At 33.6% G+C, this 68,333-nt stretch overlaps 2 protein-coding genes across 6 annotated transcripts; one reads left to right on the top strand and one right to left on the bottom strand.

The window, feature by feature from the left end:
- The first annotated feature begins 9,442 nt into the window (after positions 1 to 9,442).
- Positions 9,443 to 50,879, top strand: LOC143239432 (uncharacterized). Of its 5 annotated transcripts, XM_076480473.1 has the most exons (11): positions 9,443 to 9,928; positions 15,696 to 15,901; positions 21,367 to 21,474; positions 27,938 to 28,026; positions 28,684 to 28,754; positions 32,994 to 33,071; positions 33,314 to 33,451; positions 36,752 to 36,790; positions 39,707 to 39,811; positions 47,231 to 47,266; positions 50,229 to 50,879. In XM_076480473.1, exons 1-11 carry the CDS (start codon positions 9,851 to 9,853, stop codon positions 50,232 to 50,234), a joined length of 954 nt encoding a protein of 317 aa, XP_076336588.1. In that variant the 5' UTR covers positions 9,443 to 9,850; the 3' UTR covers positions 50,235 to 50,879. The 5 variants fall into 5 exon arrangements, with proteins under 5 accessions (XP_076336588.1, XP_076336589.1, XP_076336587.1 ...); XM_076480474.1 differs by having other exon boundaries at positions 33,314 to 33,427; positions 47,231 to 50,879; XM_076480472.1 differs by having other exon boundaries at positions 47,231 to 50,879.
- Positions 50,880 to 58,760: 7,881 nt separating this feature from the next.
- Positions 58,761 to 68,045, bottom strand: LOC143237218 (E3 ubiquitin-protein ligase RING2-like). Its single transcript, XM_076476220.1, has 2 exons — positions 66,866 to 68,045; positions 58,761 to 61,698 (listed from the first exon to the last, which is right to left on the bottom strand). The coding sequence occupies exons 1-2, from the start codon at positions 67,707 to 67,709 to the stop codon at positions 61,472 to 61,474; spliced, it is 1,071 nt and encodes a 356-aa protein (XP_076332335.1). The 5' UTR covers positions 67,710 to 68,045; the 3' UTR covers positions 58,761 to 61,471.
- Positions 68,046 to 68,333: the final 288 nt, after the last annotated feature.

Below are 68,333 nucleotides of genomic sequence, written 5' to 3'. Positions count from 1 at the left end.
AGCAGTTTTATAATTAAATTGAGGATTAACGGAATATGGACTATTATCAAACAATTCCAGGTCCAGCAAAAAGTTAAGCAAACCAGTGCAAAAGGCTTATTGGCGGTAATGCTTAGCTTCATAGTGATCTCAAACAAATTAAAATGGGCTCGTACGTGAAATAAAAGGCTAACTACAAAATATGGCTGAATTACCCAAGTTCTGTTAAAATGAGAATGAAGAACAGATGGCTGAACGGTGTACGTGAAATAATGTCACGTCTTCCACTTTCCGACAGAGAATTAAAAACAGGTTTGAATAGTGAACAGCCATAGAAAGATATGTTATTCGCAAGACGTTACAATTATCTTGAAATATACATTTAATTCGCTCAAAATTGTGTGGCCTACGTAAACCAAAATGTGGAAAACAAATTGATTGTCTAGATAAACAAATCCTCATATTTATTGGTCACATTACCATGAAAACTAAAGCACTTTGGATTTAGAAAATTGAAATACATTTACAATAGTCAATTCTCATAATCGATCAAGGACAGTCCGAAATTGTACTTTCAATTAACCTTGTATTTTGTGAATATGGGAAAATTAAGATTTTTACATTTAAGCAGTTTGAAACAGAGGTTGGAAGTTGGTCTGTAATAGCACTAACTTTGAAAAAGTGTAACATTCAGAACATACTCTTGAGTAAAATTAAAACTTTGTGTGAATGATTATGAAGGTTTCAATCCTGTACAGACGTTTATAGAGTTATTGGATAGAATGTTACTGATAAAACTGAATAACTGACTATGCGATCCATAACAAGGAAAATCTCCTAAGATAGCGTACTTCAAAGAGACATGATATAGGTGCCCACATGTGAGAAATGCTTTCATGAAACATATTTAGACTGATTGTATATTCTATATTGGATCTTTACTTTTGAAAGACACATTAAGTGTTGAAAACATGCTATTTAATTCGAAAAGTTAAAGAAGGCGAGCATTAACCATCCTTTCCAATACCTCAGAAAGACAACCAGTCAATGTAGAGGGCCCATCACCACAAGGACTTAGGATATCCTTCTTAGATTCCTAACTTTGGGTAAGGGAAAGCCCGTTTTTGTTAGATTCAGTTATAAATAAGTAATAGTGCAGCATCTCATAATAAATATCACCCACATTGATATGTTAGGGAAACGTTCTTATCATTTACATTAATATTCTAAAAGGCAATAAAAAAATTTGGTGGCACTCGAATGTCAAGAACAACAACCTCTGAAAGTGTCAGTAGTTTACAAAACTTCAGCCACAATCTCATCGTCGGTTAGAAGTTCATTAGAGAGTGAACTAAATACTTGCCTTTTACTTTTCGTAACTTGTACCAACAATCTTGAAATTTGTTTATAATGAGGTCGTATGTGTGTTTTGAACTCACGCGCCCCTGTGACTCTCTCATTTAAAACATTTAAATGTGTGTTAAACACAAAAGATAATTCAGTAAGCTTGCTGACAGAAAGTAATGTGCCATGGTAGAAGGAATTATGGCAAAAGGTATAGATCTTAGGTGTAGTTGTTAAAATTGTAAGGGTATTGAAATCAGACACAGATTTGATAGCCTCGTGGATAGACTCTTAGACAAAAATCAGATCCAGTTCTGAAAAATAGTATAAGACAACCCATTAACCTTCTCTAGTTCCAACATAGAAGTCAGATGGTACTGACTTCTGCCACTCTTTCTTAAAATGACTGAAAAATTGTCATCTACTTTCATATGTAATGATAAAGCAAAACAAAACAGTCAGATGAATAATCGATAATTGTTTGTTTGGTTTTCTATCATGCACAAGCTACACAAAGGGATACCTGTGCTCTGCTTACTGGAGGGATGATCAATGATAGTAGAAGCTAGATACAAAGTGTGGAAGTACATCAAGACACCAGAGTTAAAGAAAGATAGTAGGAAGATGGAGGTTATGATCTAATGTTCGCAGATTTTACAAGTAGAATTATCAATTTCAACACATTTCAAGAAACAGCTACATCAACTGCAGTATCCAAAGATGGTAAATGAAGATAACAGCTAATATATGAGATCATCCAGATCTGCCTAATAAACTATGTTCCTCAGGTTCAAACCACAAAAACAAAGTATTAAGCTACACCAGTAAATATGCAGATGGCAACAGCCTCTTGTGGCATGTAAAGTGTTAGAGGCGTGAATGAAGCATAATTGCAGCACTTCTGTAAAAAATTTTGTCCTTCCACGCTATTTAAAACTGCTTAAAAGCTTAACTTAATATTCATTCACATACATGAGTTCAAAATATTAGAGACTATCGCACTGAAGAAACACCCTTCTAGTGAGGTTTGACAGCCAAAAAGGAACATTTTCGTTCATAAGTTGAATCATGAAATAAAATTTGGTGTTCTGCAGACAACTGCAAAGGCCAAGACTTTGTTGACACTTATTCAAACACACAACATCAGACATAAGAGCTCATTTGACCCTAGATTTTGTCCTTCCACAATATCAAAAACTGTTGAGTAAAAAACGTATTAGCAAATTTTAGAATTTGTTTTGTAAAGAGTTATAAATAGGCTTATAGAAATTAATAAAATGAATGCTGTCACATTCATTTAAAAGTTTTAATGAGTTTGGATAGTAAAGATTTTCGAAGTTTTCATTTTTATTCAACATTTTTTGTTGTTTTTCTCCTCGATTAACATATCAACTTTTATAGAAAAAACTTGAAAGTTGAAGTTAAAACAATTGCATTCCTTCGAATTGAATTCCAAATAATTATGTCAATAATGTATAGTAATATTACAGTCAAGTATTCATGGAGCAGGTTTAAAGCATCTAGTGAGTTCTGATAACATTGGCAGTAAACTAAATTTCAACAACTGGCAAGGCCTTAATGTGTGGAGGATAGTAATTCAGATATAGCTGTCTGTAACTCAAAACAAGTGCTATTAAGCCCAACAGAATCGTAATTCGACAAGCTTTAAGATAAGCAGTGTTATTGACAAATTTCTTCTTTTTTCATCTTTTAACTAAATACTAAGTGTATGATCATGAATAAGACAGATTTTTTAACTTAACATTTGCTGTGTAGTGTCTCAACACTACAGTAGCTACCCTTATCACTACAAAAATCACAGAGAAGAAATTTACTACAGGAAGTACTGAAAGACCAAAAAACTGGCAATTGAAACGTATTGGTAGATTAAGTATACAGTCATGTGAAAAAGTTAGGGCACCCTATGAAAGCCTGTGTATTTTTGTAACATTTTTGGATATATAGATATTTAATCTCAATTTCAACAATACTGAGAGATTATAGGAATATAACTAAACAATTAAACCTGAAGAAAAGACTTTTCAAGATCTTCTGTAAATGTAATTCTACTACAAAAATGCATATTATAACTGAGGAAAAAGTTAGGACACCCCCACATTTATTCTCACTTAAAATGGCTCAACTCGCACACAGGTGTATCACACCAGGTGCACATGATTAGAAGATCGTTACTCAGCATTTTGAATGAGGCTTGCCCTATTTAAACTTCAGACATTTAGTTTGGTGTGCTCCTGATTGTTGAAGTGAGAGTGAGCACCATGGTGAGAGCAAAAGAGCTGTCTGAGGCCTTGAAAAAGAAAATTGTAGCAGCTTATGAGTCTGGTAAGGGATTTAAAAAGATCCCAAAAGATTTTGAAATCAGCCATTCCACTGTCCGGAAAATAGTCAACAAGTGGAGGGCTTTCAAAACAACTGCCAACATGCCCAGGTCTGGTCGCCCAAGCAAGTTCACTCAGAAAGCAGACCGCAAGATGCTAAAAGAGGTCTCCAAACACCCTAACATGTCATCATGGGACCTACAGCAGGCTCTGGCTACTGTTGATGTGAATGTGCATGCCTCTACAATCAGAAAGAAATTGCCCAAGTTTAACTTGCATGGGAGGTGTGCAAGGAGGAAACCTTTGTTCTCTAAGAGAAACATCAAGGCCAGAATGAAGTTTGCCAGAGAGAATGTAGACAAAGATCAGGACTTCTGGAATAATGTTATTTGGACAAATGAATCCAAAATTGTAGCGTTCATAAACAACAATCTTGACTAATTGTAACATTTTCCGTTAAATGTGTTGATTTATTTATTGCAGTCTTTGAAATAATCAATAACTTCAAAACGCTACTTCCTTTTGAGAGATGGTGTTAAATAAGTGTGCTTTATAGGACCAATGTCATCGTTTGATTGCAAATGTTTTAACTCTGTTACTGTTATTAATGGCAGCACATGTCACTCAAATGAAAAAAATAACGAAAGGTAGATCACGAAACAGCCACAAACACATAGACACTACTATAAAAAGAAAAGCAAAATTATTTTAATTAAATTATTGTTCAATAATGAGATTATATTTATAGTTACTATACTTAGGCTACGATGACATTGTTCAACCTTTCTCATGCTCCTATAATTACATTATTCTATAAAGTTTTGTTTATAAACATAAACATTAAGCAACTACATTATTATGAACTGAATTATTACGCAGTTCTGAGACCTTTCCTTTGTTCACAATAAGATTGCATTATTGAAAACTAATTACCTAAATCAGTGTTTGATACAGATATCACTCTCAACGTGGTGTATTCGTTAGTATCTCTTATTGTATTAAAACATTTTTGTTGTTTTTTTTTACCTTTAGAAATGAATACAGTAATACGTTTTAAAGAAACAGGAAAGAGAGAAGGTAGTATTTGGAAAATTAAATATAAATATAAGCCAATGGATAATTCTCGCATAAATGATGTATTTCGATTGTAAATTTCAGATATAGACAGAAACCTGAAGAAATCTCTATAAACCATCAGAAACTACATCTTTTTAATGTACAGTATAAAGTAAGGTGTAAACAAAATTTGTGAAGCAAGGCTAAAGGGCGTCTGAATAAAAGTTTTTACAATCCGAGAATTACTTTGATGTTATGTTATTTTATAAATAACTTTAAATATTCCATGAAAAACTTTTATGAATTACCTCAATACATTTGTTAGTTTACATTCACCTTTACATTTCTAGTTATTTTTAACTTCATGCGTTTGTGTTCACCCTTTTAATTGTATCACAGCTGATATCGTGTGTACGGTTATCTGTTTTCTGGTGAGACATTGCCACCTGATTTTTTTATCTGTTAGGCCTACTTCAGACTATCCATGTTGTGGTTGGTAAATAACATGCAGATTATTTACTTATTGTTTTATTTTGTTTAACTGAATTTGAACAACCATGGTATATCAGTAATAAAAAAGCAGTTTTTAACATTTGGCTATTATTGTGTATTTCCAGTAAACTTATAAAAAAATAATAACAGTATTAAATACTCATTGAAAAGCTATACGAAGGTTATCTGTGCTAGCGTCCCTAAATTAGCAGTGTAAGACTAGAGGGAAGGCAGGTAGTCATCAGCACCCATCGCCAACTCTTGGGCTACTCTTTTACCAACGAATAGTGGGATTGAGTGTAACATTATAACGCCCTCATGGCTGAAAGGGCGAGCATGCTTGGTGCGACCGAGATTTAAACCCGCGACCCTTGGATTACGAGTTGAACGCCTTAACCCACCTGGCCATGCCGAGCCGGCTTTTATATAGATTAGATACCTTTGTTGCTAAACAACATGACATATAAAAGCCATTTCGGGAACGCTTGGCTGTTCTATTTATTACAAGTTGTTAATCTAAATTATTTTTACCAAAATTTATTTTACGAACACATCACAAATTTATTTCATAAATGATCTTAATTATGATTGGCTCACAAAGGAATTTACCGATGTTTAACTGCTTCAACTGCACGTTTCTGTTAGTCGAGCTTGATTTCACAAAATCAATTTATTTCAGTTATGTTATGGCATGCAAGGTTATGGCGTAATATGGGTAGGGGGTAGTAGTACTTGCTTCGTCATTTTTGACGGGCTATACGCTACTAATATTAATAATATGCCTTACCATTTATTCTGTGAAATTTAAGACGTTATTCTTCTTCATATCAATTTATAAAACTAGTGGTTTGGTCAGAACGGAGTAGGGTTTGATTAAGATAGTAGAAGATTATAGTGTGATGGAGTGTACTTGGGACACTATATAGTTGTATTAAGACAGTAGCCTTTTGTCATGTTTCTTTAAGACGGTAAAACGTTATTTTGGTCGCAAATATTAAGCCTAATGAATTTAATTTTTTTAACGGGCATACAACGTATCTAGGAAGATGCAGGGATACTTTCTATCGTAGGTATAGGCAGTGCTGTTTTATAACATATATAGTACGTAACTACGTGCACAGAGTCTTGTTTTTTAATATATACAGTATGTTGCTAGGTAAATGCAATGTTATTTTTTAACATATTCAGACGCAACCATATTCGCTCAGTGTGTTGTTTTTCAATCACTACTTTGTCCTTGAAAAATAGAAATTAGTATGACTTACACAATGCTAAATTTCCTGTTACGTCTATATTATTCCCTCAACTATAAGTAATAAAAAATAACAGATTATAATTTTTTTCGGCTATTAAAACAAGTAAAAATAGGAACGTGCTCAGATACTAAAAAAACAACAACAAAAAACTACTAAACCCCACAGAAATAACGGGAAATATCCCGTTTCACGCTAAGGTGTTCATGCTTGCGTGACGAAAAAGGCCACATCCTGACTTTGCCAAATAAATTATTGTCCATATAGAGTATGCATCATTTCAGGCATTAAACGTACTGTTAAACATCAACATTTATTGTGGAAGAACATAAATTAGACTTGCGGGTAATGCTTCCATACCGTGCACAAACAAGGCTCTTAGAAGTCCTGAAAATTAAATATATCTCGTGACGTCAGCTGGTGTAAGGGATGTCCTCTAGTGACTTATTTTTTACTAACATAACCGTCGAAATTAAATTGAAATCGTAAATTTAAATAGAATGTAGTTCTTACAATAATTAATTACCTATCATACTTTTGTAATACCAGTTAGATGAAACTAAGCCTAATTACGTTAAGATTTTAAATAGATGTGATGAAATAGCTAACTAGTAACTCCTGGAATGGATGATCTGGAAGTTTTTGGGTGAATATTAGTAATTACGGTAATAACTGTAAATAGACATGTTAGTGTTGGAAAAATATAAAAGCAATCAGTGTAATTGAACATTATATAAATTCCTTGCTTTTTTCTTGTGATAATTCAAAATAGTTAATTATGCGTATTCTGGTGGTTAACGTGAGTGAATTGTAAATCTAAGGAATACTGGTTCGCGTCCCCTTGCAAAAGATTATTTAGACGAGCATTGTCTGTGGGTGCTTTTGATTATGTCAATTCAAAATAAGTTTTGAATACAAAGTACTTTCAAGCACACATGAAGTGATTTGAAATAAGCTTTCCTTAATAACACTTTTCTTTCTAGTTTGATACTCGATGAAAGTTGACAACACTAACCGCCTCTAGCGTAATGACGCTGGTTTCTTTTTGCTGGCATTGTAGGCAGTAAACGTTTAACAAACATGCTATTCATGGCTCAAACTTTACATCTTGAAAAACGGCCCGGCATGGCCAGGTGAGTTAAGGCGTTCGACTCGTGAACTTAGGGTCGCAGGTTCGAATCCCCGTCGCACCAAACATGCTCGCCCTATCAGCCGTGGGGGCGTTATAATGGTACGGTCAATCCCACTATTCGTTCGTAAAAGAGTAGCCCAAAAATTGGCGATGGGTGATGATGACTAGCTGCCTTTCCTCTAGTCCTGCACTGCAAAAGTAGGGACGCTAGCGCAGATAGCCCTTGAGTAGCTTTGCGTGAAATTAAAAACAAACATCTTGAAAAAGCGTGCATAGCTACTCTGCCATCTACTGTTTAAAACGCGTCCAAATAATGTTATTATAATTTCGAAGTATACTTTTTAGGTGCGTGCCACCAGAATATTCTTATTTTCCAGTTCCTGAATATGGGGATTTTGTACAACATAATAAAATATAAAGATTATCAAAGAAATTAAATATTCTGATAGAATTATAAGAGCAAGGCTGAAGATAAAGTACAACTCTGTATTCGTGGAAACCTCAAATTCAAAGCAGAATAGTCAAGCTCATTCTAATTTTAAAAAAACTGAGTGTTTAATAGCATTTCTTTTAAACGTATATACTACTTTTGATAAGTTATCAATCGTTGAATTAAATTAACTTATGATTTATGTTCGTATTATATATGGACATGTCGATTGTTTTTTGTAGTTAAGTACAAAGTTACATAGTGCACTACCCATGCTGTGTCCACCACAAGTATCAGAGCCTGTATTGTAGCGTTATAAACCCACAGAATTATCGCTATGCCGTTGCATTACGAGAAATATAAGTGACTTGAATACAGTTGTGTCACAACATTTTCTAATTTTAATGTAATCTATTAAGTGTTTTAAAATAAGTTAGACGATATTAAGAGTTTATTTTGCAATTAAACATACAGACACAAAAAGCCATAATCTGCTATTTTATTTTTTATAAAAAAAATTACAGTTGTAAAGAGGTGAAATAAGCTTATCCCTGTAATAAGTCCTTTGTACATAACTTTATAATGCGAAGGAAAAGTGTTCAAAAGTTGCTCGTTTATAGAAGTAAAGTGCAAAACATATGAATGTAAAAGGCAGCTGTTCTAAGTCCGAAAAGCTTGCTGATTATACGTTTACTGTGTTATAGTGACAAAGTTGTAGTTAGTTGTGAAATATCGTACTTCCTTCAGTTCTTTATTATTGATAAGTTGTGTTCTTTGTTTGCTACTTTTTAAGCAAAACTGGCTACCTGTTATGTAATCTTTACTAATTTAAGTAAAGTGCAAAACATATGAATGTAAAAGGCAGCTGTTCTAAGTCCGAAAAGCTTGCTGATTATACGTTTACTGTGTTATAGTGACAAAGTTGTAGTTAGTTGTGAAATATCGCACTTCCTTCAGTTGTTTATTACTGATAAGTTGTGTTCTTTGTTTGCTACTTTTTAAGCAAAACTGGCGACCTGTTATGTAATCTAAGCGGAAATCGAATCTCGAATTTTAGCTTTTTAAGCCCTGAAGTTACAGCTGAACAAGTGGGAGAAGTCAAAAGTGTAGGTCACTGCCCTTCTCGGAAGCAAAAACAAACTGAAATTATACCCGAAGCTGTTGAAAAAAATAAATATCTTGCTGTTGTTTTTTAAATCGTACCAAAACAAAATCAAATCAGATTGGTTATTTTCTCGCATATGATATGATAACTTTTAACTTTCTCTTTAAAAATCTTAATTATATTTTTATGAGTATTACTTAATTGCTAGTTCATACAACTTGTCAAGCCTGAAAGGTCGCTAGGATACAGCCACATGATTAAATGAGACTTGTACCAGTAGTGCTACAGAACGTGACTCGCAAGTGACAGGCTTACAGTTAGCAAGTCTCGCGTTTGATACCATCGCTCTTTTCTTTAGTCAAGAGCAGAAAATTGCTAGAAACGCCACGTGTGGCGAAGGCATAGTGTTTAATTCATTTACATTGCTTACTAGTTTACGATGTTAAGACTAGTTTGTCAGACATAATTTTATGTTTTAGTTTGGTACAGTAATTTCTAACAGCCTAAATCATAAATGACGTAGTCATCGATATTTCAACTAAGTGACGATTAGGGAATACCATCTCATTGCAATAATTCAAACGATATAAAGAACTCAAAGGAGCCTCATTTTTATTCCCAAAGTGACAAACTTAAGAAAGTTATGATTGTTTATGTTTGTAAAGGAAAAGTCAGGATAACGTGTTACTTATGCCTTAATCTTTCTTCACCACAAACATAATGAACTTTAGGCCACAGCTGAGTGTAGACAAAGTCATAGAACTACTGTTATCGAGGAAGGAAAGTCCAAGACAGCAAGTAATATATTTTTTTATGTTTAGGTTTAGTGGTTTCCTTAAAACTGAAACATGCTTTTAAACATTTCTTAAATAATATATGTGCCTTTTCAAAAATTATAATTAGAAAGGTCGAGATATTATGTTTGTTAAACAAGCCTTTGTTCTTTAATTTTTGGTACTTAATATAAAAGTATATCACAAAAATCATATTGTGAGTATTTAATAAATTTTAAACTATTTATTAGGAGGGTATCCTTTTATTTCTTAGATATTTGACTGCATTTCTAATGCCAGCTAATCGTTTGTAGTATGATAAATAAAAAGTTTGTCTTTATGTAGAAAGTAAATTCCTACTAACAGTATTATAAAAACATAAGAATTTAATAGTAAGATCAAGATAAAAATCTATATTCAACAATTTTATTTACTCAACAAAAGCAAAGTTTTGTTTAACGATGTTCTAATGTGTTTTAAATTTTCAAATTAAAATTTTCAAGTTTATATTCAATCAGTTTGTGAATTTGCAGTACTGCTACAGTTAAAAAATATAAAATATTTATTAGAAAGAAAATGATAAATTTGACATTACGTTAAGCCTGTGTATAATTTTTCAAAACATTTTGTCATTAACCGATTCAAGACAGAGTTCTAACACCAAGAATGTATCGACAGCATATCCATTACTATACCTGAACTGTAAGGCCGCTGCTTCCTTGTGAGATCTCCAGCTTCGCTTAAGTTGAAACTTAAGCATAAGCTTGCTGTTTGTTTGATTTCATACCCAATTTGCCAAACTTCTGTTTCTTTAGGCTGATTGCGCTTTTGAGAAACAAAATATATCTCTCAAGAAATTCAGCAAAACAACTTTTCTTTTTTAAATAAGGACCGACTCGTAAATAAGATGCGAGGAAAATCATTTTTAACTACAAACGTATATGCCGAAAGTGTTTATTTTTTCGTCAGAAAATACTAAATAATAATAAACGATAAAAATGTTAGATAAAATCACAGTTATAGTTAAAGAAGTATTTACTTTTTGTATATCCCACATAGTAATGACAGTATTTAATATTTTCAGTCTGAACGAAACCTTATTCTATACATGGTAAACAAGGAGGCAAAAGACCCTGAAGGCTCAGGCGTAGCCATTCCTAATATATAACAAAATGGCTAGTGAAAGGAAGAACAGCCAGTCGGTAGGATCTGCCGCCATAGAGCCTAGGTCCAATTTCTAGAATTTAGTAACAGAACTGACTGTCATATTTTATAACGTGTCTATAGCTAATAATACTTTGCATGTTTACGGGCATTGTGAATCTAATATTGGACCCTTTCGATCCATAAACAGAAACACTAACAATTACAGGCCATGAAATACAAACGAAAAAAAAAATACACTCTACTCCTGAAGAATAATAATTCGCACGTAAGAAGTAATTAAATAGTTAATAATCTTGCTTTATATAGCTTATGTTTGGGTACGATAAATTGTTTACAAACTTATTATAAATTGTACTCGTTTCTTGCTCTGTTTAATATTCGACAAGAAATAATAAATATTAAAGAATAAACATAAAAAGAAACTTGTTTCATTAAGATGGTGCTTACTTGTAAGTGTAAGGAGACAGTAACATATGATAAAATGTTAAAGTTTTGCAAATGTTACATCGAATATTAGTTAGCTTAGTAAAAATGAGCTGTTACTTTATTTTAACGAAATGCCAAGTAATTTAACAAATACAATACTCGAAAGCCATCATTGAGTAATAACTGTCAAATAGGTTGCTTCTTTGCTAGCATATTTTGTTCAGTACTTTAATTAGTGCACTGTAAAACATTAGTTAGACGAAAATAACGAAACGACTGAACACAATGAAAATATGAGTTGGAAAGGTATTAAATGCAATGCGTGTGGCCCCGAATGTCCAACTGGTTAGGGCGTTTGACTCATAATCAGAGGGTCGCGGGATCAATCCTCGTCACGCCAAATACGCTTGCCCTTTCAGCCGTGGAGCCGTTATAATGTGACAGCTAATCCCACTATTCGTTGGTGAAAGAGTTGCTCAAGAGTTGGCGGTGGGTGGCGATGACTAGTTACCTTCCCTTTAGCCTTAAACCGCTAAATTAGAGACAGATATCGCAGATCTATCTTTGTTCTAGTCTTTTAAACTGGAGTTCAGTGTTTTCAATGCAGCCCAATACCTCGACTGTCTTGAATTATTTTTGTTTCAGACCAAAGCCACACCGGGCTATCTGCTGTGTTCACTGCTGGTAATCGAACTTCGAATTTTAGCGTTCTGAGTCCACAGACTTACCGCTGTCCCACTAAGGTACCAATGAAGAAGAACTGCTAGTTACGAAATGGATAAGGATGACTTTTCCGTGCCATTTATTGCTAATGCAGATAGTAAAACAAGATCATGTTCGATAACAACGTGTTAAAACCGCTTCAATATAAACGATGAAACATTTATTAATAAAGAGATCAAACGTTAACGTTGTAGAAAAGTGGAAACAGTCTAAGTTTAGCTATATTAAACCACCACCTACAAACATATATTTGAACTGGCCTATCTTTATTATTCAGTCAAATGTAAATGTTATAGAAAAATGATAACAGTATAAGTTTAACTACGATAGCAAACCAACGACTACAAACATACCTTTAAACTGGCCGTTTTTTGTTATTAAGTCAAATGTTATTATAGAGAAATGTTAAGGGTGAAATTTTAACTTTATCAACACAGCAATTAGAAATTTGCGTTTTAATTTTCCCCTTTCATTATTTAATTATTTAAAAAAAATATTTGTTATTTAAATAGGAAACTTAGGCGGTGGAACATAAAGTTCAAATGTTTGTTTAGTCCTCATATTTAACTAAAACATTTATAAAAATAAGCTGTATTGAAAATTACTTGCTAATCGCTATTAATATATTTATATATGTACATATAATTTTTTTTTTTTACTCTTGTTTGGACTTGTTTCTGTTTATAACAAATTATCACTAATCAGATGTTTGGATTTGCTGTTTCTAAAGCAGTCCTTTTGATTTTGTTTTATTTTACTTGATTGTTTAGTATTAATATTCTATATATATATTTTAACTTATTACCGTAATCAAATAAAAAATAATAATTTTTGCATTTATTTTAACTTTTAATTCTTGTTAAATCTTGATGGGAAACATAGCTAGGTGAATCTTTTATAAACTTGGTTTACTCTGTTACTAATAAATATTGTGGCAGGCGTGATCAGGTTGCTAGTGTAATGGACTGGATTGATTTGGTTTGTTTTGAATTTCGCGCAAAGCTACACAAGGGCTGTCTGCGCTAGCCGTCCCTAATTTACCAGTGTGAGACTAGAAGAAAGGCAGCTAGTTCTCACCACCCACGGCCAATTCTTGGGCTACTCTTTTACCAACGAATAGTGGGATTGACAATTACGAGTCGAGTGCCTTAACCACCTGGCCATGCCGGGCCTAATGGACTGGTGACCGAAGATTTTGTTTTTTTTAATTTCACGTAAAACTACATGAGGGCTATCTACACGATAGCCGTCCCTAATTTAGCAGTGTAAGACTAGAGGGAAAGCAGCTAGTCATGATCACACACCGCCAACTCTTGGGCTACTCTTTTACCAACGAATAATGGGATTGACCGACACATAATAACGCCCCCACGGCTGAAAGGGCGAGCATGTTTGGTGTGATGGGGATTCGAACCCGTGACCCTCAGATTACGAGTCGAACGCCTTAACCCACCTGGCCATGCCAGGCCCAGAGATCGAAGGATTCGTGGTTCAAGTCATGATGCAGCTGCACATTTTCTATACCATAGGTGCGTTATAAAAGAAACAGTAATCTCTGTTGTTTTGTTCTTGTGGTGCCGATTTGTTTGTTTGTTTTTGGAATTTCGCACAAAGCTACTCGAGGGCTATCTGCTGTAAGACTAGAGGGAAGGCAGGCCAACTCTTGGGCTACTCTTTACCAACGAATTATACGCCCCCACGGCTGGGAGGGCGAGCATATCCCTAGCAGGACGTTATCCCTCTGGTCAGTAATTCAAAATTAGAAATGAAAATACCTGAATCTGGGGGGGGTTTCTGACCTGACCTTTAGCCAACGTGCATATAAGGTGGCGATCAGGTTGAAAAAATTGAATTCCAGTTTATAAAATTTTGATCAGATGAATACAAATAACAAAAAGAAAAACAAACTATATTATATAAAAATGGTAAAACTACATAACATACTGACTTATGAAATTACTACATATTTTGTATTTAGGTGATTTTACAAAAGTCACATAAAAATACAGACTTTAGGATACATCCAAGTTATTTTATTACGCGATTATTAATAACGTGATCAAAAGTAAGCTAACTTCATAGATCAGAAAGAAATGTTCCACCATGGCTCATGGTGGAATCTCAAGACTTATAACACTTAAAATAAGGCTTCGATATTTCTGGTGGGCACAGCATTGATAGCTGATTGTGACATTGTGACAAACGAGCAGAACTAAAAACTAACTCTTGAATTAATGAAATTCGCTAACTTAACAAACTCACTAGTAATATATAATGTTAATGTCATAAATCCAGTAACATCTCTCAGTGTTCAGCCAAATCAGTAGATTTACGTTAGTCCTAACTCTATATGCTAAGCTAATAATACGCAATAATGTTCATTAGTGTAAAAATCCAGAACACTATTGAACAAAATTAATTTTCAGTTTATTACCAATTGTATCAATGAAACTAATTTTAAGGAACGTGGAGTTTCTCATTACATAAAAAATTATTTGTTTACTCCTACGCTCTATTACTAGCGTTTAATCACATTTTGCTAGAACCAATCAAGCAGAAAAGGTGTTACCCGTAGAGTTATAAAAAAAAACGCTATTTTTATTTGTGATAGTTTCAAAACACATATAGGATAAATTAAAGAAAACACGTGTGATTTCAGTCTTTTTTGTTGTTGTTTTCGTGTGTTATTGCACAATTATCTATCTAATTGTGCATTAGTTGAAAATAATTAATTGAAATAAAGGGTCTAAAGATTTTACACAGCACTGAACACTTCAGAATAATAGACTCAGGAACAGACGAATGGGCATTAAGAAAAAAAAAGAACTAATTGTTTGTTTGTTTTTAGAATTTCTCGCAAAGCTACTCGAGGGCTATCTGCGCCAGCCGTCCCTAATTTAGTAGTGTAAGACTAGAGGGAAGGCAGCTAGTTATCACCACTCACCGCCAACTCTTGGGCTACTCTTTTACCAACGAATAGTAGGATTGACCGTCAAATTATAACGCCTCCACGGCTGAGAGGGCGAGCATGCTTGATGTGACGGGGATTCGAACCCGCGACCCTCAGATTACGAATCGAGCACCCTAACCACCTAGCCATGCCAGTCCCATTTCTCGGCCCCCCAGTGGCTCAACGGTATGTCTGCGGAAATTACAATGCTAAAAACCAGGTTTCGATACCCGTGGTGGGCAGAGCACAGGTAGCCCATTGTGTGGCTTTGTGCTTAATTCAAAACAAGAACAACCCATTTCTCGTTCTAAATATAAGTATCATAAATGTTCGACTGTTTTTATATGTTACTTTTTTTACACGTGTATCATAACTGTATACTAAGTTGACGCTGCTGTTGTGTCTCTAGGTATGAACCATTGTAGTGTTAATAATTATATGAGTTGCAATTGTATCATTTCGTTATTCAAAACTGTAAACAATTTCAATGTATGATCAATTGGTTATAAAATTGGTACATTTTCAGGTCCAATTACCAGAAGCACAAATTCGCCAGCTTTGTCTTGTATCCAGAGAAATCTTCTTGAACCAACCCATGCTGGTAGAACTAGAGGCTCCAGTTAACATTGTTGGTGATATCCATGGTCAGTTTAGTGATCTTTTACGTCACTTCGACAGGAATGGTTACCCACCAGAAGCCAATTATCTTTTTTTAGGGGACTACGTAGACAGGTAGTAACATCACCTTTCTTAGCTTGCGTCTAGTGATTGTCCATTGAAGACTTTAAAGGAATAATTTTATATCCCCTTACTTGCCTTGTAAAAAACTACAACTTGTAATATTTTCACAAACCAAAAATACAACAAAAAATCGCACATTAATACACTCTTTAAAAAGTAATTTCTATTTGCGCACTTACATCACTGTGTTGGTGTTTTCTTCAATTCATCTGCACTGTTTTTGTAAAGAACTCGATAACAGTCGGTGTACAAACTCCTCAGGAATACCTGACTACGATATGTCTTGATGATGCAAAGTTTAAACGTCTATGGGCTACCGAGTGATATGTGTTTGGATCTGTTTCAATTAAAACACTTAAAAATGAATTTATTCCTTTAAGTCACATGTTGTAATCCTTTTTTCTCATTTAAGGTGTTTTTGATTATATATCATAACTTTTTCATCAGTAAACACCAACAAACCACATCAAATAAAAAAGAGACTCTCGATAACAACCAACATTAGCTTTAGGATCGCATCCATATTAGTAGAGACATGTTTTTACTTTACAGACCCAACCACATTCTTTAAAATAGTTTTGTTCCCCTCGTTGGACTCAGCAGATAGCTCAGTGTGGCTTTGCTATATGAAAAATAAACAAACACATCCTTAAAATATATGGTGGTGTTTTTTCTCTTTCACACAATGGCAACAGCTTAATTTAAAGCAACGACATGGAATTTAGATTAACAGTTTCTTGTCATCACTCCCATGCGATCGGTTCAGCAGTATCAAGGATCATCATTTATGCAAATTGCTTAAGGTAATATCACGTGACGCAAAACGCCCGTTAATTAGGATAATTTTATAGCATTTAATCAATTTGTGCTGAAAAGTTAGCAATAAATGATCAATAATAACCGGTTACCTGTATGATTGTTTTCAAAATTTGAGCTAGAAACTGCTAATATAGTTTACTTGGCCTGACCAATATTTATGTATCTGCACGTTCTTTTACCTTACAAAAAAAAGACTATAAACGGTCTACTTTTACTCTAAGGTGAAGCTGTTGTAAAAATGTTAGACCGATAGCTCCCGTGAATATTTGTGTAAGCGTGGAAAAAAAAATAATCGTTGAACTTGAAGAGGTTTTGTTATACAACTTTGTACATGTGGTTTATATTTACATGAATCGAGCCTCTTAGTTGTGAACTGTAAAACTTTACCAATGTACCAAATTAAAAAAAGAATCCATGAAAGTTTAGTATAAGGGGTGCATTTAGACCTTTTACTTTGAAATGTTACTATAGTAAAAACAGAAAAAAAATGTTTGGATCGTAATTCATTGTTATGTAAGTTTCAGAAATATGCCTATTCAGACATACAAATGAGTCTTAAAATTCCGTATAAATATATATGTTCCATAAGTGACTAATATGCCTAAGAATTAGCAAACGAGTACGGTAAAAATTTCTTATTGGCTCGTTAAAAAGTTTTCCATTTATCGCTGTAAGCTGTCGTGACCTTGTGGTTAGCGCTTTAGGCTTTGGAGCAAAGGGCCCAAGGACTCAGAAGTAATGGCTCTGAATACATTACGTACTGCGGGTGTACTATAAAAGTGACAGTTATTTTAATTATTCCGAAAAGCCTGAAAAAGTCTTTCAGCGGTTGAAAATTAAGGCCGAATATACTTGAAAGACAGTCTATTTAGCCCTGCCATCCAGTGGTATAGCAGCATGTCTCCGGACTTATACCACTAAAAACCGGGTTTCGATACTCGTGGTGGGTAGAGCACAGATAACCCATTGTGTAGCTTTATGTTTAATTTCAAATAAACAAACAATATTCCATTCAGCCCATGTGCAAATAAGGTGCTGTTCAGTTTGAAATTTAAAATTATAATGTATTGAAGTTGAAACGTGATAATATGGTAATTTGAATATTTATAGAACAGGGTGGTAGTATTTTGGTTAAATCTAAAGTTATAAATCAGTAAATTTATTTTAGAATCTAGAATGATATTTTACGAGATCAAATAATATATCCTACTACAATTATGATATGTATTTATCAGTTAATTTGGTTTTCAAAGAATCATTACCATCGACATGACACTGTTTTAACAGTACAAAATTTGTATTAAAGATTTTATGAAAACTGTGTTAACATGCCTTAATATTTAGAACTGTTGATATTGTGAAGTTTTTGTTATTGTTTTTTTAAAAGGAAAGAAAGCTTTTCAACAAAGTTTCGTTGCATATCCGCCAGTAAGGAACTTGGAGAAATTGTGTTTTTTTTTTATGACCAAATTTTCCTTCTTCCACTACATGAATAGTTCTATCCGCATCAAATATCACAACAGTATATTTCAAAGTACGGCGCCCTGGTCTGACGAACTACGTGTAGTTTAATATCTTTCTGCTCAGTGTTTTATTATTGTTTCTTCTTCAAATGACGCCTTCACTCATAGATGTATCTCGAGTTCCAATAGGCGAAGGTAATTTTTCGTTGCGAATTCTCTATCAGTGCATCAAAGTGAATGTGACAATTGTCTCGTGTCGCCAACTGTCACGGACATAAATTTTCTGGAACGTCAGATAGATGAGAAATTACGTCCTTTCCTCCCTGGAAAAGAATTACTTTGGGAAAATCAGTGGATTTCACTGTCGAACACTTGTCACATACTGCTGTAAACTTTTCGTTGTTTTTGTATCTTTTATTTTCATGCATAGCTACATGATGGCTATCTGTGCTAACCGTCCCTAATTTAGCAGTATAAAACTAGACGGAAAGCAGCTAGTCATTACCGCCCACCGTCGACTCTTGAATAGTGGGATTGACTGTGCGCTGAAAGGACGAGAATGTTTGGTGCGCCGGGGATTCGAACCCGCAGGTTACAAGTCGAGGGCCTTAGCCACCTGGCCACGCTGGGCCCAATTCCAGATAGCGTATGTATGTATAAAACAGTTATATACCCACACACATACATTCAAGGAGTGAGAAATTTCTCGTGCCAATAATTTAAACGCACACGTAACGAGAAATGTGCTCTTTCGAATAATAAATATTTACCTGACTCAAGCATCTGTTTCTATACAGTCAGTCTCGCTCATTGATATAAAACAGGGCAGTGACTTACTGTTATTATGTGAGATTAAGAAACATGCTGTACTAATAAAGAACTATGATGTAGTTAAACTGCAACTATGTGACTAGTATGTATTTACACGTTAGAACATGTGTAACTCTTGCATTGCGCGAGAACGCTGCGAAATTATTCCATTTCTTTGAAGGAATTCTGGCTGAGAAGTACGAATCTATGAGACATTTTATTGTACGATGTAGAACATAAAAGCTAAGTTTATGGTAACAAGCTGTGGTTTTAACATGATGCCAATTATATTTCATCAACTTCTTGGAAACAGTAGGCGGCCACTTGAAAGTCAAGCGTTGAGTACCATAGTAATAACGTCAGTGGACACGTTTAGTGTGTCGGATTGTGAATCCAAGGATCCTGGTTCGCAGTCCCATAAAAACTAGATCTGCACTTTCAGACTGTGGGTACGTCATAACAGTGACGGTTAAATCTCAAAAGTTGACTGTGGGTGCTACTCACTAGCTGCCTTCCCTTTTATTTGTCGATTCAAAACCAGGAACTGCTAGCACAGATAGTCCTAATATACCTTTGCGCAAATTTTTGAAATAAAATGAGAACATGTTTCGGATTTTTAAAGAGAAATTCCCTCTTTTTTTTATGTTCTTCTGTAAACGTTGTTTGTTTCGGATATTTGCGCAAAGCTACACAATCTGTTCTCTGCCCATCACGGGTATCGAAACTCGGTTTCTAGCGTTGTAAGTCCTCAGACGTATATAGCTGTGTCACTGAGAGGCGTAGTAATATCATTGCGGGACAAAACCTGCTTATCAAAGGTAGATAGATGAGAATGTCGTTGGATATTATTTTTCAGCAACGATTATTTAGCACCATTCAGCCTTTAGGTCAACCCATAGTCATGTGCTTCTTGAGTGCTAAGAAAATAAAAATGTTTATTAACTAACTTGTCTAGGGTGTAAGATGAACGAAGGATCAATACTAATAATAATTTAAAATATTAACCATAAAAAATGAGGCTGTAAATTATACCAGAAGTGATGTCCGCTTAAAAATGTGCAAATATTTGTGACCCCCTTGGTTAGTTCTTAATGCCCACAGTTTGAAAAACGTTGGGCTACTCTAATCGAATAGTGGGATATGAGCGTCACTTTTATAATCGATGCCCCCAGAGTGTGAAGCGTGATTTTGGAGCAACGGGACGCGAACTACAGACTCTTCGCATTCACGATCAAGCACGCTAAGCTTTGGGTCACGCCTGCTCTTATCCTATGTATAGAAAGAGACGATATTTCTCCCGTTAAAAACGTATGTGCATATACATTCTTATTAACACTTTAGCTTTTTATAATATATACCTTCCGCGAAACGTGATGGTAAGCTTGAGAGCTTATAATCTTAAAATCCTGGGTTTGCTCCTTGCGATGGGTACAGACATATAGTCCGTTGTGCAGTACACACACATTCAAGCTAGTAAAAGGTAGTTTTTAATCTTTATGCTAATAATTAATTAAGTTTTGTTTTTGGTTCTTATATATTAATACCGTTTTGTCAAGTCTCTAATCAAAGTATGACAGATCAGTCTTCATAAAGACCACAATCTAGCAAAGACCGGTTCTTTAAAACGTGTTTACGCCCGTAATACACTATTTAACAAAAAAAGCCGTTGAAACATATTTATTACCTACGTTCTATGTAAATAATGGTCGTATTTTAAGTTTTCCAGCAGAATAAAATATTTCAGTCAAGAAGAGATTTGTTAACCATCCAATCACAACATTTGTCTGAATTTACTGATGAGGTTTCCTAAAAGTACGTTTTTGAACACCTAAGAGTTAGAGAAAAACACGTATGATTTACAGATACATCAGACGTACTATGTAGAAATGACAAAAGATGTTTAATAGGTGGCTAAATTCAAAATCAAGAGTGATTAATTAAATTTGAAATTTACCAATTAAACAGATAACGTGAAAACCAATGATGTATATTTAAAAGTGAGGTCACTGTGCAGTTTCTAAATAGCATATCGTGTGAAGTGAAACTAGTTGGTTTTTAAGACAAACGTCTCTAATAAATTCAACTTGACAATAACTGAGATGGTCGCTATTTCAATATATATTGTAAACCCAGTATTATAATATTACATAGATTCCTTTGTCGAGATGTTTTTATTATCAGTTATTGGTGGCTTTTTTTAATATTGTTTTTGTAAGAACACTGTTACAGAAGGGTTAAAATGAAATAGCTTTGTAATTTGTGACTATCTTTTGATATAATTAATGACGATTAAAAAAAACACATGCAATTTACACTGTCATTATTATAAACGTTTCACTTTCATTGATATTTTGTGCTTTCTAGAGGGCGCCAGTCGTTAGAGACGATTTGTTTGATTCTCGCTTACAAGATCAAATACCCTAACAACTTTTTTTTACTTCGAGGAAATCACGAATGTGCTAGTATTAACAGGTTAGTTCATTAACTGGTTAATATAAGTACAGTATAGTTGTATGTTATCGTGTGGTATTTATTTTTCACGAAATGTTTCTTTTAACTAGTTTCTAAAGACGTATTTTTCCTAATATAAATATTTTTAATTGTGGTTTGTAATAACGTCTTTGACCGTTCTGCTCTGCTCCGTTCACTGCTGTAATTTTGAATTCATGAATATAAATGATTTGTTTGTTTGTTTTTTAATTTCGCGCAAAGCTACACGAGGGCTATCTGCGCTAGCCATCCCTAATTTTGCGTGCAACGCCTTAACCCACCTGGCCATGCCAGGCAAATATAGATGAAAACGCATGGCCTAGAATGTTCCTTAGCACTTATTTTAAGAATGATATGGAATTTTGGGAAAAATATCATCACGCAGGGATAAGTTTTAATAATTCCAAATGTGCCAGGGTTAGCCAGAAATGAAAATGCCATTATTAACAGTATATATATATATATTTAATTCACACGAGTTTTTATATCATTTTTACACACTAAACTTTTTGTTTATTTTGTTCCCATCGTTTAAGCCTAGTGAAAAATTGTGAATAAAATATCTTACTTGTATTGTTGAAATACCTTGTTTTGAAATGGTGTTTCAGTTTAAAGAGTTGTGATTGTGTATGCTTGTGGTCAAACGTCGATTTTAAAGGTCAGGAGAATGACTTCGTTTTATTTAGGGCCCGGCACGGCCAAGCGTGTTAAGGCGTTCGACTCGTAATCCGAGGGTTGCGGGTTTGAATTCAGGTCGCACCAAACATGCTCGCTCTTTCAGCCGTGGGGACGTTATAATGTGATGGTCAATCCCACTATTCGTTGGTAAAAGAGTAGCCTAAGAGTTGGCGGTGGATGGTGATGACTAGCTGCCTTCCCTCTAGTCTTACGCTCCTAAAGTAGGGACGGCTAGCGCAGATAGCCCTCGAGTAGCTTTGTGCGAAATTCAAAACAATTGTTTTGTTTACTTCTCTGTATTAATCACTTTCACAGCTAAACTGTTGTAAGACAAAAATTATATTCATTGTATAAAATCTTGTTCGTATGAAATATATTAATGTACTGATAAGCAAATATATAAAAATAATCACCAAGGTGGTTTTCTTTTTTCCACGTGTACGAAGGCATCTGTCTATTTCAGATTCATTCATTTAAAAGCTACACAACAAGATATTAAAAGTATAAACTTTCGTTAAAACATTGTAACCTTTTTTCGCTTTTGTAATAAATTTTAGTGACTTTTTATGTTTATATGTATTTTTATAGGTTTATATAACCACATTTGGCTGAAGTAAATGTAAAAGATAATAATTTAGGTACATTAATTCCATAGGCCTTACCAACTACGTTCATTTTTATGCATGACGTTCTAATCGACAAAATTTTGTTGAAATTCTCAGTACAAGCTGATTTACCAGTGCCATTAAAATAAAAGCATGTGACACCGAATTAGCTTACGCTAAACACAACACTGCAGTAGACAGAGGATGAAGTGCGCAGACTCCTCTCAGGTGGTTCGAGAAAACTTTTCGTTATTACAGAAATGGGGCCTGGCATGGCCTAGCGCGTTAAGGCGTGCGCTTCGTAATCTGAGGGTCGCGGGTTCGCGCCCGAGTCGCGCCAAACATGCTCGCCCTCCCAGCCGTGGGGGCGTTATAATGTGACGGTCAATCCCACTATTCGTTGGTAAAAGAATAGTCCAACAGTTGGCGGTGGGTGGTGATGACTAGCTGTCTTCCCTCTAGTCTTACACTGCTAAATTAGGAATGGCTAGCACAGATAGCCCTCGAGTAGCTTTGTGCGAAATTCCAAAACAAACAATTACAGAAATGAAGCAATAGCGTGATATATAAATCCGATTATTGTCAGCCGAAATAAAAAAGAATAAGGTGATATGTGAACAAAAGCGTTTAGATTTACTGGCTTAAAATAACAACCAAATCAATAAAGATGAACCCAAAATAAATTATGATAAAAATGAAATTTAGAATGTGAAAACAGTCAGAAGATTTAAAATTAAAGGCGAATAAAAGCAAGTAAAAAAAACAACTAAATTTGTTACTTCGAATAAAAAGATGTTTACTTGAATCTAGAAGTTTGAAACATTTATCACATCTATTATTTAGAAGCATTACCTAACTCAAGCACAATAACTCAAATCACTATCAGTAAAATGAGCTCTGAAATCTTTCTCTGACTTTACTAAGTTAACGTTTGAAGTGACTCGAAAATCTGAAAATTTTGAAAAGGTGTTTGTTCTGTGATTCTCAAAGGTTTTTCTTAAGATGATTTTTTAGTAGTGCTTACAATGTTAATGAGTGAAAGTTTATATGTAATACCAGAAATAATCTTTTGTTTTTTTTGTTCAGTAAAATAAAAACGACCGAACAGACCTTAAACACCATAGTGCTGACACACGAAAGAATAATTATTGACAGATATTATTGGTTTTGGCGTAATGTACTTGAATATCTAAAAGTTGCTGAAAACGAACTAATATTATTGCATGATTGTCTATCTGTTGGTTAAAGTTTTTTGACCAACTGCACTTTGTCAACTTTCCTGTAACCAAACACCATGTCATTCTGCCTTCGTAAAAAGATCCCTGCTTCCGAGTCCATTGTAACATGTATTTTAACAGTCTGCCATTTGGGTAGTTTTTCTGATACCGTTATTTGACAGCATGTTATAACGTTTGCGAGCTAATGTTGAGATCGAAACAGCTTTTGATACGAGCTGTCGTAACACAGTTAAAGTTGATATTGAAATTAAGTATTTAAAAATTAAAGTTGGGTTATAAAACACCTAATGCGATAAGAACAGGACTGAGATAGATAAAGTAACTCTATACATATATAATAACCAAAACTCTGTAACGTTACGTATCTCCCGAGCAGCTAATCGTAATATATATATATATCAAAACGCTTATTTTTAAGAGTAAATAACAAGAAAATTACTGAGTTTTTGCAATTAATAAAATTTCATATCGGTATCAACATCGATCCATCAGTTTTTATATGTGCTGAACAGTCAACCTGAGAAACACTTAAGAACAAAAATGTTTCTTTTTGTGGAGAATTTCACGAAAAAAAATGAGACTTCCTTTGTCAACTGATTTGAAGAAACATTTCGAAGATAATAGCATGAACGGGAAAAAAATGCAAAAAAAAGAACGTGGTTGAGTATATATTTGTTGTTGTCCGATTTATATATATATATATTCACGCTGATATTATATGCATGCGTTATTTCATTGTATCATGTGGAGTAAATGTATTTGAATTAAGCTGAATATTTCACCTTTGAAACGTATTATAAAAAGAATGCTAATTTTGGTAGCGATCTTTTCTTATGTTCAGTAAGATGACAAGGAACGGTGGCATTCAGCGAGGAAAATCCACAGTGCTACTGTTCTGAGTGTTCTATTGTGCTGAATGTACCCATTGCATTTAAACTCAAACATTTTTACCAACAATGCATTGTAGTCAGTCTTCTTTGCTTAAAAACAAATGCAATGCCATTTTTCTTATTGAAATAGCGCATGAAATGACAAAAGACGATTGTAAACAACCCACTAGACCATCATATTGCATATACGCTATGGTCCAAAGGATTCGGTTGGCTGCACTTTCTATATTTATTCATTACTAGTTTAGGAAAATACTGTTGATTTGTTTGAACGAACATCTGTTAGTATAGTGATAAATGACATGAAAACAGAAAGCTGATGGTATTTCACATCAAATATTGCTTTAGCTAATTAAATAGCCTAACTTGGATTTGGAGTTGCATTGATGACACATGTATTTAATCACACCAATCCAGTTTTTGCCATAACTTAGAAAAGTAATTTTTCAGGCTTACTAACTCTCTTTTTGAATGTTTTTTATTTCATTCTCTTGCTTTTCGTTCAAATTTACTCTGAATATTCCTATTATTTAAACATTAGAACAACTGATTATAACAAACCTCCCAGTGAAACTCTAAAAACGTAGTAAAGCTTGTGTTTTGAAAGTAGTACTATAGCATGTGAAAATGACCCATAAAACCTCTATAAAAACCATGTAAATCCCATATTTTGAAAATGATCCTATTGTGTGTGTGTGTGGTCATTACCCATAAACATTGTAGTTTTTCGACGAACTGAGCCACCCTTATGTGTATTTTTAGAATTTCATAAAAAAATATATTAGAGCAGAACCTCGGATAAATTTCTTCATTGTAAGAGTAAATAAAACCCATATAACTTATGTGTTTATGGATTATCTGTGCTGGGTTCACCAAGGGTGTTGAAGTCCAGTTTCTAGCCTTAGAAGTCCACTTAGAAGTCCAAGACAATCCATTGCGGCAATAAGAGGGTAGCCATATTTTAATGAATAAAAAAAACCAATATATTAATCATTCGATTCACCGTTTAATTTGTGCTGGTTCCGAGGTATTTTACCCCTGTCAATAACTCTGAATAAATGAAAGCTCAAAAAACAACAACAGCTTAGACTTCTTATAGCGGTGAATTTCATATTATACGTATATTTTGATATTTTACTCATTAGTATTATCAATGCTCATTCATCAATTCCTGGATATAATATAAGTTCTTTGTGGTGGGTATAAAACAAACAAACTATAAAAACTATACATATAGAAGCCTAATAAACTGGTAAGTATTCCGTTGAAAACCATAAGAAACCTACTTTGGTCTCAAAAATACTGTGATTTGATGAATGATTCAGGATGGCAAATTATCTGCCAAATATATTAGGCAGAAAACCTGTTTCCTTTTTTGGCCAATGGTCCTATGGAAACTTATATTTTCATCTTAAAACAGTTTCATTTTGGTGTGGAATATGGAAAGTAGAGTTGGATCGTAAAGTAAAAAAAAAAAGTAACTAGAACGTTTATTATATAGACGACCCCTCTTGTCGGAGTAAACTGATAAAAAGTAGGAATTGTGAAAGCTGGTAAAATATGCTCAGTTACATATTGCGTAACTAAATCAGCTTGCCATGGCAACATAGAAGCTCATCAGGGGAGGACTGAGAAAAGTGGGAAGTGGGAAGTTTAGTAAAATAATCTTTAGTGACGTTTTGCGTACTTGTAGCAGTTCACCATGACAACGTGGTAACGTATATGTTGGTTTTGATGTTCCAAATGAGACTGACTCTAAATATATAAATATAGCAGAAGAGGCGTAGTGCGAAAACAATGACTATAAAGGATGGATGGTAATAGAACTAAAAAAATTATTCAAAATCTAATATTTCGATGTAATACGGAAAGTAAAAATGAACAACAAATAGCATGAGACAAAGAAAAAGAGCGGATAAATATTAGAAATTCATAGTTAAATAAAAACATAAAGCTGCTTAATATTTTTTATTATTTTTTTCATTTCTATATATTACTTTTTAATTCTTTTAAAATAATTTTTTCAACGTCTCAATCAATTCCAGAAGGCGCCAACATTGACATTCTCAATTCTTGTCAGGCAGAGGCACCGAGTACAAAGTTTACATGGACCATAATTTGATTAGGGTCTACTCTGATTCTTAATTAATATATTTTGTCAAATTACTGTCTTTGCAATAAAAAAAATCAGTTACACTTACAACATTTCCAATCAAACCCGCCTAAAATTATCTGTTGTCATGGTGAGCTGTTAGACATAAACTATCGTTAATAAATATTACTATTTTTCACTCTTTGGATTTTTAAAATTCATTCCCAGTTATTTCTGTACTTCCAGAAGCACCAAGGTTATCAGGCCTATTTCTTATTTTGCAATTGATGGAGCAAGCTATTCTATTTACTCATTTTGTTCGAATTTTGAAGAAGTATATAGTAATTGCAGTGGTTATTAACGAAGTACCCCAATTTGAATTTGAATATTTTTTTCGCGTATTAAATCTGTTGAAGATCTCACTAACACTCAGATATTAACTTCATGGCTTGTAGTGCTAAAATTTGGGATTTCTTCACAGCTTACAAACTACAAATAGCCAATTGCGTATTTTCACATATGTTTTATATATCAATGTACTGTAGAGCAAATGAATAAACAGTATTGTTTAAAATCAAAAGTAAAGAGAATTATGTATTTTGAATGTATAAAACTAGGTTTAAAAATGTTATCGTTTACAGAGTGATTGTATGGATCAAACTTAAAGCAAAGTTTATTTAATTTATTATCATGACTGTAAACAAATTAGCTCAAATATCGGTAGTAATGTATTTTTAATGAGAAATCGAGCTTTACTACAACTATTTATAACAAAAAGTATGCAACTATAGAAAACGAGGCTTGAGTCTTGGATCTATGTTTAATAGAACATTTTCTTTTCTTTCTGTACCTGCTTTCATCTTAAGGCCCAAATAGGCTCATTTATGAAAATGGTACTACAAGCTGACGTATGTTTATTGTATGTTTTTTATTCTGTTTTAGAATATATGGCTTTTATGACGAGTGCAAGAGGAGGTTTAGCATTAAACTGTGGAAGACTTTCACAGACTGTTTCAATTGTTTACCTGTTGGTGCGTACTGAGATATTTCCTGGTGGTGAAGAACATTTAATTACAGTGTTAAAAATAGGGTTGCCTTATAGTAAACAGTACCATATTACATCAATGGAGTTTGACCTCTCTCTCTCTCTTTCAGCATTTTACAGTATGTAAAAATGTAGTTAAATTATACATCAGGGATTATTGTACATGATATTTTAAAAGTGATTCTCAGTTTAATTAATTAATTAGTTAAGGTCCTAATTTTAACTGAGAAAACCAGTAATTCAGTCTGTATTATATAAAGAGGAGGACCCACATCACTTCTTTTTGTTACTAAGTTTCAAAAGAGACAAAACTTGAAACAACTGATTAAAAAGAGCACTCGAATGTCAGCCACCGCAATTTATTTATTTTTTCATTTCACTTAGTATCAGTATGAATATGTTCCTAAGCCTATAAGTATACTTTTGTATTGCGGAGTATCTTTAATATATATTTTTAATAACACGCGGAAGCAACATTTGATTAAATTTTTGTTTCACATTCAAATGGTAATACGGTTAATTACCGCCTATAGATATCCGTGCTTTTAAAGTAATGGTGATGCTTCATTCTTATGAGTTTTAGGCTTTAGATACATATCTTGTTTGTTGTTGGTTTTTTTTAACCGAATAAAACTATTTTCAGCTGCTTTGGCTGAAGGAACGATATTCTGCATGCATGGTGGTCTTTCTCCTGATCTGGTGGATCTGGATCAGGTAAGTTGAAGAACAATGTTGTACCATAGTGTGATGGGCTGGTTACAATTATCCTACATTGGCTTTCTCTTCTTATGTCCGTCAATTGTATTTAGGTTATACCTATTTCTACCGGGAATTGACTCATACCAGTATAAAATAAAAACTGCTATTTGTTAGTGGTAATCAATAACATAAGTTTAGAAGTAGTTTTTATTTCTTGCTGGCAGTATATTACTTTTTCCCTTCTCTCAGTTTATTTCTTCCTTCTCACGTCCTACTTGCTACTCTTCTTCCCATCGTTTTGTTGAGCCTGGGTGGTTAGAGCACTTGACTTGTAATCCAAACATACTTGTCCTTTCAGCCGTGTGGAGCGTTATAATGTGACGGTCAATCCCACTATTGTTTGGTAAAAGAGTAGCCCAAGAGTTGGCGGTAGGTGGTGATGACTAACAGCCTTCCCTCTAGTCTTACACTGCTAAATTAGGGACGGCTAGCATAGATAGCCCTCGAGTAGCTTTGCGCGAAATTCAAAACAAACCAAATCGTCTTTTGTTTTGCATTTTTAACCCTCACAGCTAGATGTTAGCCGTACCAAATAAGAAGTTCAAGCCAGATTTGGTAGCGTATCATTGTGATGTCAATAAGGAAATTCAAACAAACAAACAAACATATTTTCGTTGAACTTCTGTCTTTTATATTCCTTTCTCGAACTCACACCAAACCGATCCCATTTTTCTAACCTTACGCCTCTTTTCCGTATGTAAAATTATACCGTTTCTAAACCATAAGGGATTTCATCGTCTCTATGTCACCTAAACTTAGAAAGTCAACCATTCTCGACAATGATGTTCACCCCTAAGTGGCAGAGCGGCATGTCTGCGGACTTACACTCCTAGAAACCTGAATTTCGATACCCGTTGTGGGCAGAAAGCAGATAGCCCATTGTGTAGTTTTGTGCTTAATTATAAATAAACGAGTTCGGAGTCATGGCTGAATTATAAATGTGACAGTTAAATCCAACTATTCCATTAAAGTAGCCCAAAAAAGACGATCGTTGTTCTCGCTAGCCTTATCAGTTAAATATTAGAGAGTGTTATGCATATAATTTTGTATAAGTTTACACAAATATCTCTAAAGGTACTATAACGCGAAATTCTAAAACCTAAGATAACACATAGTAATGAAATGGGATATTAGCGTTTTAATATGATTTGGCAAAATAAAAAAAGAAATAAGTGAATTTAATGACATATTAACGAATTGAAATGTTTTGATAAACGCGGATTTTTGTTGGTTTCCAATCCATACTATTCTAAGATTCTTGATTGTAGGTTGTTACATAAATCAGTATAATGATTTTGGAAGCTGTTCACCAGAACAAGATAAATCTGAACTTCTTTTTATGATAGTTTGCAAAAAAATTAAACAAATACACACACACACAAGCCATGTACAAAAATTGAGTATGTTATATGAAAACGATTTTGAAACCTCAAAATGCCGTTATAAGCTATGTCGCCAGGTTCAGTTATGCTTTTTCTGACAATTCTACATGTTGACACTAGTTAACCTTGCCGTGTAGCTTTAATTCCAAAAGGCTCTGTCGTAAGATCGTCATGTCTAAAGCACAAACTCATTCCTAGTTACTTTCATAATCCATTTAGTATACAAAGGTGACAGTTTCTCAGTGCCTGTTTTAATAATCTGACCAGACAGAAATCTTGACCAGTTTGTCTTCGTGTTGAACAGTGTGAATATTTATTTCATTCTTCAGCTGATTGTGTATTCGGTGAATAGACGGATATGTCATGGAAGTAACTTGTGTACACGTGACTTGTGTTGTTTTTCCAGACAGAGATCCGTCTACATTATATTGTCTATTGATGCGTGGGCACACGGAACAATTTTATCACTAAACTTTATGTTCGCGGATTCTCACCTGTTATAAGACATTGCACATTGTGTACCACAGCTAGGATACGACTTGTTGCAGGTCTCTTTATGAGTGGTGCTTGTTCTCCATGTTAATTCCTTCTTATCAATGCTATTAAATACAATGATATTATTGTTTCGTAAACTCTAAGTCTAATATCTTAACACATGTTTATTGTCTCTGTGCATGAATATTTTGAGTCGGAAAGGGCTAGTACATGTTTTATCCAAAAGTGTTCACTTTTTTGTGACATCACACCACCTATAAAAATAAAAAAAGCCTAACTAAATGTAGTTCTGATATGTTCTGTTCGATCGGGACTTTTTAGCGGATATTTTTAGCGGGCAAAAAATCATTTTGCCCCTGTGTATTTATATATCTTGTGAGTATAAATGCATTTACCCCATTTAATTGGCTCGGTGTGACCAGGTGGTTGATGCACTCGACTCGTAATCTGAGGTTTCGGGTTCGAATCCCCGTCACACTAAACATGGTCGCCCTTTAGCCGTGGGGACGGCTAATGTGACTGTAAATCACACTATTCGCTGGTAAAAGAGTAGCCCAAGAGTTGGCGGTTGACCTGCACGTTTAGCCTACGAAGCACAAATTGAAAATTGCAGTTCAATCCCTTATTCAACGATGCTTATACTGATTATCCTTGAATATTGTTTCGCTCTGATACAACACTGGAAAATACTGGGTCAGTCATCGCATTAATTTGGACAAAAAGCCTAAAATATTAGTGTATGCACACGCACGTGCATATAATATCACTGATGTATGCGTATATTATTTTCAGTCCCCCGCTGGTACACCGGTAAGTCTACGGATTTACAATGCTGAAATCAGGGGTTCGATTTCCCTCGGTGAACTCAGTAGATAGCCTGATGTTTAGTTTTCGTTCGGAGTAAAAAGACATAAATCACTCCCTCTGGCAACCATTACCAATAAATGTATATCAGACTTACTGAGAGGAGTAGTTTTGATTGAGCATCGCTAAAAGGGAAATCAAATAATTTATTGAACATACTATTCTCGAGAGATATCTGTCTCTTCAATTTCTGCAGAAATTTGTTTGTATTAAAGCAGTGGTTTCCAACTTGTCGTACGCGTACCCGCGATGACATTTCCAAGAGTATGTAGGAACTTATGAAAAACATTGCTATTTGCTTGTTTGTTTTTGAATTTCGCGCAAAGCTACACGAGTGCTAGCCGTCCCTAATTTAGCAGTGTAAGACCAAAGGGAAAGCAGCTAGTCATCACCATCCACCACCAACTTTTGAACTACTCTTTTACCAACGAATAATGGGATTGATCGTAACATTATAATACCCCCACACACACACACACACACGGCTGAAAGTGCAAGCATGTTTGGTGTGACGGATCACCTGAGAAACATTAAATGGAAAACAAACTTTACGCCTCTACATTGAAGGACTGTCAGTGTTTGGGGTTGTCGATTTAGCCTTTAATTATTTAATTTTATTTAGGTTTTTATTATCACAATCCCTTCTTACGTTTTTTTTTTTTTGTAATAAATTGTAGACTTCGCTGGTTCATGGGTCTGTTTAGGAGTTCGCAATAAAATAACAAACAACAATTGCGCCGTCATTTTGGAACGTGGGTGCATTATAAAGGTGACATTCAAATCTCGCTGTTCGTTTAGGTAAAAGTGGTCCAAGAGCTAACGATAAACGCTGTTGACTAGCTTAGCACAAAATATCTTTGAGTAATTTTACGAGGATATCCGAAAAAGTCCCATCATTTTATGTAATTAAAGATTTGGGTTGAGTAACTTACACTAGAGGTTCTAGGCCTCGAATCTCCGATTGGTGCCTTGAAAAATAAAAAAAATAAAAGTCTTGATGGATATCATACTGAAACGCCGAACATTCCTGCGACTAAGAGCTCGAGTCACGAATCTTTTAATCATTTAGCAACTCCTCTGACTATCACTTAATATAATAAGTGTTATTCTATAATACGAAACGTTTCATAACAAACTTAGATTCGTGAAAGAATAAAGGCCTTGAGTGCTTGAGAATTTAACTGTAGAAAACAAATAGAACTAATGACCACAAAAGCTCCATGACGTAACATTACGAATTAGATTTAGAACAGTTTCATGTGTTTTGGCATATTTTTGAGGAAAGGGATAGTTTTAAAATATGAGTTTGAAAAATAAAAGTTCTCAAAGGTTTCTGAAAGTATATTTACTTCATTTTATAAATTAGTATTCATAATTTACAAAATTTAAACAAAAATTGTGTTTTAGTTTTTGTTAAAGTTACATTTCAGATTGATTATCTTTACTTTTCTAGCTTCGAGTACTCCACCGTCCAGTTGATGTACCGGACCACGGACTTATCTGTGACTTGCTATGGTCAGATCCAGATGAAGTGAGCTTCTAGTTCTAATAAGTATTTTGTTATAAGAAAATTTTGTTTATTTCACCGCAGATTACGAATGCACTGAATGTATTTAGAAAACACTAATCACTGTAAATGTTTTGTAGAACAAACTAAAGATATTCTGCAGATTGACTGACTGAGAATGTGTTCTATTGAGTGACACACTCTTTAGGCGTTTTAAGTACACTCGTATATAATGAGTACAGTATCGTAACTATTTTCTTTTTCAGGACATAACGGGCTGGGGAGAAAACGATCGAGGAGTCTCGTATACTTTTGGTGGAGACATCGTTCGATCATTTCTCAAAACCCACGACCTAAGCCTGATAGTCCGTGCTCACCGGGTGAGGTATCCTACATTCATGGAGGTAAACAGTAATTCACCGTATTCAGTTGATCTATGGCGTCTTCACCTAAACACTGAATGAGTGTCATTAAGTATTTCGAAATACCATATACCGTATCTATTAAACAATTAAGTGTACTTCAAGATATTTTCCGATCTAAGTTTTGTTTGTATGTTGTTAAGCACAGAACTAGGTAATGGGCTGTTTGTGATGTACCCACTATGGGTATCGACACTCGCGCCACTGAAACGGTGGAGGTGGGGCTGCTAAATTGAGATTATATACTACGTGACATAGGCCTAGCGCGTTAAGGCGTGCGCTTCGTAATCTGAGGGTCGCGGGTTCGCGCCCGACTCGCGCCAAACATGCTCGCCATCCCAGCCGTGGGGGCCTTATAATGTGACGGTCAATCCCACTATTCGTTGGTAAAAGAGTAGCCCAAGAGTTGGCGGTGGGTGGTGATGACTAGCTGCCTTCCCTCTAGTCTTACACTGCTAAATTAGGGACGGCTAGCACAGATAGCCCTCGAGTAGCTTTGTGCGAAATTCCAAAACAAACAAACAAAAACAAACTACGTGACACATTTAACGTTGTATGATATAATTTTGTTCGCCTTTATTTAACTTACAGATTGAACTTTAAGAAATAACCTGTCCTTTTAATTTGAGAAAAATACTGTTGTTGAAAAATAATTCAGGTGTTAAACTACTTGAAGTATAAATAGCATACGCAACCATAATTTAAAATAAATTCATTTATTCGAATACGTTGAAAAATTATTCGCTGTATAATTTCTTTAGCATATCGAATAACCATATTAAAATACAGTGATTTTAATATTAGCATAGCAGAATCTCGTGTAAAAATACACGGGTAATAAACAAAATGGGTCGAGTGTTCCCATTATTGTCAGCTTATTGTCGAGTCCCTCTATTGAAAACAAACAATAAAAAGTTGTTATTCACATTTTGTGTTATCGTTCGTGGAACTGTTAACTAGTTCCTTCCCTTTTTGTTGTGATTATTATAAATCACTTATTACAAGTATATGTAAAAGAAAAAGCACCACTTCTATATCTTCAAAGCAAAAATACATCTTATCGATCTAAACCAATTAGTACATAAATTTACTTTTAAAATTAAATTTAGTTTTGTTGTAAAATAAAAGATTTAACATTTTTTCTTATTATAGAGAAACGGATGACTGTCTTTTATAAATAATAAATTTATTAAATTACGCTTTGTATAAATAATTAAACGTAAAATTTATGAGACTTTTCTTCAAACAGTTTTAGGGAAAATAGAACGCCTACATAAAGTCTCGGGGTTACAAAGGAAGGCCTAACTTACACTGGTTGTTTAACCTTTATACATGTACAAGCTAGCACGTATACATTTCTCACCATCTTTCGTAAGTTGTTTAATGAAATACAGTGGTACCTCGGTTCTCGAACGACTCCGTTCTCGAACAATTCGGTTTTCGAACATATTGTTTGAGAAAAAAATATCTCGGTTGTCGAACATAAACTCGGTTCCCGAAGCAAGCTGTTGTGGCCCGAACCCCGAAATAACCCGACTGATGACCCGAACGACCCTTCGACCATTTACGGCCCACACCAAGCTTGCCCAAAACATTTTACCCGCACCTGTCGCTCAGTTCACACCACCGCTAAAATCTGCTGTGAACGTTCTCGTTTATCTTTTTGTTTTTCTAAATATTCTGATTAAATAAGCCACCATGGGGTCAAAGAAGGATAATGAAAGCAGCAAACCAAAAAGAAAAGTTGTTAGAGCCACAATAGAGGTGAAAAAAGATCTCATAGCGAAGTATGAGAGTGGTGTTTGCATGTCTCACTTTGCTACACAGTTTGGTATGGCGAAGTATACAGTCTGCACCATACTGAAAAATAAAGAGGTCATCAAAGGAGCTGATGTTGCAAAAGGAGTGACAGTGCTTACGAAACAAATATCACAAACAATGGAAGAGGTAGAAAAACTGTTGTTGATTTGGGTAAACGAAAAACAGTTAGCTGGTGATAGCATTTCTGAGACCATCATTTGCATGCTGACCTCCTGAAAAACACCCCTGGGACGAGTGCTGATACAAGTAATGCCTTTAAGACTAGTAGGGGGTGGTTTGAAAAATTTAGGAAGAGAAGTGGCATACATAGTGTGGTGAGACATGGGGATGGTGCCAGGCAGAAATAAACCTCATTAGACAAGTTTTTAGTGAGAAATAGGTCCAGTGAGTCTCAAGCAGGTTGTAGCAGTGTAAAGAGACAGAAGAGAGAAAGAACCCCAGAAGGACAGTTACCTGACGTTTTTATTGAAGGTGACTCTCCTTCCAAACAATAATAACCCTCCTACTCTCCACGTTCTTCACCACCTTTCACTTACGCCATCAGCTCTCCTCAGCACAGGTAAAGTGCAGTTAAATTTTCATTTATTGTTTTTTTATTGTGTTTATAGTTTTTGTGGTTGACTTTATGCATGTAACTATTATTATACAGGTATAAATAACCAATAATTTTACTTAAAATGCTTCATAATGCGTAATTTTTGGAGGTCTGTAACAGATTAATTTAATTTACAGTATTTCTTATGGGAAAAATTGATTCGGTTTTCGAACAGCTTTTTGGAATGGATTAAGTTCGAGAACCGAGGTACCACTGTATAATTTACAAATGATTTTTTTAAGGACAGACTAATTATATTGTTATATTTGAGTGCAACAATAGCACTATTGTTGTTAACCTTTGATTGGTTAGTAAGAATTGAAGAACCAGCTCACATCTATAAAATGTAAAAAATATATATAAAAGTATATAAAAAATGATCATATGTATAATTAATAAATCGTAATTTTGTAAGATAAAGATGGGAAAATCTTCGAATGCACATATAAATATATCAAGTAACTAATTCTTGCTTACTAAACTCTAGTAATTTTATATTCTATTTGTTTCTTCGATTGTATGTGAGCGGTATTTTCAGGATCTTAGGGTTATATTGTTTCCTGTAAGTACTGAGAATTATATGTACCAGTAAGGTAAATTAAATTAATCAAAGCATAGAAACCATGATCAAGGTTTAGGGAAATTTCTGTTCGTGATAAAAGTTGAAAAGGGAGGGGTGAATTTTTGCATCATCCTTTTATTAAGCTACTAAAACATAAATGTTTCGGAAAACTTGATACTAAAAATGTGAATCTTGTCAAAAAAATTTGAAAGCATTTATATATTCATTCATTTGGTATTAGTTATGAGTGTTTGATTGTTTACATACAATATTTTTGCAAGCCTTTCTTTTGTTTTGGTCCCAGGTTGTAGAAGATGGCTACCGGTTCTTTCAAAAGAGACAGGTCTGTATAAAATTAATAGAGTTACTACGTCCATTACTGAAACTAAACAAGAAGCCAACATTTTACGCTAAGTTTTGATTTTTATTACGTTAGGTGGTGTTGCCAGTGATTATGTATCTATATATTTTCTCGTGTTACATGAATATTTTCAATGCTTTATATTCTAAGGACTTGCACATGGTATTTTACCATTTTAATTGATACTATACGCTCTCCGTTGATTTGTTTATCTTGGCTATTTGTAAGACGTTTCTAAAACGATTGATGTTTATTTCTTGATGTGTTTATACGTATATTATGTAATCTGTATGTGTATGTATATGGCCAATGTTTTGTCTAATGAAACCTTCGTTGGCGTAAAGTCGTCTGCATCTGAAACACTATATATTGAAATTACCTAAGCCTAATTTCTATCAGTTAGCGTAAAACTTGTAAATAAAATATAGGCGTCTCTGTAGGAGTTAAATATTTATCCAATGATCCATATATCTCTTAAATTATTAGTATAGATCTGGAACACCTGATTCTAGCATTCGGGACAGCACATTAGTAATAAGTGACGAAATGTATCCATTTTCATTTTAAGATTATTGTCTTTCATTTCATTCTCCTGTTGTGCCATATAATTTACAAAAAATGTTTCTACTTCACAAGTTTAAGATACATATATGACACCCGTTTCTGACTAACGCGATAAATTTTTAACTCTGAAAGAGAAAGTTATTGGATTCAACAACAGGATGTTTTAAGTCATAAACATAATTCGATAACTTAAAACTTTCTTGACAGTATTTTTCTTTTAAAGTTCAGTAAAGGTTATTGGTTGGATGTTGTAGTGCGATAGGAACACATTTGGTTATGAATGTTTAATTTTACTTTGGGTTGATTCTATGGCCACTTTTGATTATAAACTGTGATGGCAGTCCATGATTGTGCCATATTAGACTTAAAAGTACCCTTACTTATCTCTGTATGTGTTGTTTTTTTCAGTTTAAGTGAAGGAGGCTTGTATATATATATATATCTTTGTGTAGGAATACAGGAGATCTGTAATAAACGGATCGGATCATTCTTGAGTTTACTGCCGTAGTTGCTTTCTCACCTTTGTACGTTATGCCTCTCATGGTGAAAAATCCTGTGGTGATCTTATACGTGTTCATGTTTTTACCGTGTGGCTGGCCATGTTATGTTTTAATTAACAATGATAATATGTTGCTACTTGAAAAGCAATACAACACCGAATTTAAAAGTCATATTTAGTGTATGTTAAAATTTCGATGAAAAAATATTGCGAATTGCCACTTATAAAGTACATATCGAGTGGTCATCACACGTATATACTCCTTCCCTCTCTAAATAACCAGGGTATAACTTTATTTTCAACACTTACCTCAGCAGTAACGAAGCAACGGCCCACCAGTAGCACTGTGATATATCTGCGGACTTACAGCGCTAGAAACTGGGTTTCGATACCTGTGGTGAACAGAGCACAAATCGTCCATTGTGTAGCTTTGTGCTTAATTACAAACAAACAAACAAACAAACGAGGATACCATTCACGTAATGTATTATTGTGGTACCTGACTACATATTGGTATTGCATTTACCTCGAGATAAGTAGTATTTTCAATAACTACTTGCTTTTCAACAAACCTTGTGCAGAAATAAATTACAATTTTCCAAGCAGTAATACAAGATAAACCTCTTTGGTGAACAATAGGAAATGGTGAACAACTACGTACCTTTTTTTTTAAAAAAAAGAAAAAAAACATTAAACATCAGTAACTAGCTTATAATCATTGGTGTCTATAAAGTAGCGAATTGCGTGTTTCGAGCTCTTTAACATGAAACATTTTTTTCTCCCTCTAACTAGCATGATGTTAATTATTTCTTAACTCGACTTTTACGACAAGAATGTAGAAGTATAAACGATTTTAGAGACTTTTGATTTTATCTCATACTTAGCTCACGATTTAAAACATCGTTTAGGAGAATACAAGAAAAGAAATCACGAATTATACCTTTTTCCTCTTATTATCACAACTATAATTTCAATTGTGACTGTTGAATACTATGAAGGAAAATAACATCTGACTGCCTTACATGAATAAAGTATTTCAGTAAAACGTTTGGACCTCAACCCACACTGTTAGTTAGTTAATTAGTAATACCATATCTGGCGAACAAGTAAAATCAGAACCAATGTAATGTATGTAGATTTACTTTTATCGCATTGTGATATTTCCCCAAGAAACAAAAATGGCGACCTTACTATTTATTTGCTTGTTGTCTTTTGATATGTGTGTTTGTTAAAAAGTAGTGTTTTCATTGGTCATTATTTTCCTGAAAGGAGGCCGAAGAGCCGCATGAAAGTGGCACCTATTTTAATAACTAGCACTAGTATACAGTAGAGTGTTGTTTGTTAGTCAGTCAGTAGACACTGAAATGACGTAAACTGAAGAACGCTTAACGTTGTCATTTGTACTGTTGTGACATCAGTAAAACGTGCGCATACCGTGAAGCACGAGAATAATTATTCATTCTTTAGGCCACGACACAGTATAGCATATGAGCTTCAAAAGTAAGAAATAAGAGTATTTTGTTTCTCTTAAGTTTGCTTATACTTACTCTTGAAACAAAATATTTTCGGGGACCATGCGCAAATTCCTTTAGTTGGTTTTTTTGTAGAGTTTTTAAGGCATATGCTTTCGCAAAGGCAACAAAGCATATTATGTACAAACGTATTTGAAATTTTGCCTGTGGTGGCATGATTCATGAAGTTCTAATTTTCCTTCTGATTAATTTTGAAAAATATCTAATGCAATGACACAAGACATTTTAATCCTAAATAGACTAATTGTTTTATGGGCTCGAATGTAAAGTGTTATGATAATTATCAACTTTCCATCATTTTAGTTGGTGACTATATTTAGTGCTCCTAACTACTGTGGCGAGTTTGATAATGCCGGGGCTGTGATGACTGTGTCAGAAGACCTCACCTGCTGGTTCACGATTCTACCGGTAGGTGTTTTATAGTATGAAAATCCATAAGAATAAATCTATTTTTTAAAAAATGCGAATAAAGAGAGACCTGTTAATAATTAAGGTATTGGATGCATCAGGTATTACTGTTACAGACGTAATACAACGGGAACTGTTTTCTTAGTAAATCTTGTAAGACCAAATTAGTGCTATATCTAATCCTAAGATTTACATACTTTACCGCCTTTTTACATTTAAAACACTACGCGATCTCCACTTAATGTTAAGACGGATTCAATGAAACACAGACATTAATAAAAAGTGAAATATAAACGGTAGCTGTTACTCGAGTTAAAATAACAGTTTATTTATGCAAATATGAAATTTCACCATAATGTTTTCGTCAAATCTGAATAAATACAAAATGGATCAAAATAAAGTTAAATTCTCTGTGATTTTAATTCAGATAATGTTACAGAGTGAAATAACGCATCGTTCTCCTTTAGTTCTTGTAGTTAACGTCTAAGTTGGAAAATATCTGTTAACGAACAGTACATTTATTACGTTATAGCCCGATGTTAACGATTTTTGTTTGTTTGTTTTGGAATTTCGCACAAAACTGCTTGAGGGCTATCTGTGCTAGCCGTCCCTAATTTAGCAGCGTAAGACTGGAGGGAAGGCAGTTAGTCATCACCACCCACCGCCAACTCTTGGGCTACTCTTTTACCAACGAATAGTGGGATTGACCGTCACATTATAACGCTCCCACGGCTGAAAGGGCAAGCATGTTTGGCGTGACGCGGATGCGAACCCGCGACCCTCAGATTACGAGTCGCACGCCTTAACGCGCTTGGCCATGCCGGGCCAACGATTTTTGCCACTTCATTTTTTTCACAGGCTCAATACAGTTTCCAGCAAACAATATGTGTCAGAGTATATCAACCATATTCTCTGTTTTAGTCCTCATGACGAACCTTTCACAGAATAATGCGACATACCAGTAAAACATCATGTTATTATTATCTTACTGAGATGTTAGAGTTAAATATGAAACCCAGTTTATATGTGTATGTTTTTTTAAAGTTAATCACAAAATTATACAATTGGCTATCTGTGCTCGAACCACCCCGGGTATCGAAACCTGGTTTCTAGTGGTGTGAGTCCACAGACATGCCGCTGTGCCACTAGGGGCGAGCAGTTTATAATTTAGTTCACCACTTGTCACCGAGTTATACTGGACTGGGAGAATTTCGCTCCTCATTAGTATCTTAAACAAGCTGTCTTCAGAAGAATAAGTTAATAGAATAAATTTCTTCCATTCCTATAAAAATGGAGGTTTACTGTAGCGACTATTAGATATACAAGTCTGTTTAGTGTAAGTTACTATTTAGTTTATATAGAGATTTAATGTTTAATGATTATTTAGTTTTGATAAGAAGTGTTAAAAGTTAATTATTTAAAAAGCAATAGTTGCGGCAAGCTTCGTTATGGGTCATACGTTGTCTGTGTAGTTTATTTGTTGTAAACTTTATAGTATTATTGACGTCATCTTCCGCGAAGCGTCTAATCTTTTATTGTTATGTTTAATGCTATCGTTACTGAAGAGCTAGATTTCTTAAATTTTCTGTTGTGAGTTATAAACACGTACAGGTACTGAAAGTGATATCAGACAGTGCGATTGTTAGTTTAGTCATAACGGGAAATATTTTTGAGTTAATAAAATGAGTTTCACAGTAATATTGTAATTATAGATATAACAAAGAATGGTATGTCTTGCCAAAAGGTGTTATTAAAGTAACTGAATCTGCCTGTGTAACAAAAATGAGACAATTATTTATATGTATGGATACAACTGTGGTAACCCATGGGGAAACGAGTTGTTTGTTTGTTTTTGGAATTTCGCACAAAGCTACTCGAGGGCTATCTGTGCTAGCCGTCCCTAATTTAGCAGTGTAAGACTAGAGGGAAGGCAGCTAGTCATCACCACCCACCGCCAACTCTTGGGCTACTCTTTTACCAACGAATAGTAGGTTTGACTGTCACATTATAACGCTCCCACGGCTTGGAGGGCAAGCATGTTTGGCGCGACCGGGATGCGAACCCGCGACCCTCAGATTACGAGTCGCACGCCTTAACACGCTTGGCCATGCCGGGCCGGGGTACACGAGAGTGAATCTCTCTTAAATTGTGCAATAAGAAACAGAGTAAAGAAACATAACTAATTTTTTAAGTTGAGTTCAAAAGTAATTTAACTACCCTGTATGTACTTTTGACAAGAAAATACTGTTGTAAGCGAAACGTGTCGAGTCACTGCTTATCGTTCAAAATTTTCAAAAAGTAAATCAGAAATTAATTAACAAAAGAAGGAAATAAATTACAGTACATCAATGGTGTCATTAAACAATGGCAAATAACGTGCTACAGTATCAGTTTTTAATAATAATGCTTCATATGCTTTCTGTATAAATACAAATATTATGTTATTTGGTAAGTGGCATTTGTAAATATGGAAAAAAAAAAAAATTTTTTGATATTAACCATGCGCTAAACTCAAGTGAAAATAAATCACTCATTTGTGTTATTAAATATCATAAATGGTCCTGAAGGGGTTTAGAAATTTCATGAAAGACGTTTTTGCCGTTTTAGTTTATGCACACTGAAGACCTAACAACATTATTTATGTTTTTATTTTTATAAAACGGTAACACTTCACGTAAATCAATACATAGTTGTGTTCAGTGAGGGACTGTCACGTAAATCAACACATATTTATATGCAAAAACGGCTCGTTTTGGGTTGAGAAAATATTTTACATAGAAGAGCGAACAACGTTTCGACCTTCTTCGGTCATCGTCAGGTTCACAAAGAAAGAGGTAACTGACCGGAAGCTGACCACATGTTTGAAAGGGGTTGTGTAACTGAGTGTCGGAATGTAGAGGGCGGTGTTAGATGTTTGAATATATAATTTTATTTATTTTATTATATTAATATAGGTATAAATGTGTTCCTTTATATTGGTTTATTTTGGGTTTACGTTGTTGTATAAGTAAGGCTTCTTTAATTTTGCGTTTGTTTATGTTTGTTTCTTTATTTAGTATTTGAGTGTTTTCTATGGTTATGTTGTGTTTATTTGACTTGCAGTGTTCGAAAACGTGTGAAGGTGACTTTTTATGTTCTTTGAATCTGGTTTCCATTTTTCTACTTGTTTCTCCAATATAAAAGTCGTGGCAGTTATCATATTGTATTTTGTAAATAATGTTGGTGTGGTGTTTGTCAGTGTAGTTTTTACATAGTATAGACCTCAGTTTTGTGCCTGGTTTTTGAATAAATTTGGTATTAACTGGAATGTCATATTTTGTTACTAGTTTTTGCCAAATGTTGGTTATTTGTTTGCTGATGTCAGGAATATATGATATACAGCAGTATATGGTTTCGTGATTTTTTGATTCGTGAGATATATTTACTTTAGTTGGTTGATTTTGCTTTCTGTCTAGGTGTGTGCGTATAATGTTTTCTACGGTTTGTGGAGGAAACTTATTGATGTTGATGAAGTATTGTTTTATTTTGTCTAATTCATCGTTAATTTTATCTGGTGAGCATGGTTTTATGGCTGTGTTTATTTGGTTTCTTAGTATGTTGAGTTTTTGTTTTGTTTCATGTGCTGAGTCCCAAGGAATGTATAGTCCAGTATGGGTGATTTTTCGGTGGATTTCTGTTTTGAATTGTGTGGCAATCCGAACGTTTCAGTTTTTACGTTTGTTGCTAGGAAAAGTACTGTGACGTAATAGTTGCCAAACAAATCGCCAACGCCAGCGCGTTGGATGTAAATAAACATGGCCAGTGCATACGGAGAAACAGAGGCGGAGTCTGTTTTGACTTTGTGTTCTGGACAGTGTCGAGTAGCACCATATCAATTCGAACCTACTCTGAATGAACCTAGAACAGTTACTTTTGAGACAGATCTGACAAGTTCTAGTGATAAGGACAGTTCCACGAGCGAGAGTAGCGGAACTATGAGTGATACTGATAGCGCCCAGGCCGGTTGCGAGTCTGTCATATCTCCAGTGGAAGAATGGTAAGCCTAAGTCATGACAACAAATATGGTCTGTATTATTTCACGTGCAATTTTAAGCATTTCGAAACCCGTCTGGTGTTTATAAATTATTGGTATCACAGACTTAGTCTTATTTGTTCATACTTTGCCGACTATGGTGACTAATACTTAGCCCTTCCAAAATCATTGTACCGGATATTTATGACTCGTAAAGAAATGAATTTCAATTACACTTCATAATTCTGTCTATAAAATCAAACTAGATGTAGCAGTCTGAATAATTAATTTATCTTGAAATGATAAATTTGAAAAATTGAATTCTTCAAACTTTTCCATATTTAAAAATGATAAAAAACATCTACAGAATGATCTACCAGCTTTTAAACTTGGAATAGACTCTATTTGGGATAGATTTGTCCACTGTCTAGACTAAGAAATTAAGGTGTCACTGACTTTCAGGTGCCACAACTGCAAAACATGCTCACGAATGTGAAATGTGTATGTCTAGTTACATTCTTCAAAAACTTGTACTTTTTAAATTATTATATTATACTAGTTATTGTTTATCGCTTTATACTGCATACATACCTTTAAGTTTGTTCTTTTCGTGATGGCAAGGGTTGGCTTCAGAGGGGTGGAATCTGTACGCAGCAGGCTGAGATCAGTCCTCAGCTCTACACGAGGTAAGATGGTGGGGACGATCCTGTCTACTGCCGATGTTTTTTTCAGTCTCAACCTGCCTGGCTTGAAACCCACTGAATCCAAAACAGTGGGATCCGACACAAAATACGAGCGTTCAAAGTGATCTTGACAAAGCTTTGCATGGTGTGAAGAAGTCCAGTTCTTTCTATTGACCATCCGTTTCCACTGTCGCCACCTTGCCGGTTCCTTCTCCTTGCACGGAAACGAAAAGAAGCTATTGCCCGATGCCGAACAGTTTTTACAACCATAAGCAACGCAGTAAATCATGTTATCATAAAACAAACATAAAGTAGCAATATCAAGACAAAAAATAGTCTCACAAAGTATGTAATCCGAGAAAAGCACCGATAGGTTTACATAAAACACCAGCACTGAATGGAACAAAATGTCGGCGCGCAACGAAGCGTGTTTGGCAACTATTACGTCATAGTTGTAAAACGTCACAGAAACAGCCGAACGACCGAAAGAAACTTGAGTTCGAGGACCCGCATATTTTGTTTCATTTTTTACTCAAAAACTAAAGTGTTTAAAAACATGGCAACCACACAGAAATTATACCTAACCAAAGTACAGTTTCTAAGGCAATTATTAAATTTGTTAAAAATTCACCTTTAAGTGTAAGAATATAACTTGGGTATTAATTCATCTTTATATGGGTAGTTCTGCTCATTTCACCTGTATGTGCAAATCCATAGATGTAGCCCGTTAAACTGTATGCTAAGGTAAGTTTGTGTAAGATAAAGTTTCATCTCGTAACAAAACATGTATCCAGTGACCAGCTGTGTATACTGTAGCTTCAAGTATTGTCAGTTGTCATCAGCTCGGTAACGGTACAGACTGACACCCAGTTGAGATTTATTTAACTAGGTGTGAAAGATGGCGCGGAGCAGTTTTTAGCTGTACACATACCTGCATACGCTTTTATAGCGAAACATATTCAGCATCATTTGATTGGCCCCCAGGTGGCACTGGTAGTCCTTTGTGCAGCTTCATGCTTAAATAAAAGTAAACAATTCGATTTGATGGTTTGTCTAATTGAAGCGGCGGTTTCCGAACTGTCTGAAGTAAATGATTCTCATTTACCCATTTTTATTTAGTCCGTCAGCAGAGCTTGAGTTCATCTTAAAGTTTTATAATAAAACAAACAAACGGGACTGTCGTTTAATTCCGAATAGGCGAACAAATTTGTTGTGAATTTCCCATACTTTATACAAAATTGTTAAAGTATTCCATCTGCTATATCCATGGAGAATTTGATAGCAGGATTATGTTTAGAAAAAAGATATCTAGTAAACTGTCACACGTCTCCTTTTAAGTTAAAAAGTAGGATCAAAAGTTGTGAACCACAAGGTTTATTGTCCTTTGAATTACTTGTTCTCTTCATTGCGCATCCTTCGGTAAATTACACGAGTATTTGGTTATTCATATCTGCACTAGGCAGTTGCTAATTGCTAATTAGCAACTAATTAGGTATTAGGTTGCTAATTTGGTATTAAACTGCATAACATAACTGTTGTAGTTATAGAATCAAGAGTAACGTAACGGTGGATCTTATTTGGTTAATATTTGACTTCAGATTATGTATTAGTAAGCTCGCTCTCTTACATACTTTGATTACCATTGGCCTTTATTAATATCTTAAAGCCTTAAATACCTTGATTAGGGTAAACGAGTATATTACACTTACTTGGGTAGAGCATATTCTGGTATACGTATTTATCCGAATTCCTTAACGTTCGAGAATTAACACTTTTCTTTTTGTGTAACCTATAGAACCATGCTGACATGACTACAACGAGAAATAAATTTATAAACATTTTATATTGTCCTAGAAATAATACTAACCTTAAATAGAAAACATTTTATAAGTGGCAATCACCTGTTAAAACATATCTCGACTCCATTTGAGATATACCCTATGAAATATGATTAGTTACTGATTTTTTTTATTAGACTCAGGAAATATTTATTAACTTTCATTTAGTTTGTTTGTAGTTAAACACAAAGCTAAACAGGGGACTCTCTGTATTCTGGCCACCACGAGTATCGAAACCCAGTTCCTAGAGTTATAAGTTCTTAGCCATACCTTTTACCAACATGTGTTAAAAGTATAACTAGTTGGTATTTGGGAACTCCGTATATTGATGGTTTAATAACTTTACTTACTAAAATAGAATAGCCACGAAGCATTTTATTATTAACATTTATTGGTAAACCATTTTTGCATAAGAACTACTACCCCCACTCCCCGTGGCTAAGAATCAAGTCTGAGACAGAGTACAAACAGCCCATTATATAACTTTGTTCTTAATCGCAAACAGAGAGAAATGTCTTATGTAATTTGATATCCACATCTAGAATGAGTGGACATAAAAAAATCCCGAAAACTCGCTTTCTTTAATCCCTTTGCGATTGCCAGTAGTTTCATCTTGATGGAAGTTTTATATCAAAAGCTCTCAGTAATTTGATATAAGAATAATACAAATTCGTAATAGTAACAATAAATTATTTGGGCACAGAAAAGTAAAAATTATCTTTTGTTTTCTCTTATTACTTAAATTCATTATATTAGCCATAAATTATTATTTACGTGCAGTGCATATGATTTTTTCAGGCCAATGTTTCAGCTACATGTATATGAAATTCCTGTTGTCGAATGTATATACTTGTCTAATTTTTTTGTGTGTATTTTTATCATACAGCCCGACAGAACGAGATTGCTCATTAAGACAGAAGAGGTAAGCTGGCATTAGACTTCAAATCAATCATCGATTATGCCTTTCTTTTCCAATCTAGCAAATGGTATTTCAAAGCAACCATAGAACGAACCTTTTATAGCAGAAGGAAAACATTGTAAAGATTATTCCAGTCAATTAAATGGGTGTAAAAATGAAACAAGCCTATAAATAATCTGCCAGTATACCTGGCATTATTTATAAGGATTAGTTAACTTAAAAAAAAAACAACATAATTTCTATATGGTCTACCTCGAATGACAAAAAACAATCAAATTTCTATGTTCTACACCAAAGCAAATAGTCACTGATCTGCCTTTTCTCATAGAATGCAGTTTTGAGCTACAGAATATTTTAAATAAGATATTATCTTTGTGTTACGATTACTTTTGCAATTCATAGAAACTAGAATCATAAAACAGTGCTTGAAAACACACCTTTAAGTCAGTAATTTACACTTGGCAAATCAATGTCTCGACCTTCTTTGTTAATCTGAAGATAAGGAGGTCGAAATGTTGTTAATCTGAAGATAAGGAGGTCGAAATGTTGTTCTTTAATTAAAATGTTTATTTCCATACCACCCGTCCTGAGAATACATTTTTGCTTCAAGTGGGTTTCTCGTTATAATGAATTTACACTTAAATCTCATTTAAGGAAATATATTCGTTGTGTCAGAAATTTTAATTAAATTTACATACTGATATTTTGTAGGTTTTGTCGAAACTGGTATTACATTGATGGGAAAGTTTTCTCTGACTGTTTCCCCGAATAAGTGAAATATCCAATGGTTAAAAGCAGAATTTCTTATGAATTGAACAGGCCTTTCAGCTTGTGATATGAGACTTGAACACATAAAGAACTACTGATATGACGTCATTCTCATATAATGATGTCAATACTAGTTTAAGCTTATCTTCATTGTCATAACTTAGTTTCAAATCTGACTGCGTTTGTGACATAACCCACTACCTGGTGGAGCTAAAGCGCATACGTGACCTGAACATAATAATTCTATGGAAATATAAGATTATAACTTCCAGACATGAAAAAGAGAATTGTATGACAACCTTACAATTATTAATAGGTTTATTACGTATTAGACGTAACTTTGGGTGGGGGGGGGGGAGTATGGCATTTCTCTGCCTCTCACCCAATCCCTGTTCCTTCGCCTTTATTTATGAAACAAATTGTGTAAGTACATTATTTTCATTCTTTATAGTACGCCTCTCCCCACCACTACGAAAATTTTGCAAAAAAAAAAAAAGTTAATTTCATCATATTAATGAGCACTTTTAGCCAACAGTATAGGGGTGGTAATAATAAATACCTTTTTTATACGTTTGTGTATTTTCACTAGGCGAACCTGAGAGAAAGATATAAAGTATATAATAAATCTTGTGTTTAAATTCACATTCTTTAACAAGGAATAAGATAACTTAATCCAATACTGAGATATGTTTGTTAATTATCTGCCTTTGCATGAATATTCATGATTAAGTTTTATTTCTGTTGGCGGAAAAAAATATCCAGTTGCTTTGGAAAACAAACTAAGGATTATATAGTAATAATTAGCTATTCAAGTTATTTATTTTGTAGTACTGATTGCTCAAAGGATAGTTTTCTGCTTTGACATAATAAATTTACAAAGAAATGTCCCTTTATACAAGCTTTAAAAGTGTGGCTTTGTGCTTTTTGTTTTATCACTTTATAGAATGGGTAATATATTACAATATGATGATTTAATTGTAAGATTTTTACGATTAAATTACAGTTGTTGAAACGTATTCCATCTATTGATAATGGTCAGAAATAAATACAATTATTTTAAAGCCCCTGTCATATAACTTGTTGTAATTCGAATAACTTTCAATTCCGTACCATCATAACCTTTCATTTTAAAAGAAAAAAAAACTCTTTTTCTTTGGTTTCTCTTTCTTTTTAGAACGTCATCTCAATATCAAATTGATTACGTTTGTATCTGTTTAGTTAAGCTTATTAATTGATAATATTGGTTAGCTATGTGAAGTAAAGAATAACAGTAAACTACAGGGAAACTGTTTTATTTAAAACCAACATTACGTCTTCAAGGATGTCCAATGTTTATTGATTACAACAAATAATGAAGTATGCAAAAATAATTCTTATAGTAAAATAATTAACGTATAATGATATGTCGCAGGTTAAAGTTATGTGGGACAAAATATCTTATTTAGCGAATCACAACATAGGGTTTGATACTGACAAATAGTGTTTTTTTGTGATGGCTTCATTTGTAGTATCTTTTTTCTAAAGTCTCCTCTGAAATGTTCATTAATACTGACATGTACAACATAAGTTGTTTCTCCAATCTATTTTTCTTGGCACATTTGTAGATGAGTTGACATAACTGATCCACCTATATATATATATATATACATCTTGATATAGCAGGTGCTATATTGAACCCACGCATCCGCCATCCTGCCACACCCAGTCTGTGCCACCTCACAGTTTGATTAGATAATGTTGTATTTGTGCTTTCTACTGAAGGTTGTTTCTCTGAAACGAAAATCATAAAGTACGAAATAGAAATTATTTTCTATGAGTGATAGGTGAAAATACTTTGTAATTTTGTTGACCGGTTCTCACATATAGTGTGTGCTTTCATAAACATACGGCAAAGTAAAATCCTACACTATTTCGTGTAATAGTTAACAAAAATAGTAGAGCTTAGATTAAAAACCCTCGTTGCTTTAGATTAGATTATAGAGTGTATAAAGTATAGATGTTTACTACAAATCAGAAAGAGAGAGAAAGAAATGGTATCATAAAACTAAAATAAAAACAGCAGAAAAGCTTTCAGTTTGGTTATAGAAATACAAAAGAACTAGAAATATTCCCATTCTTAAAAGAAAAAAACTATTTATTCTTCAGTTTTTTTATCAATTCTATTGATGCTAAGATAAGAGATTATTCATTTGTACAGATCTGAAGCAACATCAACATTGGAAAGAAGACCTTATTAAACTTTATATCTATTAACAAGATACGATGCACAAAATGATTTTGAACGAACATAAGTAACATGCTTGAATAATCCTTTTATTATTATTTTTACACATTCGTAAAAATAAAAATTAATAATTATTAAGTGACATATTTGTTACAGAATTTACAGATTATCCTGATTGTGTTATATTTATAGCTTAATATATCAATTATTCAAATTAAGTTTTGGTGTTAGTAAAAACAATGTTTAAAACTTCTGTTTATATGTGAAATATTTCTACTATTTTTGATGTATTGACGAGTGAAGTCACCTGTTTAAATTAAAAATGAATTATCTGAAATAATTATTTTACAAACTACACTTAGATCCATTTAAGAAAATACATTCGATGTATCAGAAATTTCAATTAACTTTACGTAATGTTATTTTGTAGGTCTCAGTAAAGTATCTTTGTTTTGTCGAAACTGGTATTGCTTTGGTGGGAAAGCCTTGTCTGACTATTTCTCCGAATAAATGAAATACACAATGGTAAAAGCAGTATTTCTTACAAATTAAACAGGCCTTTCAGTCAGTGGTATGAGACTTAAACACATAAAGGACTACTGATATGACGCCATTCTCATAAAGCCCTCCATAAATAATGTTGTGTGTAGGTACTACTTATAAAATACTATGATATTATTACTAGTGTATAACCCGTCAAAAATGGCGGGTGTTAAGAAGAGTCTGTAAAAATTACTATAAATTAATTAACAACAAGTTTATTTATACTAAAAGTTTTACTTTTGTTTTATAATATTTCTTTATACACAATACTGATAGTGAAAATATCATAAATATTTTTTCAGTTTCCCTTGGAACTGCAAATTAATAATGTTTGCCTTTTTTTTTTTAACGTGCATCTGGAAAAGATCGAGATCAGTGCTGGGAATAAAGACTGTGTCCTTGTTTTGTGCCTGTTAATATTTCTGCATTAATAACGTTTTCATATAAAAATATCAATATAAAGCGAAACCTGTTGCACAATCCTTTTTTAGGGTCCAACTTAACTTAGGTTTGTTTTGTTTTCGTTTGTTTTTTGAACTTCGCGCAAAGCTTCATGAGGGCTATCTGCGCTAGCCGTCCCTAATTTAGAAGTGTAAGACTAAATGGAAGACACCTCGTCATCGCCACATGCCGTCAACTTTTGTGCTACTCTTTTACCAACGGATAGTGGGATTGATCGTCATTTTACAATGCTCCCATGGCTGAAAATGTGTTTGGCATGACGGGAATTCAAACCCGTGATCCTCAGATTACGAGTCGATCGCCCTAACCACTTGGCCATGCTTAGCCAAACTTACTTAGGAGTGTAATAATGATACATTCAACTCTTAAAATCAGTTCATGAGTAGGCATTCTTAATATAAACTGGGAATTTAAAAACTCGAGGAAAGCCTTATTTTTACAATGAATAAGATTTAAAATTGCACTATTCAGACTAATTTCTATATTATCCTTTGTGGATAAAATGATATACTTGGGAAAAACCTCAATGTTATTAATATTAACTTGCTCGCCATAAATAACAGATCATGTTCTTTCTCTGTTCGGATATTTTGTGTAAGGTACAATTGATGGAAGCAGTTCCACAGTGTTGTGAGTTTTAGAATCTTTAGGTACAACTGGAAGTGTTTTCACATAAAAGTAAAACTTTTCTACCGGATATAAACTTATTTGCATTATTTCTTTCCAAAGAACATTGGTGCAACGAGGGGTATCTTTTATCATCACAGATGCTTAATTTATTACGATGAGCTTAGGAGATTTAATTTGAGTATCATTTTACGATCGTAACCACATTGAGGAGATGGAAGTCTCGAGTTACTGAACCGGTTTTTTAAATGCACTGTGAAGAGTTCTTTCTTCTTTCAATAACACAGCAGCCATATCAGCTGTTGTAAATGGTAAAACCGCCTCTCGACGAAGAATAAAGCTTATTAAAGTATTGTATAGAATGTTTTTCATGAGCTTTCTGATTCATCTTAATAGAATCATCTTTGTGTACGTGATGCATCATTAACAGCAAGCAACCTTGGTCAAAATATTTTCTCTGTATTTCACTTAAAATTGAAATTCTTGCATTAACTTCGATTTGCTCTTGGATGAGATGAAGATGATTAAAATAATGTCTAATAGAAGTCTACAACTCAGATAATATACTGACAAACAATTTTCAATATCAAACAAAGCTTTTGTATTCGTTAATTGTTCGGAATTGTTTTGGCAATAGTCCCTCGATGGGTCAGCGTTAAGTCTTCGAACTTGCAATGCTAAAATTAGGGGTCCAGTCTTCTCTTTGGACACAGCAGATAGCTCGATGTGTCTTTGCTCTAAGAAAAATACAAACATGCTTCACAAATAATCCATAATCATGTCTACCTTGAAATGTTTCCGTAGAACTTCTGGCTGTTCGGGATTACAAAACAACAGAGATAAATGCATATGTTTGTCTAATTTGTGCAAGCTTTTAAATCGCTGCTACTTCCTCCAAAGAATAAACCCACTCGCCATCATATTAAATTAAGTTTCTTCTGATGGCAGTTTTTCACTCCTGTAGTTAACACTGTTGACTCTTCGCACATCTTCAAAAGATCTGGCTCCTCGAACGTGCACTAACAAAAAGCACAGGTAAAATATTTCACCAGTTTTTGGATCAACTGAGTAAATTCGTGGAATAATAGAATTTTCTCCTTGTTGACATTTATCCAAGCAAATAACTTAAGAGATACAAACATAATGATATGAAATATGACAGTAGAGGAAACTCAGCAGAAGAATTACGTTAGTTTAAGAGAGTCCATCTTGCCATCTTGGTAGGCTTATTTGCAGCTCTTTCCTTTGCTTATGTGGCAAAAAGTAAGCTTTTTGTCGTGAATGAAGATGAGCTGGCTTCTGATGATAACATGTTATATGTCATGCATCTTGTACTCTTATAAACGTCACATAGCTTCAGGAGCAGAGACAAAGCGAGCCCTCAAATAATTACCGATTTCATCGTGAGAATGGTGTTGCAAAGTTTTAGTGTTAATGGCTATGTTTACTTTACCATATCTTTTATAAACGTATTTGTATGTATACTTCATTTTATAGAAATGCAAACATTATATATGAGCAAGATAAAGCCTGTTATAAGGTAATACAAAGCGATTTTCCACCAATCGTCACAGGTAACCCTTCCCTTCGCTGTATATGCATTTACACTTAACTCATGAAACTTGAAACTATTACGGGAAGGTTATACTGTATAAATTATTCTCCATACATCGTGATATTTGATTCAAAGTTCCACATGGCTCAAGAATCATGTGGTGAGTCACTGTTTAAATAAACATGGTTCCAAATGAGGATCTAAAACTTCTGCACCAATGAACTTATTGATCTACTCCATTGTTTAAATGTTGCATCCCTAATTAGAAATTATTAACATTTGACAGTATGGAAGACTATTTTTGAAATTCTATAGTGTATACTCGGGTTGTGTTATTTATCAATTCTTAAGCTTTATGTTGAAGACTGGCAACTAAGTCTGGTCCATCAGAAGCAGTTTGATCATTACAAAGATTTTCTGTGGTTTTTAGCAAAACTTAATTGCAGATCACAGTGATAAAAAATATCAGGTCAACCATAATGTTCAATAATTGGTATCACATCGTGATATCTTTCTTTCGTGTTGCGTGGTGAGCCTTGAAAAGTCGAAGGCAGAATCATCATACGTCTAACTGGAAGTCCAAACTCTTTAGACTGATTTTCGAGATGATTCATGAGTCTTTGATATTGTTCAACTCAAGATTGGTTTTATTTGAAGCAGATGAAATTCTAATTATTAGCTTCAACTTAAAGATATGAATCAACTACATAGTGTTGTATCAATTTACCTTCATGATGAATCAGATTGAAAATATTTGGTCTGACAGTCAGTTGGTAAATTTTGAACTGAAACATTATAATTTTGTTTCATGATCGGCCCTTAGATCTTTCTGTTATCATATTTGGCTTTCATCATGTTTCACCATAAGGGAACAGGAGAGATAAACATTGGATCCAAGTGTAGGCTCAAAATATCGAAAGGCAACACAGGATTTCCTCCAACTTTGGGATAAACTTTGATGTCTCGTTTTAAAGGAAGCTCGCTGTTGTCGTTAGTGGAAATTACTGAGACTTCATTCACTGTAGGCAAACTAAACCCCCTACGATCATTGTTTCTATGTCTTTGAAAACCCATGTATAGGACGATATTCCTGAATAGCTCTTTGATTGTTCTCTTGTTTTACTTATATTAAAGTCTTATAACTTCTGGCATACACTTGGTCAACAGTTTGCATCAAATTCATAATGCATCATTGGTTAGATTCCTAATTCTTTCGTCATTTTATAACCTCACTTGAATCAAATACATAAAGCTGGTAAAATTGTCCTACACTTTTGTTTTACGGATATACGTGGGAAATAGTATGATAAATTTGTCCATGAATTCGGAAACCATAAACCCCAGGAGAAGAAAATTCATCGACAGCAGCTCCCATAGACGCAAATGCAAATACACATTTGTAAACTCTGATGGTGGCCTTAAATTATTTATGGTATGAACACATTTTATGTGTTAACCAGATGGTGAAGTCCTTGTTAATAATCTGATCGTGTTATCATAACTCTTCCTTTGTGGAAGAGTTTTTTTTTTTTAGGCAAATTTTTCCCCTTCAAAAACTATAAGTATATTATGAGGGGAATAGGAGTATGTCTATATCTTCAAGTCTAGATGGGTGTACAGTGAAGAAAGGAGTCATGGAAAATATATCAGTTGGGACACACCTTGTTGTATATATGCAATGAAGATAAAATAGAAATTGGGAAGAGAACTAGGAAAGAAACTGAAAAACACAATATGAAAGTTCTAATATCCTTCATAATAACATCATATGGTACTGTTGATTTCTACGAGATTCGAAAGAAAAGAGTAAGAGTAACATATGTATTCATTATTTTCATGTTCTCGGACATTTGTAGTATCGCATAGTTAATTCTCTAGTGATAGTGTTACGTTTCAATGCCCACAGACAGCGGCATGATATAATGAACATAATGACATAATGAACAGCCACTGAGGAGTTGGCAGCTGACAATGAAGTCATGCTTTATTGAAACTGCATTCCCAATGTGCTTAAATATCTATTAAATATATTTAATCAAATTGTGCAAATTGACTGAAACATGTACAGAATGGCCTTTCTCCCAACAAATACATTTTTGCTCAATTATATAGAAGGTGCTGAGATAAAGGACAACCATTAGTTCATCCAAGGCCTTCTTCCCATCACAAAAAGTTAAATCAGTGATACTGACCAGAACAAAGCATCAAATCCCAGTACAATAGCTACGTTGTCTTTTCTTAGGAAAGGTGTCAACAGTTCTGAACTTCTGACCAATGTTTAAGTTAAAGGCAGTGCTTGCGACATTACTTCCACATCCAAGTCATTAACAGGACAGCAGCTTCAGCAGTTACTCTCTCTCAAGAAAAATCGTCGCAAAAGAAAAAAGTTCAGAGTTAGTGTTAACTTCTATCAGGTACATCATGAAATTAATGTTACCAAGAAGCTGGCCTGGACAACTTAAGTAATTGAAAAAAAACATCATCTTCTCTGAAAGTATGTAATTCATTACTATTCTGGAAACCTCGTTCAGCTGTCTTAAATGAAAAGAGACGTTGGAACGTATATTTGCAATTATACGTATGTATCTTTTGTTCAAGTATACAGTTTTGGTGGACGCACAGTGAACATGGAAGTCTAATCTCTTAAAACTTTGTGATATCTGACACACATTGCATTTAATGTGTATTTTATCTGTTCTATAGGGATTCATTTGTTGCATGTAATGTGTAACATATAGACTGTTTTTAAAGGCAATGTCCGGTGTTAAACGATATGTATGAACTGAAAACAATAATTTTATGTTTAGTTTCGTGTGTGTTTGTTGTGGGCTATCTATGCTCTTCTCAACATGGGTTTGAAAACCCATTTCTTAGCGTTATAAACCCTTACACTTATGGCTAAATCACGAGGAGCAAAGAATTTGAGCACAGTATTTTGTACATGTTTATGTTACTAGTCCTGATTAATTATGTGGTTTTATGTTTTTAACTGAAGTCTTCAGAGTATTCATGCACCAATTACTGTAATATCGGTGTTGTGAAAATTAGCTTTACCGTTAGTGAGCGCATTAGTGAGTTTTAATCTGTTTCAACACCAGTTTTATTGAAAATATTTTATTTAATTGCTAGTAATTTAAATTCCATTCGTTGTAACTTTGAAAGTCGTTTGTCACACTTGCTGAGCATAAGTGTGGTATAAAAACCTGTAGAGTGTATTACTATAATTTGCATATACTGCTGCTATATGTCACTGATGTCCAGTCATTTCAAGTTGTTGTTTGTAGTTTTTTTCTTTGCCGTTATACGGATTGTATTTGAATTAACTTCAAATTTAAGTGAGCTTAGAAAGCCAGGATAAAGGAGGTTTAGGGTATGCAGATGTCATATATCTCACTCTCTCTTAATATAATTTAATTTCAGTACAGAATAAAAATCAAATTTCTTACAATTCTATTCAAAAGTCTAATAAATCCCATATAAAAATTAATTACAGATATTATACGTCCCATGTTTGTTTGTTTTCGGAATTTCGCACAAAGCTACTCGAGGGCTATCTGTGCTAGCCGTCCCTAATTTAGCAGTGTAAGACTAGAGGGAAGGCAGCTATTTATCACCACCCACCGCCAACTCTTTTACCAACGAATAGTGGGATTGACCGTCACATTATACTCCCCCACGGCTGGGAGAGCGAGCATGTTTAGCGCGACCCTCGGATTACGAGTCGCACGCCTTACGCGTCTCACACTCAAAGGAAGTTGTATTATAGCTAATATTAGCGGTTGCACAGCTATCTTATACTGCCACATTGGGTGGAACATACAACAACATTCTCAGAACTTCGTCATTTGTTTGGTTGGTTACATGGACAAAGCGAATTTTGAAAATTATTTTGATGCTAATAGGAAGATCTTGTTCAAGAGCAAAGATATGCAACTTGTTGTCCCTTTTTAATCTAAACATTAAGCAACTGGGATTTCAATTAATTAAAATACATTTAACCAGTTTAAAGTCAATTTCAGAGCTTAGTTTTTTTATTACTTTTAACCCCACTTCACTTCTCCCCATAATCTCGGTTCTTACCACAAATACCTTTTGTTTTTGATGCTGTTCTACTTTAATGAATACATTGTTTTCACATCCAGTCTGGTCTTTTATATGGTGATAAATCACCCTAGATCTCCTTTCTTCTAAGTTTTAGAATGTTACAGTCTTGTATTCATGAGAATGTCAACACATATATGCATATACCAGCTTCATGATCACGTTTGGATTGGAAAAGGCCAATAAATGAGAGGTAATTATTCATTTAAATAACAATTAAAGTTAAAAAGGTTTGACATAACGGAATTCAAGACTTTATAGTTAACATATCTTACTGGTATCACACCAGATTTGTCTTTCCCTGCTTTGTTTTCTTTGACATGCGTAGCATGTGAATATACCGTATTTCTGTCTTCGTTTCTTATTATTGTATCTATTGTAAATTTATGTATGTATGTATGTAGGTTTCATATAACGCAGCTCAGAAAGCCATTAAACTGTCTTCATTCTAGCTATCTTTGTTACTCTGCTGTTCTCAAGAAGGTACGTTGTGTGCAAGAATGTCAACAGCAATGTCCTTCAATAGTATTTCAGGTAATAACCTGAGGTTACAGCCTGCCTTACCTTTGTCAGAATGAGTACTCATGTGGGTAAACACAACAGTTCTTGTGAAGTTAAAAATGCAAAATTTAGTTAGTATAGTTTCCGTATTTAACCTCATCAGTTGAAGCTAGATCAAGCAAAAGCAATCATCCCCTGTTAATAAAGCAAGTGTACACTTTACGTTAAGTCTGTTTTAACAAAGAACTTTAATTTCATGTTTCATACTATGTCTACTCTATTTCATTACGTCTCACAACTCAAGTGCTCACAGATATACAATTACTTCATAATCGGTACTGCGACCGTATCTCCTATTACCAATTAAGCCTATTCCATTGCTCTAAGGTTAAACTCAGTTTTACATGAATTACCAAGTAAACACATTAGCTGCATATGTGATACTGTCCAAGAACTTGCAAAGGTAAAGTTTTATCCTTTTTTTGTTAAGGCCAGTATCTAATGAACTTTAAGAACAATACCACATATATCGCAATCCTGTAGTGAAGAAGGATATTCTACCGTAATGTTATTCATACTTACCAATGTTGAAAATATAACCTGAATATCACTGTCAGTCATCTTAACGTTGTTGTGCAATTTATGTATTATATTGTTAAAAATTAGTTCCTTTTCTGAGAAATCATACTCGAATCAGTAAGATAGTAACTACTGAATAATTGTTCACACATTTGTTTTATTGTCATAGCAAGATCTACAGAAGCATTGAACAATTACAAACACACCACTCTACTCTGGCTGTACAAAAACTGGTCTTCTACGTATATATGCAGTAGAAATAGTTTCAGACTAATTCCTATTCAGTAGAAAAGTATCAAATACTTAATATGCATTACATACACATATGTACCCCACAACAGATACATGTGCACATAAACTACATTACTATACAAAGAACTTACTAAAAACATAAAGTACAGTTCACAACTCAGTAGTTCAAATAAATGTTCATAAAATGAGAAGTGTAATGGGAAATGAAAAACATTTTATTACAAGACCAAGTGATACCTTTCAAAATTCTTATGTATTATTAAATGTATACAGTATAACAAAAAGTTCCCTACATTTTGTGTTTTTTTTTTTAAGTATAATTGTTGGAAGTAATTGTGTGGTAAAAGTTGATAAGGCTTGTTTATAAACTTCAATCGCCATTTGGTAGACTAGTCGACTCTCTCTTCTATATTTGTATCATAAATATTGTCTTTGGAATACTAGAGTAGTTTCCAAAAAATTCTTGCTTTGTTTCCTCAATTTTACATTTTGTACAATAAATGCACTAAAACAGAGCAAGTTTTTGCTTTTGTTCTTATTTACTTTATCTCATAAAATACCAATATTCACTTCTTAGTTTTCTGGTATATCAGTTGCTCTCTCTCTCAGCCCAAAACTTTAGTTTATATAGATTGTAAGAAAAGTATGAAATGACCAGTTTTACTTAGCTGCACTGATTCCAGATCAAAAATTTCCTTTCAGATCTGATTTGTCTTCTTGATGTGATAAAAAACGTTGATGGAAACATTTTACCAAACAATAAGAGAACTGACCTTTCCTGTCAAAATTTGAACTAGTAATGCTCAAGAGTCGAGAGCCCTGAATACCACACCATAACAGACTCCACACAAAACAATTATATTTGATATGCAGAAATGCTTAGTATTAATGATTCATTAATTTAGTGCATCAGAGCACGATATTGTTTCTATATTACTTATACTTATAAAAGGATGGAGCAGCCACCACAATCACCATTGCAGTAAAAAAAAAAGCATACTGCAAGCTGGAGATCTCAAAGTTACTGGGTGGTGATGTTATTAATTCAATGGTGGAATATAAAGTGACAAAACTTTTAACTTACTCGGTTTCTTCATTAATTGTGATCAGTTGCATATATTATTTGTTACACCTTGAAGTCAGTGTTGTATCAGAAGTACTTTGTTGACATATCAAATTCATTTTTTGCAAATCTCAACTAAGCTTCAGATGAAATATACAACTTTGTACCAAACAATTCAGGATGGTGTGGACTAAAAAAAAAAAAAAAGAACTGACACAACTATTTGATATAAGGTTATAGAGTCATAAAGATAAATTTAGTCAGTCATGTTTTTAGTCAGTTGGATAGCAGTTTCAACTAGCCAAAGAATACCAGCTAGAGTGTGGAATTACTCCAATCCTTGTAATTGCATTTATTTAACACTGATCAAGGGACTGCCTCCCAAAGTATGCCTTCAGAACAATGGTTTCCAGACAGAATATGCAAATATCACAACCATCATACAGAAGTTACTGGACTTTTATAAGACAGTTTTGAGGATAATTGTGGTAGCTTGATTTCTAAGCATATTATGCATCTCAACTCTATTTTGGCTATCACTTTTGGTCAGCTGATCACTGAATAGAAAGTTTCTGAGAAATGTGAAATGGAAATGAAGTATTGTATGAAGGAGTTCATCATTGCATTTGCCTGTTAGATCAAGATGCATCTTCCAAAGATTGTGTAAAACTATGTTGAAAATCAACATTTTATCACTATTTTACTACTCACTCAAATTCTTCATAAGTCTAATGCCAGTCTCCTTAAGTCACATATACCTGCTTCTATTTATACTATTCAGAGACAGTAGCATACACTTTCTACAAGATTCACATTAAATTCAAACATAAAAGTCGTCAAATTATCATCCCAAATGAAGGAAACGAAAATGCTCATGAGAAAATAAAAGTACATAATTTCCAAATTCTTTAGTTGAATAAAATTTCAATCCATGTAAAGTATGCACTTGAAATGAACCACAAGAGTATGAAAAAAATCTAACATATTTATAAGAAGCATTGAACCATCAGGCTATGTTGTGATAGGAAATGTACTCAGTGTTGAGTAAAATACTATTTTCACATTAATAGTACTTTGTATTTTGAGAAATAGATTTTTCAGCTAGACCTATTTTATTTTTATACTTCTAATACTTACTTTTCCATTATCACAAATGATTTTTTTTTCAAAGTACTAAAATAAAATAGTTAAAAAATACTTATAAAATTCTAAAGAAAAATAGCTAACTTGAAAATAAATAGTATTCTAATCAGCATTAGGAATATTTGGCATTTGTGTTGGTGCAATAAAATTGAGGTATATCTGTTTTATGTTACTTCTCTGTGCAAGCAATCAGTAGTTTAGTCCATAAAATGTAAAAGACATTCTAGATACCAACAGGAAAACTAAAGAATTTCCAGACTTCTTAACTAAGATCTAAATAATTTTTTTTTAATCTGATAATACTGATTTGCTGTCAAGCACAACTAATGAAATTATTACTTTTGTAACTTGTACAGCATAAAACTTTCCAGTTGAAAATAAATAAGGATTTTACGTCTTTCTAAATGAATAGTACATCTCCAGTGGCTTGTTGACTTTCCAGTACTTGTCATTCACTTGGTCCAGACTCATGTTTCCACTCAGATGATGGAAATGTCCTGGTGTCACAGCGATGTAGATGATGACTGGAGAACTTTCTGGAGGAGACTGCATACCATGTTCATCGTAGTGTTTGTCTAAAGCAAACCTGAGGGCCAAATACTTACACAAGTGATCAACTAACAAAAAAAAAAAAAAGAAAAATGCAATATTGAGATTACTTATATACAATTAAAAGTATAATGTATAATTTTTTTATTTCAATTGTGAGGAACTTACACGTACGTAATATCTATGAATACATTAGTAATGACTATAATGTTTATAACATTCTTTTCATCTACCTCCTTATATGGTTGAGTACACTGTATGTAATAACTATATGTATACAAATGAAAAAATTAAGTCCTTTTAAAACACAAACATACTAACTGTAATATAAATACATATACTGATAAAAATAAACCATCTATATGCATATGAAAATATCAAAGAAAAACATGACCACATCAAATTGTGAAGTAAATTGGGAAACCTAAACACATGAAATACCCATTTAAAAGTGCACACAAAAATCTAATTATAAAAATTAAAATTCATAACATTTATAGAGCACTATTAAGTTTATGTAAACATTCATAGAGCATTACTGAGTATATATAAACATTCATAGAGCACTATTGAGTATATGTAAACATCAGAGTACTAATGAGTATATATAAACATTTAATTTCTTTTATATTATTACTCTACTTGTAAATACTACACACAGTACTAAATAACCATGACAGGTTTCAATTGTAATCTATTTTAAGTTGGCAAAATCAAATGTTTCATCTTGAGTACATAAAAGAGATATATATTTAGCACACATGCACACACACACACACACACCTATGTAAACTACCCACCTGGGATAAAATTCAACTAGCTAGTGAAAATTAAAAGGAATATATATACATATATATGATATAAGATATTGATTCTTTTAATACTACAAAGACCAACTATTTCCAATTAATATGAAATACAATAACAAATTTTTGATGTCAGTAAAACACATAGGAAAATGTTGAATTCTGGTGTGGACAACATGCAGATATGCTATGCACCTTAAAATATTTACTTCTTCAGATGTTTTTACACAGATAATTTCATTGAAACACTAAGAAATAAAAATGGAGTAAAAAAAATACTGGTCTAATAATTTTTGCATTTCATTTGAACAAAGATGTACCAGTTAATACTTACAATGTTGTATAGTGCAGAATGGTCCATAAGTTATTTCTGAGCACTATACTAATAATAAATTTTTATCTATATCAAGTTATTATATAAATACTGCCTATATGAAAAGCACATATAATGATAAAGGGTAGACACATTTTGGAGCTGTATATCAGATGCTATCAAAATTGAAGAGACTTTAGTAAAGGTCAGATAGTTCCTGTAATATTATGAAATAATAAATAAGTACAAAGTATAGACGAGCTGTGTTATTTTACAACCAAATGATACATGCTTGATACTTCAGTAGAATATAAAAGGGTATTGTTCAGTATTTACTTAAAGAGAGGAAGAAGATAACCCCTCAGTACATCATTCTAACTAGTTACTTTCAAACAACTCTCAACTTGTACCATTACATGCAGTGACCTTTCTTTACAGAACATTTAACAAGTATTAAGAAAAAAACAATTATTGCTAAATAAAAAAGTTACATGGGGCTGGCTATTGAACTAGAAGAAAAAAGAACCAAAAAAAATAGAGATGTAAGTGGACATATCACTTGATCTGGCTAATGTTCACATAGCAGACTAAACTGTCTCAACATTACATAGAGAATAAAATCCATACATCACTAACTTCCTCATTTTGTCTATTGAAAGTTTGGTGTTTGAATAGAATCTCAGCTTTCATCATTATACCTTTAGTTAACTTTAGAATACTACTTTTATTACTATTTTTACAATAGAGTAACATTTTAGGATTCTTAAATCTGGTTTTATTTGTTTTACCAGCGAGGAAGTCTTGACACGACTTTTCTCAAAGTTTCTCTCTCCTCTACTCAAAGCCCTTTCATACTTCAAATAATACCAATACTACTTTGATTGCTCATACACACGTAACATCTGTACATTAAGTTTCTTTTTGTTTTCTGTTTCACCACAAATGTTCCCTTATTATTTTTTTTATTACACACTTTTTACACCACTTCCCTATTTCCTGAATATACGTGGACCACTTCTTTCACATTTACATATACAAATAATAACTTCCAATCTATTTTATGCATATATTTCCTCTTGTTATCATGCTTACAACCATGGCATCCTTTTAGTTTCTTCATGTGTTTAACCACGTACCCTATGAAAATTGCTAATTAAAAAACTTTACATTCTTGAAACACCTGATCCATAACCTATATTAATTCAGTTTCTCAGCAACCAGTTGTTTGCAGCCTTTAATCCCAACAGGCTACATTTTATTCCTTACATAAATAGTTGCTCTATCCCACCTCTTTTTGTAAAAAATAAGTCTACCAAATTTAAACAGCTTGTAACCCAGAATTTCAAAATGTTTATTACTGATATTCACAAACCTGATCAAGTTTTCAAAATTTCCATTATTCAACTAGTGCCCTGAACTCATCCATTTTGTTCCGACTACTACTAACATTAGAATAACAACCATTAAGCATAATTTTGAATCTACTGTGTTTGGAAAACCTATGAAACTTATCTTTAAAACTGGTACTTACATCCTAAACTCAATACTTTCAAACTCCTTGTTGCTCTAGCTATCCTACAAATGTATGTATTTCTAATTTCACAAGCTCCCTCACCATTATGTGGATTTAAACTTCCAAACATAGTTAACCCAGTGTAAGTTTCTAACTTCCTTCATTCTTCTTTTGGTAGTTTTAAATCTTTTTACCAGTCTCTAATAATTAAAAGTATCCCAGTTATTCACTAAATTTGATGAACTGTGAAAATGCTTGTCATGTCCTTCTCCAGTTTCTTAATTTTAGAAGCATCTCATGGGCATCATGTGGAAGGTTTTCAGAAACATTGTATATTGGTTTTATTGTTGAAGGTGAAAGCTCTTTGTACGTAAACTCTGATTAGTGGTGAATACAATAATTCTTAAATACTATTGAAGTGTGAAAGATGCTTGTTGAGCAAAAGCTCAAAACGTGAAAGATCCTGTAATGAGGTGCAACCTGAAATGTTTAAAGACAAATAATAATATGTGCATGCAGTAACTTGTGAATGCTTTTACAGTCACAGTTTAAATCTTTATAAATTACTGGTTACTAATGCATCTCAATCATTTAAATAAAAAAAATATGTTAAAAACCTTTAAAGAGGATTCTGAATGCTATGGGCATATTGAAATACCTACTGTTGTTTTCATATTAATATCTACTGTCAAATACTTCTTCAAATAACAAAAAAAATATTTCTATGTGAAAAATAATTATAGTACCTTAACAGTCAATAACATGTAAATATGATAGCTAGATAATAACAGTACATATATCATAATTAACACAGTAGCTTTAAAAGACATTATTAAAATGCAATGTTTCAAACTCCTTTGGTTTCAACCCCTCTTTTAACACCTTAGTTGAGGAGTCTTGCAGATCCCAGCCTTTGAAATGAAGAAAGAAAAGTTATTGCATGGAAAGAAACCAATGACATGTTGATGCTCATCTGTATTCCACTTGGACTATTACATAAGTATTGTGGTTACTATGAAAAACAACCAAAGATTTAAATAGAAGTTTAAAAAAACTGATTTTTTAATACATTTTTTCACTCCATTTAACCAAGGTCCATTATTATGTAAATCACACTGATGTGTAATATTAGATATTCTCACACATTTCTTTGATGACAGTATAACTTCTTACAAGGTCTTGCTATTTAATGGCAGAAATGTATGAGTCAGTTATCTTACTGCATTTCAGTGCTAAGACGTTTTTGGAAAAAACAAGCAAACAAAAACAATATAACCCAAGATGAGTAAGAAAAATACTGCACTACAGAAGTACCTTACATCACGATGGCAAAACTCTAAAGTAATTATAATTGGTGTAAAATTTGGCATTGTAGCATCAATATTGGATGCTTGTGCAAGTACACTACCAAATTTATACACCTGTGTTACATATTTCCACTCCCAATTTCACCCATTGCAATTATGAAGGACTCATTATTGGCTGTAAATAGTAATGTCTACAATTTTAACCAGTGGGAAAGCTTATTGCTTGACATTTTCTTTTAAATGCAGTAACATGGTAAACAGCCACTGAAAGCTGCAAGTTAAGGAAAAATTTAGTTTTAATAATTCATTTAAAGTGTTTTCTTAAATATTTTTTTCATAATGAACAATTTCAAATACTACATTCATTTCACTTGAATTTTTGTGACATTTGCATTTCATTTACAGGCATTAATCAATAATCCATATTCATGAAGTCCAAAAGATTGTTTTTTTTTGTATTTTTTACTCAGAGATGGTTTGTTTTGAATTTCATGCAAAGCTACTCAAAGGCTCTCTTCACTAGCCATCCATAATTTAGCAGTGTAAAATAATAGGGAAGCAGCTAGTCATCACCACCCACTACCAACTCTTGGGCTACTCTTTTATCAATGAATAGTGGAATTGACTATCACATTATAATGCCCCCACGGCTGAAAGTGCGAGTATGTTTGGTGCGATGGGGATTCAAACCCGTAATCCTCAGATTACAAGTCGAATGCTTTAACCACCTGGTCCTCAGAGATGGTTAGTTCTCTTATCTAAAATGTTTCTCTTTTGTTTTGGCCTATGAAAATAGTTTTATTTGAACATATTTTAAAGTCAAAGAATGTCTTGTATTTCATTTTAAAGAACCTTAAATCTTGAAACCCTTCGCCTTCATTAGACCTAAGCAATCTTTTGATCCTTTGTTTTTTTATATCACAAGTGTAGTTAATTTTTGGTGAACAACCAACTTATGGGATCACTATTCTTCTGATAAATTATAATTTCATATTAATTCACTGAATTTTTATATTATACTCTTGAATCTAACCTCATCTAATTCTAACAAAATTTTATGATAGTATAAACAAAAATTGAGTTGCAATATTCTAAACTATTTATGGATAATATTTGTTCAATAAGTGTTCTGATCACTAGAATGTGGGTTAAATAAGTGGCAAATTTAAATTAATTTATAATAGGTAGTAGGACTGTATTATCATCCAGCTGTGATTACAGTTTACACCTAAGATTTAATCCAGCAAAATTCAGCTTAATAAGTTGCCATTTTAACTCTCACCGACTCATGTTTACCTGTAGCATTTGCTGTGGTTTTGATGTATCGTACTTGTGTCAGGTTTGGTTCAGTTTCTCCTAGTTCATTTGGGTGAGGCTTAAATACAAGTTCAATTTCATTCTGTGGGTTTTCAGATGTTTCTGAATCAATGTCATTACCTATTCCTACAGTTTCACTAGATTCTGGCAGTTGTATCCCATTGCTCATTGTTTCTTGTTCTACCTCAGATCCACCCGATTCATTTTCCACTTCTGACTGGGCACATGTTTTTTTCCGAGGATTTCCATTTGCTGTATCACTAGAGCTACCAGGTGTTGGTGTTTGTCTAGCACTTAAGCTACCTGTTGTGGTACCTGCAATGGAATTTGAAATACTATGACCATTAATATTTTCTTCTGGAGCACTTTTTTTTACTCTTTGTCCTCGATTCATTTGCTGAATCCTCATTCCTTCTTCAATGCTATGTGCAAGGGCTGTTTTATTCAATTTCGCCAGTACACGTTCTTGATGGGCTTCATATTCTTCTCTACTTGGATAAATTTTTGAAATTAACATATCAAAATTAGGATCAGGACGTAACGAACGTTTAGATACTAGTTTTTTACGACAGGTTGGACATTCTTTATTTCCACTCCTCAGTGCTGTTATGATGCATTCTTGGCAAAACCGATGAAGGCATTCTTTCGTAGTCATCGTATTCTTCAACATATCAAGACATATTGGGCACATAAGTTCACTGTGCAAACTTCTTGGAGAAACTGCTATTTCTGTGTTGTCTGTAATGACTTCTTGTGATGTTCTGTTAAGTTCATATAAGCTTAATTCCCATGTCCTGTTCGTGGTCTGGGTATCTAAAGCCATTTTCTCTCACAGTCATACACAAGAGTAATTACTAATATTACGTAACTTGTTAGATGTAACTGCTCCTTAAAACCTATTATGCGATACTTTCAAAGAATGAAACAACACAGCTTCTTCGTATTCAATAATAAAGCTTTAAGCCTATAATAATATTTTATACCTACGTCACGATACTTAATAATATAATATGGCACAGATGATATGATAATAAAAAGTATATAATTCAATGAATTACTATTTATAACAAGCTTTAAGCTTAGTGCTGTAGCGTAACTATACGTTTTACACTCTTCAACACATCAAAGATACAGAAACTAACGTTTCCTTTCACAAAAGGTTGAATCCCTAGTGCCGTGATTTAAATTCAAGAGAAAATTGTAAAAATAAATTACTAATCCTAAAGAATTATGGTTTATTCAAAAATATTTCATATAAATATCAAGTATTTACTCTGTTTACTGCAAAAGAAATAAATTCGGTGTATTTTTTATACACGTCGAGTATAAAATGACGAATTAAAAAATATATGAAAATTACAAAAACGAATTAAAAAATATGTGAAAATTACAAAGTAACACATCGAAATCTGGTAAAATATTAAGTGCTATAATCGGATAATTTTGG

This window comes from Tachypleus tridentatus, chromosome 13, assembly GCF_004210375.1.
Source record: "Tachypleus tridentatus isolate NWPU-2018 chromosome 13, ASM421037v1, whole genome shotgun sequence".
Classification (NCBI taxonomy): domain Eukaryota; kingdom Metazoa; phylum Arthropoda; class Merostomata; order Xiphosura; family Limulidae; genus Tachypleus; species Tachypleus tridentatus.
This window is presented reverse-complemented; position numbering and strand designations above follow the sequence as displayed.

Excerpts from the sequence above, each read along its gene's own strand:
- LOC143239432 (XM_076480472.1), top strand. The coding sequence starts at position 9,851 with ATGAACTTTAGGCCACAGCTGAGTGTAGACAAAGTCATAGAACTACTG. Across the intron at positions 28,755-32,993 it reads ATCTGGTGGATCTGGATCAG|CTTCGAGTACTCCACCGTCC; the intron begins GTAAGTTGAAGA and ends TTACTTTTCTAG. Across the intron at positions 36,791-39,706 it reads GGTTCTTTCAAAAGAGACAG|TTGGTGACTATATTTAGTGC; the intron begins GTCTGTATAAAA and ends CCATCATTTTAG.
- LOC143237218 (XM_076476220.1), bottom strand. The coding sequence starts at position 67,709 with ATGGCTTTAGATACCCAGACCACGAACAGGACATGGGAATTAAGCTTA. Across the intron at positions 61,699-66,865 it reads AACCACAGCAAATGCTACAG|TTGATCACTTGTGTAAGTAT; the intron begins GTAAACATGAGT and ends TTTTTTTGTTAG.